We start from the raw sequence: 72089 nt of genomic DNA, 5'->3' as shown, positions 1-72089 counted from the left end.
TTTTACGCTTACGCTATCCAACACTTTCCCTACTATTGCACTCTCTGGAGTTGGAATAGTAATTTTTACCCCTATGCTATCCAACGTTTTCCCTACTGTTGCACTCTTTGGAGTTGGAATAGTTATTTGTACCCCTACGCTATCCAACGTTTTCCCTACTGTTGCACTGTCTGGAGTGGGAATAGTAATTTTTACCCTTACGCTATCCAACACTTTCCCTACTATTGCACTCTCTGGAGTGGGAATAGTAATTTTTACCATTACGCTATCCAACATTTTCCCTACTATTGCACTCTCTGGAGTTGGAATAGTAATTTTTACCCCTACGCTATCCAACACTTTCCCTACTGTTGCACTCTTTGGAGTTGGAATAGTAATTTTTACTCCTACGCTATCCAATGTTTTCCCTACTGTTGCACTCTCGGGAGTTGGAATAGATATTTTTACCCCTACGCTATCCAACATTTTCCTTACTGTTGTTTTTGTTGAAGTTGGACTAGTAGTTTTATTGTGTCTGATATTAAATATGTTTTGTAATATTTTAGCTATTGTAATATATAATTAATAATAAAAATTATTCAAATTAAAATTATTGATTATTATTTGCTATATGTAATTATTTAATATTTATTAATGTTATTGTTTTATGTGTATAGATGTATTGGTAATTTAAATAAATATTTAATAATTTATATGTTATAGAAATTATTATTAAAAGTAATTATTAAGTAAGTGTATATATTATATATTATATATATGTTTAATTAAAGTTTCATTTAATTATATATATTTATTATAAATTTTACATATTATACAATATATTTAATTATGTTTCTTTGATTTATAAGTATTATTTGGTTTATTTTACATATATTTTTAAACTAAAAAAAAAACGATATTTTTGAATTACGATATTTTTGACATCGATATTAAATTATCGATATTTTTGTACTTACCATGTTGTAGATAGGATGTCGATATTCTTGACCACGATATTTTTGTTGCGATATTTTTGTAGGTCGAATTTTTGTCTTTCGAAATTATGTCATACAATCTCGAACAAGTGTAGAGCTCTCTCTTTATTACTACTCAAACAAGTGTAGAGCTCTCCCGTTGTTACTCCTCGAACATGTGAAGAGGTCTCCCTTTATTACTACTCAAACAAGTGTAGTACTCTCCCTTTGTAACTATTCGAACAAGTGTAGAGCTCTCCCTTTGTTACTACTCGAACAAGTGTAGAGATCCCCCTTTGTTACAACTCGAACAAGTGTAGAGCTTACCCTTTGTTACTACTCAAACATGTGTAGAGGTCTCCCTTTATTACTACTCGACCAAGTGTAGACCTCTCCCTTTGTTACTCCTCCAAGTGTAGAGCTCTCCCTTTGTTACTCCTCGAACATTTGTAGAGTTCTCCAATTATTACTACTCGAATAAGTGTAGACCTCTCCCTTTGTTACTCCTCGAACAAGCGTAGAGCTCTCCCTTTGTTACTACTCGAACATTTGTAGAGGTCTCCCTTTATAACTACTCAGACAAGCGTAGAGCACTCCCTTTGTTACTCCTCGAACAAGTGTAGAGCTCTCTCTTTGTCAATATGTCCGTAACAAACAGTCTTTATGATTCTATATGGAGAGCACGGTGCTCTATATAAGACTATAAAGATGTTTGTGGCTGAGTGTTAAATACTCCAACAAAGACCCTTACATACTGATCAACTTATTTGCTTATGCAGCCTTTGTTGGTGTGTGCAATGGCTCTGACCCTATATTCAATTAAATGATATGATAATTTTGTGATTAAGTATTGAAAAAACTGATTGTTTGAATAAACTGTTTTGTATTATTCTCATCTGTCAAAGAATACAATTAAATATGTACAGCGGATGATAATTCGATATTCTAAATGCATTTTTAATTGACTTTTTATTTGGATTGGATTCAGCTGAGACAAATACTTAAGAAATTGATTAATCAATGCAAAATTATTCCATCAGAAAGTCTTCCCTATATTTAATTTGTACATACCCAGCCCCTGGAGATTATTGGGCCATTCGGTTTTGTGCTGAGACTGAAAATAAATGCATTGCATAGGCTCAGGTTTCTGAATTCATGAGTAAGTTTGCAAAAGGCCTTCAAATAGACACAGAATTACAAACTCTTGCCATTGAACAAGCTAATCAGACGTTTCTCACCTCAATTGCCAAGTTTAGACTCCAGGCTTCCTATGTCCAAGTTGGGCATAATTTACAGGCATGGTTAGAAAGACCAGAAAAGGCTGCAGCAATAAAAGTTCTGCTAAAGCAAAACTAAATTAAAATCTTACACCATCCTTGTCAAAATGGAGGCCCTCTTACTGACCCTAGCCAACTAGTACATCAGGGGCTTCAGTGCGTCTCTAGCGCCGCGCCCATAGAGTGATTTGCTCTAGGTTCATCCTATGTTGATCCCAATGAAATGCCATACAGTGCCCAATGGGCTTGGTTCAAATGAACAAAAATGACATGGTCTGGAATTGTATTCGCATATTCAGTCTGGTGCTACATGAAGTAAGTAATGGAGCCTATTGCCCCATTGTGGAAGAAATCAAGGCAGCCCATTCTATACACAAGCCCAATGGCAGAATAGTTCAATCTGCCAGACATGGCAGCCTATCGCCAATCAGCTCAGCTGCTGCAGTTATCTCCATGGGTCAGGAAAAAGACTTATGTAGGTGAAACTTGGGCACAGAGATGAAGCAGAAAGCTTTCAGTTTGATATAAATATCTAAATGCAACTACTAAATAATATAGTACTGTACAAGGCCACAAACATTTTTAGAAGCACATTAGGCCCGGCAGAAGTTTTCACTTCACTTGTGAAATTGGAGCAAATTTACAACTTTGTGTTATTCTTTTAACGTGGAGTTCTGGCCAAATTCCGCGAATAGGCTTGTTGTGGAATTTTTTTCTTGTTCCAGCAACGCAAAGTCAACGGAAGCAACGTAAGGCTCCAGCAAACTTGCTGGCAAGCGCGAGCAAGATTAGGCGTCCCCTAGCGCGACTTCTGGGCGCTAGGAAGCCTCAAATACTCACCTGGAAGCTTGAGTCACGGGTAATAAAAAAAATGGAACATTTCCTTTTACTTGGAAATCCAGAGAAAATGAAATGGGATCAAATATAAGTTTACTTTCATTAAAGGGAAGGAAGGGAATAAATACAGAACTTACAATGAGAAATCAACCTCCCATGTTCAGGAATCTTGATTTTCCAATGTAAACAATGTTCAGGAAAACCATATTGACCTCTGTCCGAAAAAGAGGTGCTTTAGCTTTGCTAAAGATCTCGCTCAAGAACTCACTCTCATGTTGCACAGCTCTATAGAGGACGATGCACCCTCCATGCAGGACTGTAATTCCACATAACACAGGTGTGACCCTTCACTGGAATGTAGGGGTCGGTGGGTCAAACCACCATATTGTTTTTTTCTCAAAGTATGAAAAGTACTTGTGAAAGCATGTTTTACAAGATATGTTTGGCCAACATTGTTCATTAAAGTTTAATATATGAGGGTGTACCTCTCACACAAAAGTCATGTGAGATATTGGGACATTAGTTCTAAAAGAAATTCATTCCCAGCCTTGGTTTTAAAGTTCCTATGAGAAAGTTAAATTGTATAATATTTTGCAGAATTTGCATATCGTAAAATACATGAATTTAATGAATTTGCACTCATGTAACAGTTTCACACAGGCTTACTTGACTTCCAATTACCATAATAACCACTGAGCTAGAATTATCATAAGACACCATGAAGTAATTAGAGAAGCATGCCTCAGGCTCAGAGTATAAAACAGCACAAGGCTGGTGTTGCTTGCTGGACACATTGAATAATGCAGACCGCTTCCCTGGGGTACCCTAATGATGAATCGCTTCACAAACTGGTGCTCTGCTGCACAAACATCAGCACTGTCCAGCTGCCAGGTCATTCTGGTCCCAGGTCCTACTTAAAAGCGCTGCTACTCAGGGGCGGCTCCTCCGTTGGAGCAGGGAGTGTCACCCCACAAGCCCCCCACAATCCCCAGAGGTGAAAAATAAAATGATAATTTATTACCATTTTACTTTTCATGCCCGTCCCGAACAGAGCGTCAGGACGGGGCACGGGCTGCTGCTGAGTGACAGCAGCATGTCACTCAGCAGGGAGGAGGGTGGGCTGGCAGTGCACTGTTTAAAGTTTCCATGTCTTTTTGGCAGGCCGTCTGTGACTGCCAGCCACACATGCGCACTTTAAACAGCTCTTACCCAGCTGTCTTAAGACATCTGGGTTAGAGTAAGACAAAGCCTCCAGAGCACTGTGGAGCGCCGAGTGAGGCCACTCCCACCAATCCTAGCGCTGCTCTCATGCTGGTGAGAGCAGCACCAGGATTGGCCCAGGGATTTGCTGCATCCAGTTCCTGCCAAAGAAGAGATCCGGACCAGAGGATGTCCTGCTTTTATATGGTAAGTGTTTTTGTTAATATATGCGTGCAGAGGTTTTTTTATTTGTTATTTGTGCCTGCCCCACACCTCGGTAGATGTCAGCCACCACTGCTGCTACTCTCCCAATTATAATATTGTATCTCTTCTGAGAAGCGCCGGAATTTTCAAATGAATTTTGACTTGAACCTGCATATTAGAATTTCTCCTTATATGGTGTTTTATCATCTGAGTCTCAAACTATAGTGCCGGCCCTTGCACTGCAAAAGGTCTGCTTATGCTGCACCTGTTGAAGGCATGGTGCCCATTGTAGAGGTCACGCGTGCCCAGATCACTGATCGGGAATCTTCATTACTCACAGTCCTCATAAATGATAACAAAAAAGGTATACCGTATACAATTCTGATCTCTACGGATGTTCCCTTGCATTCATCTTTTTACCATATGAAGGGGTCAGAGGCAACTCACTTTCTTAATTACCAAGCAAGCTGCCCAACCCTACAGGCTAACCCAAAAATGGTGGGAGGGTGCAAGTCAAGACTGTGATGAGGAAAACTAAGACTTGGAGCAAGGAAGATTACCGGTAAATAACCAGGACATTACATTTATTTATTTTACTGTATTTAGAGTTTTATAGAGCGCGAATGTGACCCGGTTAGGGTATCAGAGCGCTTCACAGACAAGTAGAAACTTTCAGTGGAAAAGAGCAAGCAATCATAACCAACATTGGAGAGAGAAACAGAGGGGACAAAATCCTTGTCTTTCTAATTCCACTCCTTACAAATTAAAGATGAGCCAAAGCAGACACAACCAGAACACAAGTACACAGGAAAGTGAAAGAAGGCCTTGAGGTTCACAAAGGAGATAGAGACCCAAAGAAGAAGAGATCAGTCAAAAAAAGACCAAAGCAAATGAAACAATACCCATGGAATGCCCAACCCAGAAAAGGATTTATAAAGGGGAGTGGCAACATCTAGGTGTCCGCAGAGCCAAATGCAACAGAGAGGCCACCTGGACATGAATAGTCAAACAATAACAGAAACACCAGGACAAAATATAACAAAAAAATGTCTTACGGATTTAGGAAAGGCATTGACTACCACTACCAGACAGACAAAACAGGTAGAGCCCTGCCCATGGCCCTTTCTTGTGACAGACAGGGAGGGAAGGAGCCTTTCCTGGAGCCCATGGGGATGGATTTTATGTTTTTGGTAGGGATGGGTTAAAAAAAATATGGTGTGTGAGTGAGGCAATCTTTAATTCATAGTGACTGTGACAAGGAGATGATGTGCTGCAGCTGAAAGTGAGCTGGACCAATGAGATGATGGAGGTGATTCTCTACATAGAAGAGAGTGCAAGCTTCCTCCACCACAAAGCATGAGCCGCAGTAGGGTACTCGTAGCTAGGGGAGGCAGAGAGCAGTAGTGCAGATGCCTCTACACATAGCCACAGCAGGACAGGCTCCACCAACTCGAGGCACATATAACTGTAGTACATTCGCCCTCTGCATGTTTCCACAGTAGGACAGGCTGTACACACACGAGGCAGATATAACATGTAAAAAATTAAGTGCGTGGGCCCTCGTCAGGAGGCCACTGCAGGGGCGTAACACAGGCCCCCACATCCCCCGCAGTGCGGGGGGTGTAAGGAAGTGGGTTTCTGTTGCAGTAACCCCCCCACACACTTTTTGCCTGATACCTGAAGCACTTTTCCTTGGTGTGCCCTGGGTCCTTGCCATCAGGTACCCAAGGCCTGTGTTTCTTCCATAAAAACGGTATTAAAGCCCAAACCCAATTGGCAATTCTGGCCACATGTCAGCCCCTGGTACAGGGTACCCTAGGTACCCAGGGCATTGTGACCAGAGAAGACCCCTAAGGGCTGCAGAACTTAATGTGCCACCCTTAGGGGCCCTGGACCCTGACACACACACACTGCCTTTGCAGGCTGAGTGTCCTGGTGCAGAACTAAACAAAGAGTCGACATGACACACATCCCTGTGTGACATGCCCACAAACCCACTGCCCTAGCATACATCAGCCACCCCTCTAGCTGGGTGCCCTATGCCAATGGTGTGGGCACAGGTGCATGAGCCCTGTGCCTCTACAGTACCCAGGGCCATTCCTGGGCACTGTAAGTGCAGTGATGCCATTAAGAGTATGTGGTGCTGGGAGGTTGTCATTACGCACTCCACAGCACCATAATGGCTACACTGAAGACTGACAAGTTTGATATCAAACTTCTTAGCACATTAAACCCACACTGATGCCAGTGTGGGATTTAATGTAAAATGCACTACAGAGGGCATCTTAGAGATGCCCCCTGAAACCTAACCTACAATCCACGTCTTGTCTGAGAGGCTGCCTAGGCTGCCACATAGCAGACATGTTGCTGGACCCCTGGGTGGAGAGCCCCTGCTCTCCTGGGCCTGCATCAATGCACATCCTGGGCGAGGTGCTAGGTCTCCTCCCCAGGATGGGCAGGGGGAAGCTTCAAAGGCATGCCGCCTTTGTGAGCTTCTCCAGGCCACTTGCTGTACTCAGCAACTGGCCCTCACCGGTTCTGACCCCCACTCTCGCGGGAAGACTGGCGGGAAACCCTACGTGAGGAAAGGGGGTGTGCCAGCCTGTGCCAACTCCACCCCTCAGGTGGGAGAGGCGAGGTGAAGCACAACTCCGGGCTCCGGCCATCTTGAGGATGGAGAGAACTGTCCAATCAGATATAGGCTTCTGCCCCCCTCCCACAGGAGAGGAGCAGGATAGGGGGTGTACTCACCCCAGGACAGGGACCTATTGGTCCCTGCCCTTCCCCGACCTGTAACGCCCCTAAATTTAGTATTTAGGGGCACCCTGAACCTTTCTTCCTCAGTTCCTGATACCAAAACAAGCAAGAAGATCAAGAAACAAGAAGACCTGCTGTGCAGCTGCTAAGAAGAGGACAACACCAACTGACTTGGGCCCAGCCCTACAGGCCTGTCGACCCTCGAACCTGCTCCTGCAAAATCCCGGCTCCTTCTGTGGTCAAAACCCCCTGAGGACCTGACTGCCTTGTGACTCTACCAAGACTGGGACTCCCACGAGCAGTGGTTCTGCTCAAACAACAATAGCCCTGGTGCCAGCCAGGAACCGCGAATCCAGCCCACTCTGCACCCGCCGAGCCCGGCCTGTGCCTGTGTGAACAAAGACCCTGAGGAAGTCCCCCCGGCGATTCTGACCTGGATTCCAGTGCCCAAGGACCCTCCTCGACGACCCCGACGACACCTGCAGCCTCAGGACAAGGGACCCCTCCAACCGCGACCAGCATGGGGTAAGATTTCCCGACCTCAAAAGACACCCCTGCACCCGGCGCCCCACGGTCCCCTGTGCCCAACTCCTGGTTGCCTACCTATCCTGCAAGATCCCAACTTACCCCTCGAAGTGTTGGTCGCTCCAGAAGATCTTCCGTCCCCGAGCCTGCAGCCTTTGTTCACTTTCCAAGAGCTCCATTGAATAACATTGAGCGCCCGACGGCTCAAAAGCACCCTGCACCCAGCCGCCCGAGTGCCCTTGGCAGTGCAACCTTTGTCTTAAACTACTTCCCCATTTGCCCTGAGCAAGTGACCGGGATCCCAGCTCCCACAGCCGCGTGGCCTGCTTGCCAGCAGCCACCAACCGAAGGCCCCCTGCCTCTCATTGGATAACATTGGGCCTAACTACCTCTGCACCCGGCTGCCCCTGTGCCGCTGAGGGTGTACCAACTGTACCTACCTGACCCTGGGAGACCCCTGAGTCTATGCCCAGAACCTTAACTCTGCCAGGCGAGTGCTTACCTAAAAGCCGATAACTCACTCTTCTTCCATAGGCTAACATTGACTGGTTTCACTTGGAAATTCTACTAAGTGTGGAGTTTTGGAACTTTAAAATATTCATCTAAAATCAGCCGAACAACAAATTCCAACTTACTCACTGTTATCAGGAGAGACCTCAGTGCTGCATCTTTTAGCCCAGTACTGACCCTGAAAAGTAATTTTAACCGTACTTACCAGTAAACTTGAATTTCCTTCCATAGGATATCATTGCTTGCCTAGATATATGTCCCAGTGCTGAACCTAGGAGCCCAGCACTGGATTACAAAAGTAACGCAAACATACTTTACCTGCAAACTGAATTTTCTTCCATGGGATAACTTTTGTAATTTTACCTAGAAAAGTTTCTAAGTGTCAACTTTTAAAATACAATAACATTCCTTCAAAATCACTATTGTAACCAAAACACTTTTACTTAACTGTTTACAGTGCATGTCCCAGGACTGAATCTAGGATCCAGTCTTGAGGTTAGAAAAGTAATCTACAAAGTAATTAATTGCATTTAACTAGAAATTCCCATTGAGCTCAATGTTGCATTGTATTTGAAATTGTGTTACCTATTGCAACAACTGTAGCTATTGTAATCAAAATGTCTATTGCCTATATTTGAAAAGTATTTAACTAAAGTAATTCATGCTGAGAAAGTATATTTTGATACCTTGTTGGTTCTAAAATAAAACAACTATATCTTTTGATATAAAACAATTGGCCTAGAGTTCAGTTCTTGAGTGTGTGAGACCATTTGCTGACTGAGTGTGCACAACAAATGCTTTACACTGCCCTATGATACTGCCTTTCTGCTCGACCAAGCTACCACTTTGGAGAGCAAGGTTATATCTAACTTTAGCCTCTACCAAACCTCTGGGGTCTGTGGACTCTGTGCACACTGTACCTTACTTTGGTCCAGTATATTCAGAGCCACTTTCTTACAGGGGGGCCTCCCAGCTGCATGGGGGCCCCCTCAGCACAGCACACGGGTCTGAGCACTCCGGATAAAATCAGGAGCAGGGGCCCTTCTGTGTACCGTGCAGGGCGACCCCTTAAACTTTTGTTACGCCACTGGGCCACTGCAGCTTCCACCACCCATGCTGCCATTGAAAGTACCAAACCAGCTACTAGCCATCACACTCATACAAGTGTGACAGTTCAGACTATTTCAGGCCACCAAAGCTATAGGATTAGCAAGGGAGGCAGGTAATTGTCATTTTTAACGTGTATTGAATTAATAAACAACTGTTGTGCTCAGCTCTAAATCAGACAAACAGCTCCACCATGTGGGAGACTGTCATAAGTGCTGGTGCTGTCAATTAACTTTAAGTGCCGGTGCCAAGCACCGGAAACCACTGATTCAAATTAAGCACTGACAGGCTCTACCCACAAGAAGCAGATATGACAGCAGTACATGCACCCTCCACACATCGCTACAGCAGGACAGGCTCTACACGCGAGGCAGATGTAACAGTAGCACATGTGCCCTCTATACATGGCCACAGTAGGACAGGCTCTACCCACAGAGGCAGGTATAATAGCAGTACATGAACCCTCTACACCAGGGGTTTTCAGACTAGGGGGCGCACTCCCCTCACCCAGGGAGCCTCAAGTCATCCCAGGGAGGGCGCTAGTCTTGGTCAAAAGAAGCATTATGCTGATAACAGTGCTTTGTTTTAAGCTGAAAACAACGAGTTGCAGCAAGCCGCTCTGTAAGCGGCCATCACTAATCTTTCGTCATTTATATCCTAGCTGGGAGAATATTAATAACCTGGTATTTGTAAAGCGTGAACGAATCACCCCTAAGGGTCTCAAGGCGCTGGGGGCCTACGGGGAGATTAAGCGAGCTATTGCCCAGAGTCACAGGGTGCTGAGCTGAGCTGCCGCTGGCGATTGAACTGTAAGCCCTGTGCTCCAGAGTCAGCCACTCTGGCCGCTGCGCCACACCTCTCCTCTGGAGTATGTGTCAGAAGGGAAGGGACTCCAAATATTCTTCAAAACTCCCACCCCATTTCTAAGAATCACACTGTGGATACTTGTGCACGTTAGTAAGGGTTGCCTGAGCAGAATAGTATGCTTTGCAATCGTCTATTTGCTTGCATTTTTAAAACAGTGACAGAACTTAACTGCAATGTTTAAAAAAGTCTAGACATATTTAAACATTGCTAAATTAAACTGAATAATTGTGGAAAATGTTGAGTGGGGCCCAGATGATTTTTTTCCAGGGGGGGGAGGGGTGCAGCATTAAAAGGTTTGAAGACCACTGCTCTTCACATAGCCGCAGTAGGGCAGGCCCCACCCACACGAGGCAGATATAATAGTAGTACAGGTGCCCTCTACAGACAGTAGCCACAGAAGGGCAGGATGTACCCACATGAGTCAGGCATAGCCACAGTATTGTAAGCTGCCTTTAAAAGCTGCAGGTTTGAGCCTTACTGCTAACGTTCACCACACATGAGCACATCGAGCGCCACCTTACAAGAAGCACAGAAAAACATGTTAAGGCGCTAGGCAGAGCTTTGAGTGGTCTGGGTCTCACTGGTGCTGAGCACCAGCAGTTTTTTAAAAGTGGCCTCGAAACGGGTCTCTATCGGGCTCTGTTTTGTGCCTTAGCACAGGCGGTCCGTTTTTTTCTGGACTGCAGTGACAGCAGGCACATCATGTGCGCTGCTCACACTGCTCACTTCTCACCAGTGGAGAAGTTACGGCATGAAGTCATGCCAGCTGAGCGTTGTACGGGAAGGGAAATCCTTTAAAGAGTCATTTTCTCTCTGGATTTCCCTTCTCTTTTTGAAAGTCAAGAGCAGCAACATTGTCGTAGTGTCACCAGGGCTGTAAGTGGAAGCTTTTTCAATATTATATACAAGCCATAGTTGCTGCTTATTTATCTTATGCAACTAACAACCATTGACAAAGCCAAGAGTCCTGACTTGTTGTCCGTATGATGTTACTTTTTGTATTATATATCTGGATTCAATGACAGAAACAGCAAAATACAAGTCGGGCGGCACACTATGCTAAGCACAGATTTTTAGCATACGTGTTTTAAGCCACGCCCTTAATTACATTGGCCACACCCCTGAGACCCCGCCCCCCCAGTTTTTTTTATCCCACTCAAAGCCCTGGCGCTAGGTGAAGGCTTCAGGTTAATAATTGTTAATCACCTTTGCCAGTGCTTAAATTGGAAAAGGAGACGTGCGGGTACCTTATACCAGAGTGTCTGCTTGTTTGTGATATAGCGATACCAAAGGGGATGATGAACGGAGCGCTTGAGCAAATCAAACACTCACCCCCAGTCAACTGATCTGGGTTTAATCCATCATCATTCTTTAGCTTACTCCACCACCCCAGTTCAGACATGGCCATATGCAAATCAGTCTGACCCTGTGCCTCATGGGAACAGTCCAGCCCAAACTGCCAAGCCATGTCTTCCCAGGACCGGAAACAAGCATCCTGGGACCGGTTTCGGGTTCATAACCCTCATCAGCCAGGCTATCTTGAATCCAGTGGCAAAGTGAGCAAGGGACCCACATCTGGGCATACCCTGCCAACTTTAGGCGAACAAAGCGATACCAAAGGGGATGATGGATGGAGCGCTTGAGCAAATCAAACACTCACCCCCAGTCAACTGATCTGGGTTTAATCCATCACCATTCTTTAGCCCACTCCACCACCCCAGTTCAGACATGGCCATATGCAAATCAATCTGACCCTGTGCCTCATTGGAACAGTCCAGCCCGAACTGCCAAGCCATGTCTTCCCTGGACCGGAAACAAGCTTCCTAGGACCGGTTTCTGCCATTTCAGCCGTCTTCAGCCAGGCTTGCTTGAATCCAGTGGCAAAGTGAGCAAGGGACTCACGTCTGAGCATACCCTGCCAACTTATGGCGAACAAAGCAAAAACCAAAGGAAATGATGGACGGAGTGTTGAACATTGCAAGCACTCACCCCCAGTCAGCTGATCTGGGTTTAATCCATCACCGTTCTTTAGCCCACTCTGCAACCCCAGTTCAGACATGGCCATATGCAAATCAATCTGACCCTGTGCCTCATGGCAACAGTCCAGCCCGAACTGCCAAGCCATGTCCGTCCATCATCCCCTTTGGTATCTCTTTGTTCGTGATATAGGCCCCCCACCCCCCCCCAATTAAAAGTAACATACCTCTGCTGAGAAGTGCAGGTACTCGCCTTCTCACAATAAAAAAAATGCAGCTACTTACCTGACAGTAGAGGCCTGTTTAAAGCAATGGGCCTAGCAGACACGAAGGACGGAGCCAATTCTCCAGGATTCAGACCTGTGCACGGCTATAAGCTGATGGGTTCCAGGGCTGTATTGACCCACTGAGCTATCTCGCCTGCTCTGAACACAAACCAACCTTAGCCCAGTCCGGGTAGGGGTTCCTTGAGCCACCTTATGCTATGAGCTCGGTTTAACATAACTTTGGGCCTTTATGCCGCCTTCATGCGCTCCGGCACGTGAAGGGTTACATTGCCGTTCTCTCACACGTGTGAAGATGTTCCAACTAATGTTGTTTCCAAATGATGCCGGCGCGAGGCCAGCCTTTTGACGTGTACAGACGTGATCCTTTAGTTTGCTCTGTGTTCATGCGGGGCCTCCTCTCTGTTTATGCCGTGGCCTGGCGCGGCACAGGTTAATGTGTGTGGGGGTGCTGCGGGGGCTCCGAGCGCGGGGCCCTCGTGTTTCCCAGCCAGTCAGAGGGCCGCTGTTCTCCCTGCGGCCTCGTTGGGGTGGAAGGGGCCAGGCGCAGCCCGCTCTCCCTGCCGTGGGAAGGCAGCTTCCTATAAAGTTAGCAGCACATGTCGGGGATGGGAACCGCGTGCCTGGGGGTGCCGGGGCAGGGTCTGGGCGGGGGTTAGCGGCGCTCGTGTTTTCCTTGTAGTCTGACACTCTGCGCCTCTGCTGCTGCTGGGGTGCAGCCGGGATTCAGTGTCTTCTCAACTTCTTACAGACGCTTTTTTTTGGCCTCCAGAGCAAGAGCAGCTGCGGAAAGACGAGGACGCTGCTGGAGGGGGCCCGCCCAGCTCTCAGGTACGTGCAATGTTAGAGCCTCAGTCTGTCAGCGCCCCACTTCTGCAGCGCCTGCACGGCGAGGAAGGGAGCGTACCCAGGTGGCCTGGAACTCACCTGTAGCATTTATTGACTGAAAAACTTTACCTGGAGCTGTAGCCAGGTGAGTGCTGTTGCCGATGGCCACTTATCCTGCACCCACCTTTCTTGTCTTAGGGTTTCGTCTTCCTTTCTCTTTCTCTTCTCTTGTCTTGTCTTCTCTTCCCTTAACTTCTTCGTCCATGTCTTTCCGTTTTATATCTTGTTCAACCCCCCTTTAACATTTGAGCCTCATTAGATCCTATAAATGTCCTTTCCCACCTCTCCCTTGCCAGTTTATTTTCTTTTCTCCCCTTCCCGTTCTCTTTTCTTTCCTCCCGTTCCCTTCCCTTTTCCGTTCCCTTCCCTATGTCTAGAGACCATACAGGTATGTTTGTCTCTTCAAGGGCCTGAATACCATGGATGATTTGTGTTACTTAAATCAACTTTACCTTACTCTACTTTTCTTTTTTCCTTCCTGTACATTTACCTCTCCTCTTTTCCCCAGCTCCCCTCCCATCTCCTTCATTTGCCTTCTCTTCCCTCCCCTTTCCTTTTCCACATGCATACGTGTAGACTCCACACAGGTATACACACCTTTTCAAGCGCCTGGATGATTAGTATGATATATAAATCAACTTTCCTTTGCCTACCTTTCCTTTTCTTACCTTATTCTCTACTTGTTTCCCCTCCCCCTCCTTCCTTTGCCTTTCCTTCCATTTCCTTTTCAACACTTCTTTTACCATTCATTTGACACTCCTTTATACTGGTCAACCCAGTGATACTCAAAATACAGCCAAGGGCCTTGCCCTCCTGACCTTTGCATGCTGCCCTCTGACCTTTACGTGCAGCCCCCTGATCAACAGCATCACTGGGCTGCTGTTCACTCCACTCCGCACTAACATTAAAACTATGTTAAATATACAGGCAAGCCTTTATTTAAAGGTTAATTGAAGTTAAAGAAAGGAAGTAACTAGGATGTCCTGCACCGCTTCAACTCTAGCATCACCTTCATTTTCAAAGTTTTCTTGTAGCAAAAGTGTAAAAATGTGAGGTTTCCTCAAAAGCTCAAAAAGTGTATTTCCCTAAGGTGCAGAACCATTTATGCTTATTAAATCAGATATCAGTGCATTGAGAAGTATTTTTTTAAGTGATAGTTTTCAAATATGAATTTAGAAGCCTGCGTGCTTCCTGCCCACCGACAACAATCCCAATAGTGAACTAAGAGGCTCCTCAGATGCTATCTGTACTCTGACAGTGGCCTTCTATTATACAAGAATAACATTATAGTTTATTTAATCAAACACAGGATAAGGTTTTGTGCACTGCACATCCCGAAGTCTTGTATTTCAAGGTCCTCTTATATGTGATGATAAAAGAAAAAGGAGGTAAAGTGAAATGAAACAATTGCCTAGGACCACACAATTTAGTAAAGTGGGACAGCTGGGATTAATCCCAGGTTTTCTGGTTTGTGCAATTCGTCCACTAGGTGTATATGCTTTGCTTCCCCTATACCCACCTTAGTGTGCCTATCCAACCCACGACCACCCCCCTCCCAGACCGTCACATCACAGACCAAACGTTGTGGCCCTTGGGGAAATGTTTGCGAGAACCCATGGCTCAGCCCCTTTCCCTCCTGTCTCACCCCTGTCTCTGTACTTCCCTTCGCTCCCTGCCCTGGAATTCAACCTCATCTGTTCATTGTGGAATTATGAATACTTTTAATTATGTAAATGACAACCAGCTTCTAAAAGCGACGGGCATCACTTTGATCATAATCCCATATGCTGTGCATACCACGTGTTGCTGCATACTTTCGCGAGATTATTTGCATCAGTTTCCTGCCAAAAATGCATCTATTCTGTACACTTCCCGAAAAAAAAATATAGATTGTTTTCTTTCCTAAAATGAATGTGCCCTGCGTTCTTCAGCACATTATGAAAACTCCTGGTAAGCAATGAAATCTGTCGAAATAGTGCTTGGCGCCAGAGCCCCTAGCTCGGGGCCCTCTAATCTAAACACACGCCAGGCCTTTGATAAGCACGAGACGGGGCTCTGGGCACGGGCATCACAGAGGGCTCCTCTGAAAGGATGCTGAAATAGTAAACCACAATCTTGGTGTGGTGAGTGAAATGAGGAGCTTCAAACGATATAGTAAACCACAATATTTGTGCGTGAAATGAGGCGCTTCAAAAGAGGGCTTTTGAGGAAGGATGCTGAGAATAGTAAACGACAATCTTGTGGGTGAAATGAGGAGCTTCAAAAGAGGCTCTTCTGAATGAATGGTGAATAGTAAACCACAATCTTGTGGGTGAAATGAGGAGCTTCAAAAGAGGCTCTTCTGAAAGAATGCTGAGATACTAAACCACAATCTTGTGGGTGAAATGAGGAGCTTCAAAAGAGGCTCTTCTGAAAGAATGCTGAGATACTAAACCACAATCTTGTGGGTGAAATGAGGAGCTTCAAAAGAGGCTCTTCTGAAAGAATGCTGAGATTGTAAACCACAATCTTGGCGCGTCTTCAAGACGTGATATGATAATGCCGTTTCTTCACATGTTGCACTGTGCCCCAACGTTGCACTCCGGGGTTCATATACTGACAGCGGTTGACAAGCAGCTGTTTTACAAACCTTTGTCATAATTAATTCCAACACTAACATGAGCTTCAGTTCATATATGTTTAATTGCGTCGTGCTAGACTGTGCTTATGGCATATTCTAATATTCTCCCCTTTAATATAATGCTGTATGTTATTCTATGTAATTGTAGGCTACCTTGCTATGGTATGCTACGTTTTGTTACAGTAATCTTTGTTATGTTATGTTTGGTATGCTATGATATGGTATGAACATGTTATGTTATTGTATGGTATGAACATGTTATGTTATGTGGTTTGGTATGTTATGCTGAAGAGCTCTATACTATGGTATGTAATTCTGTTCTGCTACGTTGTAAGCATATCGCAGCAGAACAAAGCCTTCCTATGCCGTGCATCCTGTGATATAGTGGGCTATGATATGTTACATTATGCCGTGCTTTGCTGTACTATATCACTTTATGGTGTAGAGTGTGATGTTGTCATGAAACACAACACTGCTATGCCATACTATCCTATGATATACAGTGCTATGGTATGTCATGGTACCAGATCCGGTGCTCTGAAACCATACGTTAAGACGCGTTGTTATGCCATGCATTGCTATGCCACATTAGGCTGAGGTATGCCTTGGTATGTTGCTATGTCACAAGGCTGTGATATGCTATGCTATGCTATGATACACTGTATATCATGCTACGATATACTGTGCAGTCCTGGGTTATGGTTTGCTGGGATAGGCTTTAGTGCGCTGTACTTTTGTGTTGCAATCTCCTATAACAGATAACACTTGTTTTGTAATGCTGGGCTATGTTATGTTAGGTTATGTTATGCTATGCTATGCTATGTTATGTTCTGCTATGCTGGGCTACATTATGTTATGTTATGTTATGTTCTGCTCTGCTCTGCTGGGGTATGTTATGTTATGCTATGTTATGCTGTGCTGTGCTATGTTATGTTATGTTATGTTATGATATGTTATGTTATGCTTTGCTATGCTAGGTTATGTTATGTTCTGCTCTGCTCTGCTAGGGTATGTTATGTTATCCTATGTTATGTTATGCTATATTATGCTGTGCTATGTTATGTTATGCTCTTATGTTATGCTTTGCTATGCTATGTTCTGCTATGCTGTGATATGTTATGTTATATTATGTTTTGTTCTGTTCTGCTGTGCTATGTTATGTTATGCTATGTTATGCTGTGCTGTGCAACGTTATGTTATGATATGCTATGTTATGGTTTGCTTTGCTATGCTGTGCTATGTTATGTTATGTTCTGCTGTGCTATGTTATGTTATGCTATGCTATGTTAATGTTATCTCACGTTCCGCTCACCCAAGATAGCTCTTATAGCAGGCGCTATGGCATAAATCGCCCCAGGCACTGGTTGGATGAGTTTCCGTTCATTCTGAACAAGCAGCCTGCATCACTACTGTCTACACACAGTGATGTCTTCTCCCCACTTACACTATCCTAGCGCCGCATGTTCCCGATCACCTGACCGCAATCACGAAAGCAGCAGCCCCGTCCAGTTCAATGGTGCAGCGGGTGCAGTTGCACCAGGATCGAGACACCTGGGGGGGAATGGGGGGGGGGGGGGGGGGATTTTGCACTAGACATTGCGCCATCGTCCAAAACACACTTACTGCGCCGCTGCTTCAGTGTAAGCTTGACGGCATTATTATGGTTTAAGCCTGAAACAAAACACATTTTCCTGAAACAAACCTAAAACAAAAGCAGTAAAAACAACTTTAAATAAAAGAATACAAAACCGAGGTCAAACGGAATGAATTACATTGTTTTAAAAGCGTTAGACAGACGGGCCTTTAAACAATTACAGAATTTATTATTTTCATGAGTGTTCAGAATTTATAGGTCTCTGAATTGGTATACAAAAGGAACCAGGGAAATTAATAGCACGTGTTCAACATCCCAATTACAGCCCACAGCTGAAAGCACTCTGTTTTGTTTGAGCACTCTGATCCTAAAAGTCTCTTGTATATTCCACCTTTTATTAGTATATTTGTCACGATGCCGTCACGTTGATGCTGTCTGCTACATATCAGCTTAAAAGTAGTCTGAATTTGACAGAATTTTCAGTGTGTTTTAGTTCCCCCAAAATATGACTGATTTGCATATCCAATGTTTCACTTAAATAGCAATTTCCGTTTTTCCCTTAGAATAAATGAGGGTTTCCATACTTTGAGCATATGATGCCATATAACCAGCTCAGAGAGATTAGGTAGTTTTGTGGTCGCGGCACTAGTGTCCTTTCAATTGCTTATTGTTGTGTTCAGGTGCAGTGCTTAATTTGTAAAAAATGAAGTGCCAGGGGCTTTCTCGGAAGGCCACTGCATCCTCCACCACCCATACCCTGCCAGCGCTGCCAATGGCAGTACCAACATAGCACCTAACCATCACACTCCTACAAGTGTTAAAATTCAGACTATTTCAGGCCACACAAAGCTATAAGAATGTCATGGGCAGCTGGTATTATTAATTTTCAATGCCGATTGACTTAATAAACACAGTAGTTGTGCTCAATTCAAAAGACAGCGCCAACATTTGGTGGACTGTCACTAGAGACAGTGCTGACAATTAAATGCCGGTGCCCAGTTCCGGAAACCAGTAGCTCAAATTAAGCAATGTTCTGGAGCTAAACAAGCGCCATTAAGGTGAAATTTTACACCATATAGTATTAATTTATGTTAAAACTACAAAAGAAAGATATAACAAACCCTCAGTATGTGCTGCATGGTGTTGTGCTGTTCCTTGCAGGCCGCCATTGCTGTGTTTGCAGCCGATCACAGAGGGTTGCAAATAGTGACCTGCCTAATTAATATTCCTAGGAAGGTCATTCTGCAGCACCCTGCAACTGGAGATTTTGTGATACAACATATAAGTATTTTGGTCAGATTGAAAAACTGCAGACTGGTTGTGGAAAAGTTGGTGCACAATTTGAGACTTGCTTTTTGAGACCAATCTTATAGAATATCTTTGGCCCTTCTAAAGGGCCCCAGGAGTAATGAGTGCGGGCACGAACACACAGTTGTGGCCATGAGGCTCTTTGTATAGTACATGCACTGGTGCTATTCAAAGGCTGAGGACTGTGAGACCCCGTGCAAATACAGATGGTGTTGCCTGGCTGCACCTCCAGGATCTGCCATGGGTCTGACCAGCACAATTTTACGGATTAATTCTTTTGTTAGTATTAATCCACAGTGGTTCAGCACTCAAAAAAATGTAAATCTTATCACTCATATTAAAGTAAGAGTTCAGCAAAACTTCTTAAAATAATTAATAACATGATCCATGTGTTTGCAGTATATAATTTCCTTTAGACATGTTGAGTTAAAAATTCTTTATTCATTTTCTTCTTTTGACAATCCATTCAGAAACATAGCCAGCGCGTTTCGTCCTCGTGGACTTCTTCAGGGCTATAATCAAATCTCTTCTTGAAGAGTAGGTAGAATATTCTGTGGCATTTATCGTCTTGTACGTAATTTGTAAAATTAGCTGATGCCATCCTCTTAATTAGGGAGTGTGACTCAGTGATTGCTGAATCACATTAGTAGTTGTAAAAATGTCCTGGGTAGTATCATGACATCCAAAACTCAAATTTATATATCCAATCCAGTTGGTGATGTCTTATTGATAAAGGACACGTTCCAATATATCTGCCCGCATGGCGTCCCGTGGTGTGGTTTGAAATGCCTTTTTAGTATTGTCTGCACTGCTCGGCTGACATGAGAGCTCAGGCATAGACTCTAAATCCCAAGTCCATTTGAGGTTCCTGTGCCAAATTAGTACTGGACAATATTGAACTTTTTCCACAGAATGTTGCACTAATGTCATTTGCAATGCTGACCAGTGCAAAACTTAGTTTACTCCAATTGACTAGGGTAATAGCAATATTTTACAATAGTGTGGCGGTGCTAACATTGGTTCGAGATGAAGTATTGTTAGGCTGCAGCACAAATTGCTTAGCACCAGTGGAAAGTTAACAGGTTTGGGTGCACTTTTAAGTACCTGGCCAATGTTGGCAAATTGGGGTTTGTTGTCGTTTGCAGTGATGGAAAAAATGAGAGGGAAGATTTAAAGTAGATTGGAGAATGATGGTTGTGTTGATGAATCAGTACAAACAACACAGAAGTTGAACAGGTCTATACTACCTGCCACTCAAAGTTAAAGGGCGGGATATCAAGTTGTGACTAGAACGAGAGCCTCTCATTCAGCTAGGACAATTTCAACAGAGAAACTGAAGAGATCCGAAAAAATCCCATCATCGACCCCATTGGCCAAACTCATCATCTGGGATAGTGTTGATGAATCCCCAGTTGCTCCAGGTTAGAGGCCAGACCGAAGCAAATGTGGAGATTCCAACTATCCATTGCTATTTCACAGTAAACTGGGAATTTATTGGTGTGTTCTTCCAGCAGGCTGGCCTGCCTCCTCCCACCTCTGGACTGTCTACAGTCGCCTTCCCTTCTGGCAAGCAGCAATCCAAGTCCTATTGCTTTTTTTTCAGCTGCAGGATGGCCCACTCCAGATTGTTTGTGGTAGTTATTCTTCACCAAGTCCCCACAGCCTGAGGTCCCGCCCAAGAAATAGCAGGGCTTTAATATGAGAATACACACGAAGTACGTCTTGTGCATAAAAAGAAGGGGGAACCAAAGAGATAGTTGTCCATTGGAGGATGCTTTTTTATAGGACAAGAATCCTCACTCACTGAATGTGACATGCTTCATCATTGGGTTCCCTCCTTCACACCTGCAGCACAAGGTGCCTGGTGCGGGCCAGATCTCTTCAATGAAGAGGAACAGAGAGGTGTTTTAGGTTGGATGAGCATTATGTTTGAATGAGGGGCAGTATGTAAGCAAAATGAGTGATATGAACAAAACTATCTCCTGGTGGGCGGAATATCAATTTTATTCTGGTGTCCCCAGTGGAGAGTATTTAAAAAGGCATGAAATGACAGGGAGCTTGAACAGAATACTCTCTATACGAGGTTAACATGTTTCTGCCCTAGAGAGACCCTGCGTTGGGTTCAAGGGCATTCATCAGGATCAAAGTAGTACAGTCACTCTGCAATAACATTTATATAACTAATACCGGCCTCATGATAGTAAGCCAGGAAATACAGAAGATGGCCCAATGTCTATGTCACGGGGTCCACAATCGTACTTAAAGATAAAAACACAAAGGAATAATTAAAAGCATTAAAAAACATGACAACATTTAAGTCTACTCCTGAAGTAAATGGCGTAGACCTGTGTGAGAGGAGTGAGACCAGTACCCACCACCAATGTACACACTCATGATGAAGGATGGGTGGGGGGTAATCTTACCCGTAACAAAGTGATCCGTTCACTCTCAAGCCTCATAAGATCTAAATTGTAAAACAGCATTGAGGCAAACACCGATCCTGTTAATGAGATGCAGGTACGGGTCTCTGTCAGCGCTTCACAGAAATTTGTTTATATTAGGGGTGGGCGGAATTTGCGAAATTCACTTTTGCAAATTATCGCGAAAATGTTAAAAATATCCGCAAACGCGGAAATATCGCGAAGATGCGGAAGTTTTTTCCCGCCCGTTCGTGGTATTTTCTGCATGGTCGCGGCTCGCCGACTTACCCATGTGGTTGCTCGCGGGCGCGGCCATTTTGTTTTCAGTTGTCTCGCGGTGCATGATCACGAGAAGAAAGACGTGATCACGCGACGCATGACGTCACTGCGGGCGCGAACTGTCGCGAAACAGCGCAAATGGCTACCAACAATCCAACATCTCATGGAGAACGCGACCGGATCGGGAAAACTTGTCGGCGAACACGGGGATTCAGGTAAGGCGATCGCGCGCACGCGAGAATGTATTATTTTACAGCGCGAGCAGGAAACAAATTATCGCTAAGCTGCGGAATGCGGAAATTTGGACATTTTCGCGCTTTCCGCGGAACGTGAAAATGTCAAATTATCGCAATTTCCGCGACCGGAACAAAATTTAGCCCAGGCCTAGTTTATATGGCCTATATGAGCGCCTCATCAAGGGCAAGGAACAACAGAACACTACCCAATGTGTATTTTAAACAATAGGTGCTGTGAGGGCAGGCCCCCGCTTGGAGGGAAAGTATATTAGCTTCAGTAGGGGGATTCTGACAAAGTACTCACAAACAACAGCAATGCCATGGAAGACTGGAAGTAACCAAATTACAGTCTTAGATGCCGCGTACTACCCTGAAAGATGAAACGCTATGCGGGTAAAATTATGCAAAAAGGTTCCAAGGAACCACATACCTCAATTGCATCTGCGTGTTCTTTGGATGGAGAGTGAAACAATGATGCCGGGTGCACGAGTGATTGCCGATACAAGGCAGTTGTGCCTGAGTGTCATGGGAACTGTGGTCTAGAAAGACTACTTGATGCAGAAAACAGCGTCACGATTAAAGCGCTTGAGCCGGACACCAGGACTCATGGGAAATGTTGTCCCAAGCTGCAAAGAAGTTTCTGAGGAAGGAATTGCTCAACACTAGGAACAACAATCTCAAATTCACCTGAAAATATAGCAAGGTTTCACTTCCATTCCTAGACCTACTGTTATACCTTAAGGACAGTGGTATATTTTCAGAACTGTATAAGAAACATATGGCTCGAAGTTTTCTAATAGCTTCCATCCACATGCACTTCGTATCCACCTTCCGGTGAGGCGGTTAATCAGAATTAGGAGGAACTCCAATTACTCGTTCTAACTCACTCACACTCCTTAACTCACTCCCTTATACTTGCTTTCACTTATTTATGAATACTCTCAAACTCAGAGTCTCACTTTCACTCTCATTGACACTCTCAAACCTACTGACACACACACTTTCACTCAATCCCATTCACCATCAATCACTCACAAACACATACACATATGCCCAGAGAACTAAACATGTTTTTTACTGACCTTGCTTACTTAGCTGGTAATATGGCTGCCCCATGACAGCAGCAGAGCAGGATTGTGGTGCTGGGCATTAGAAACAGCAAGCTATGATTCCCAACGAAGAGCCAGATGGAGAAACATGCGCAGGGTTGAAAAGGCCAAGACCCACCTCAGTACCTCTCCCGGCTGCTTGATAGAACTAGAAGCACAGTCCTGTGAGAAGCTGGGATTGTGCTGGGGATGCTGCCCTTCCTGCTCCGTGTGACTTTTCATTGGCTTCAGGGGTGCACTGATATGCACCCTGATAGCCATATTTTAGCAGATAAACTGCGCTGCTTGAGACATGCGCAGTATGTCTGCTACATAAAATGGATTGTGCCTGTGTGACTGGATTGTAGTTGAATTATGCCCCTCAGTCATGTGCAATCCAGACATCCAACTACTGAGCTGTGCAGGAACAGGGGTGTATACGTGTCCCCCTACATCCACTCCATGGCCCAGAGGCCCTACAGGACCCCCTTAGTTTCCTCTCCGCCACACTTCTCATGGCGGTCTCACTGCTATGAAAACTGTGGCGGTGAGGAAACTCATAATATGCTTGGTGGTGCTGCAGCGGTACCACCAGAATATTGTGGCCTCACACCGTGGCAGCACAGCCCAGGGATCACAGATCCCCAGTGGTTGCAGCGGTTCTTTGGCGGTCTGACCGCCAAACTCGTAATAGGGCGGTTGAACCGCGGGTGCGGTGGTGCCCTCACCACCACCGCGGTTACGGCAGTCCATAGGCCCGCCATAGTCATAATAACCCCCTTACTGAGTAGAATGTTGTGGGGAAGTGTAGAATGTGGAACTCTGGTTGAGGGTGGACTGATAAGGATTCAGTTGCCCTTCTGCGAGCCGTAACGCAATGACATGTAACCAAACTGCAAGGCAGATGTTGCACTGCGTGAGAGCACTGAAACGAAGGCTGGTCGCGTGCAAGAATCACGTGCAAGGTACAATTGTGGTTGTCTTTAGAGGCGTGCGCTACTTGGCTTTACACATGCAGGATAACAATGTGCAGGGTACAACAAAGATAGCTTTTAGAGGCACACGGGTCAACCGGTACCCGTCATGTGCCCGGTGTGTACGTTAGAAAGCCTCAAAGTTAAACAAACACAGTACCTTGAAGGTGATCATTGGGTGTTTCCCCAGGTCTGAAGTCTCTCAACGTTGCTTGCTCTTTTTTTTAAGAGGTATATGTGTAGGTTTAAAAAAAAGAACTTGTCACTTGATTTTTGCAAAAGGAAGGAGGTGTGTAGTAACCTAATGTATTATAATTAGTGTATTATGTTCTGGGGTACCAAGGCTTAGTAAGTAGAATGATGTGGGGAAGTGTGGAATGTGGAACTCTGGTTGAGGGTGGAATGATAACAATTCAGTTGACCGCCTGGGTTTGGGGTGGCTGGGAAGTGTCCTCTGTCTTGTGTGTATGTAATTAAAGTTCCTTTGGATCAACTTCCCGTGTGGCCGGATTTCATTTACTACATTCAGCCCCCTCCTCCTCCTCCTCCTGTCATCCGGAGGCTGGAGATGTGGCAGAGAGGGCTGACCTGCACACTGGCAGTGTTGATGAAAGCACAAAATGTGTTTTCATGAACACTGCCAAACTGAAAAATGAGGTGTGGCCTCACATGAGATAGAGGGGCTATGCCCTGAAGCTCCTGATAAGGAGCCGTTGCTGATGTGTGCATGTATATGTATATATGTATGCATGCATGTATGTCACTTATATAGCATATACCCAGCTACTAAGCAATAGGTTACTGCACATAAGTGGGGGTTAACATCAGTGAGCATTCACAACAAGCGGGGGCTGAGAAAGGAAAGGAGAAGGAGTTGGTGTGTACATACCCACTATTGCAGTGTTGACTTTCACTAAGGATGATTCAGATCTCTGGAAAAGGTTGGTGGTCTCACCCATAATTGTATCGGGGTTGGCAAGGGGCACCATTTCCTCAGTGGACCCATTCTGGTGGGGGCACTAAGGGTCCTTTCCAACTGAGTGGACATAGAGTGTTAGGACAAAGACCGACATTCCGGCTACAGGCACAGCTGCCAGGGTCTGACTGTCTTTGCTATTTGACATGGGGAGTGTGCAAATCAGGGAAACACATTTCATGAAGTCCTTCACCCTGTAACTGGGAACGTTCTGCAATATAGCCAGGGGTGCAAGGCCTCTTTGGGTAATACCAAAGTGAATGTCAAATTTAACATTTAGATCAGTTCAGCTATTTTAACTCTGCACCGCTCTCTATGTCCATTCACTTTATTTAGTTAGGCAGTCCTGCGAACTTTAAAATAAAATTCACAGTGTGAGATGGGGGGTGTGGCCTTGGAGGGGGCAAGATTGATGCTGAAAATACCTGACAGGCACTTCTGACCATCTGTTATCCTAAAAAACAAAAGTTGGCTGGGACTGGTGACAATGTCCTGTGTTTTTTTACGCCCCTTAATGGACATCAGCTGCTTAGAGCCTCCAAAGAGGAGCTCCGATCCAACTCAGTGCAAGGGTTCAAGCTCACCTTGCCAGCCTCCATGTGATATTGGGTCTTCACCGGGTAACCGTGTGAAGGGAGCCGATACCGTGTGACACACTGTTGTACAGTGTGAATTGACAAGTGTGGTAGAGTGCTTATTCTCCACCCTAGGAGAGTCAAATGCGTTCACAACATGCAGGCATAGCTTCAAATTGAAACAAGAAGAGGCATTCACTGTAATGTTTACGTATTTGTGTATTTCTGTAGCCCGTTCATCCAGTGCACACACATCAGTGTCCAATCTTCTATAATTAAGAACCTTAGGTGCCATAGCGACCTTACAAGTAATAACACCTATATGTTAGGTGCCCTTCAAAGCTGTGTGCCAGAAATATGTTGTGCTTTTTAAAATCCAGTAAAGATGCTTATTTATTGGCAAGTTTGTTGGAATGAACACTAAAAAGGCTGTTGTGATGCCCCCACATCTCTGGTATTTCTCCACAGAAATGACAGTGATCTCAGTTCATTTTAAGAAGCTGTGAAGCTGGAGAGACAGGTATGTGTAAAACGCATTAACCAGAATGCAGGGTTTCAACTCAGAGGAGCCTGTAAGCTATTGAATAAACTCCATGTATCGTACCACGAGAGAAAGACGCCATTATTTGTGTAGTGTAGAGTAGACACTATCCAGTTTGAGGGAGTCCCTATGAAGTTGCCATCAAAGCAGCTTCTCTCTTAATAATATCCTAAGATATATCAGCAACTCATTGGAAAGGAGCGTTATCATTCCCACAATTGTAATCAATCAATTATTGCATCCAATAAGAATCAAGTCCATAGGCAAGCTTGCTTTGTGAAAAAGTTCTGTTTATTATAAACATATCTTTTCAAAACTCTAGATCCAAGAACTCATATAACATAAATACATCAGCCTACGCGTCTCGTCCTCACTTGAACGTCATCAGGACTAAAAAAAAAGACAAAAATACACAAATCAATTTCAACACCTATACTTATTTCGTATAATGTTACTGTACAGTACAAACAACATGTTCCATGCTATCTTCCCCCTTCTACATTTGATTCGATCCATAACTGAAAAGCCCGCCTACATCCAATCTTTAGAACACCCCTTAGCCCAGGATGTCAATCATCGCTACCATTTCTTTGGATAAGTTAATCTGCAAGTGACTCTTATGTACGAGATCCCACACCTGCACTCTTAACCAATCCCTAATTGATACGTTTGATAAATCACTACATCATTCCTTGAATTGCCTGATTCCATATATATTGTTATTTGACTTAACTTATTTAAAACAGTCTATACAAAACTATCTCTATATTTTTCTTCATTACTATTCTCCCACGAAAACAGTTCTCAGTTTATTGATGATGCTTACAACAATGGAGACAAACCTCAATATTCGTTCACTGGCAATTCACTCCATTAGTCATCCTGCAGTTCTTCTCATCATCCCATAAATGGGGAAATGTTTCTACAAAAAATACGTATCCAAGTTTTATCTCCTAAAATAGTTTGCCTGTTGGTCAGTGTTGCCTCCATCCCATTCCAGCTCACCCAGCTGCCCAAGCCAACTTTGTAGAAAAACAGGACAATGGAAAGCAGCAAATGTTTTGTCATTGGCCAGTGTATTGGTCGAGATCCATTAGAAGCTCTATGCTGTTGGACTTCTTGTCAATTATGTGGAATATAACTGCCTTGACCCTTGAGGCAGAATGTATAAGTGCAGCTCACAACTAAACCTAAGACACTGTAGCAAATTCCTTCCTTGGCAAGCAATCCTTACCAGGCTTGTAATTATACCCAAGTCATTCATTAGCCTGACTTACTTGTGCTCTGGAGATGACATTGGTGAAGCACCCAGATATAATGTGCTGTCATCTTCACCGCCTTTGCAGGCTGGCATAATTCTGTGAAACAAAGTTTTCTGTTAACTCATTAATTAGCCCGAATAGGGCTAAAAGGAAACTCAGCAAAAGAGTCCATAGGGATTTTTTTTTTAAAAAAGCACACTTGACCACTCACACACAGATTATAAGTGCCAAGAGGACCCTATCAGCTTCACATGCATAGACTCTGTCAGTGTGTCCTATAACAAAGCCCAGAGCAACTGTGATGGGCAGAAAGCAATGGACAGGAGTAGGATAGCAAGCGGTAGCGGCTCATGGAAGAAGTGCCATGGGTGGTGCGGCGGGGAGGGGCAGGTTGGGGGGTAGTAAACTCCGGCTCACGGCCGACCGGAGTAATGTAAATAAATAAATAAAACAAATTTCATTACGCGCGCTGAAATGCCAAAGGCGTTTCAGTGTGTGCAATTAAATTTGTTTTATTTATTTATTTACATTACTCCGGTCGGTCGTGTGCCAGAGTTTACTACCCTCCACCCTGCCCCTCCCCCTCCCCGCCCACCACCCATGGCACTCCCTCCACAAGCCGCTACTGGCAGCAAGCTAACTTATCTCATCATGACTGTGCAATCTTGACTTCTTCAGGCCCCTGTTTGGGAAAGATGCATAGATCCACCCAAAGCAGGTGCCACAAAAGGCTAGATCCACTTTTGTGGGTGCCTTGAGGTCCCACTCAATGGCCATGGAGCTGCATGAATATAATAAACACCTCTTATTTGTGCAGTGAACTTTTCTGCACTCACCCGGCCTCCTTCTGGGAGGCGGGCCAGGACTTCCCAAGAAGTGCAATGCATGATACCATTCCTTTGTGGGAAGGGTTCTAAGAATTACTGGCATGCTCCATGTGTACTCCTAAAGGGGATTTTGAAGGGGTGCACTGAAAGTGTACCACTGTGTGGGTGGTAAGCATTCATGTTTGCACATGCCTGGGAACTGTTTTGTTCATGCACCTGGATCTGTAATCGGAGGTTGAGCATAAGTAATTGCAGTTCCCTCTTTTTTCTTAGCAAAATGAGTTAACACTCTATTTGAAGATGTGCCAGCTGTCAGAAGGCTGTGTATTCAGTATTATAGAATTTACTCCATATGTCCTTCTGTAAACCCTGAGAGGAACCTTTCTGTAATTGGGCCATTGGTCATCAGCTTCGACAGGGTATTTACTCCTCTTGCGTCTCCCCAACCACCATGGATCTATAGCCACTTACTTCCACATCACTAAAGGCCTGAGCAAATAAATACAGACTAAGGCTCTCATTACGAGTGACCTCTTAATCCCAAGTGGGCTGGTCAATCAGTTATCAGTCCCTTCGGAATTGCAGATTTCTTAATTTTTACCCAACCCAGAGTTTTCGGCAGCTAAAAACGCCAAACAATCCATGTCAAAGTTCTGACCTAATGAGGAATTATCAGAGGAATCACACATGGATATACTGATTCCCACTGTGTTGGGTTGTTTCATGGCGGGCTCATTGCCACAAAAACGTTGGCGGTGAGGAAACTTGTAATATGCTTGGCGGTACGCTTCCTTTCACATTAAACACATTTACGAACATTCCTATTCCCTGACAGGCCCTACTAATTAGTCCAGTGCCAGCAATTTCTGAATATTATTGAGCAACCTGCAACCATTACAAAAGGTACTTTCCTTTATGTGCTAAGCGTAACACTGGAGAATTAACGTATCACTATTAGGTTGATAGGTGTTAGTAACGCACACCTTGTTTTTCTTTGATTTTCCTCAATAGACACCAACATGTCCAAGTGCTGATAAAAACCCCTTAATGGTGACCTGGTTGGAAACGCATTGACGACAGCTTCTGGGAAAAGCTAACCTCGAGGGCTTAGGGAGAAGGTTTAATTAAATTCCCTCATTAGTTACCCTAAACTTGATTTAAAGGATCTCCAGAGCTGTGCATATAGACAGGAGAAAGTATAGTGGTTTGCAAGTTTCGACTTGCCACTCTGCCTGATTGCTACTTTTGATTTATGGACTGGTGCCCTGATGACATTTTTTTGTTTCTTCATCTGCACATAAATTGCTGATGTATCATACACGTTTGTAAATAATTGTTTATATGTGTTATTTGTTTATGTATTTCATATGTTAAAAAGTGTCATCAGTTTGTGTTGCCCTTAATGTTTGACATGATTTGAATGTGAATGAATTTATGGGATATTTGAAAAAACTGTGAAATAAATCACACGAGCCTATGAATTGACTCCACCGGCTCGGTTTTCAATAAGCTCTAACTGTAGCTACTGGATACTCTAGTTCATATAATTATTGGTGGTTCTATCCAGTTAGCTTAGGACCCAAGCCTTCCTCAGGTTTCAAGCAGTGGCACTGCTAGCATATTGCAGCCCCACACCACTGCAACACAGCTGAGGGATCAAACATCCCCAGTGGTTGCAGTGGTCCTTTGGTGGTCCAACTGCCAATCTTGTAATAGGGCGGTTGGACCACCGTTGTGACGGTGACCTCACCACTACCGCGGTTACGACAGTCCATAGGCCCGCCGTAGTCATAATAATCCCCTTAGTAAGTAGAATGTTGTGGTGAAGTGTGGAATGTGGAACTCTGGTTGAGAGTGGAATGATAACAATTTAGTTGACCGCCTGGGTTTGAGGTGGTTGGGAAGTGTCCTCCATCTTGTGTGTATGTAATTAAACCTACCTTTGGATCAACTTCCTGTGTGGCCAAATTTCATTTACTACACTCATCCCCCTCTTCCTCTTCCTGTCATCAGGAGCTAGAAGATGAGGCAGAGAGGGCTGACCTGCACACTGGCAGTGTTGATGAAAGCACAAATTTTGTTTTCATGAACACTGCAAAATTGAAAAATGCGGAGTGGCCTCACAGGAGGTAGGGGGTCTGCACCCTGACTCTCCTGATAAGGAGTCAATGCCCCAGTGCACCCATTCCGGTGGGGGCACCAAGGGTCCTTTCCAACTGAGTAGACATTGAGTGTTAGGACAAAGACCGACATTTCGGCTAAAGGTACAGCTGCCAAAGTCTGACTGTCTTTGCTATTTGACTAGAGGAGTGTGCAAATCAGGGAAATTCATTTCATCCTACAACAGCGAACGTTCTGTAATATAACTAGGGCTTCAAGTCCTCTTTGGATAATTCCAAAGTGTTTGGAAAAATAACATTTAGATCAGTTCAGCTATATTAACTTTGCACCGCTCTCTATGTCCATTCACTTTATTTATTAAGGCAGTCCTGCCAACTTCAAAATAAAATTCACATTGTGAGAAGAGGGATGTGGCCTTGGGGAGGGGGGGGGGGCAAGCTTGATGCTAAAAATGCCTGAAAGGCACTTCTGACCATGTTATCCTAAAAAACAAAAGATGGCTGGGACTGGTGACAATGTCCTGTGTTTTCTTTACGCCCCTTAATGGACATTAGCTGCTTAGAGCCTCCAACGATGAGCTTCAACCCAACTCAGTGCAAGGGTTCAAGCTCACCTTGCCTGCCTCCATGTGATATTGGGTCTTCACCGGGAAACCGTGTGAAGGGAGCCGATACCGTGTGACACACTGTTGTACAGTGTGAATTGACAAGTGTGGTAGAGTGCTTATTCTCCACCCTAGGAGAGTCAAATGTGTTCACAACATGCAGCTATAACTTCAAATGGGACCAAGAAGAGGCACTAACTGAAATGTTTACATATTTGTGTATTTCTGTAGCCCGTTCATCCAGTGCACACACACCAGTGTCCAATCTTATATAATTAAGAACCTTTGATGCCATAGCGACCTTACAAGTAATAACACCTATATGTTAGGAGCCCTTCAAAGCTGTGTGCCAGAAACATGATGTGTTTATGTAAATCCAAAGAGGATGCTTATTTATTGGCATGTTTGTTGGAATGAGCAATGTAAAGGCGGGAAACATCGTTTACAACGCGGGGATTACATCGCGATGCCATTACATCGCGGTTTTTACAACGCAAGTCGTTACAACGACTTGCGCTAGATGGCGCTCTAGGACAAGGTATAGTATAATTTACTATCCAACACCTTCCCTACTGTACGTAGACTGGAGTTGGAATAGTAAATTATACTACTCCTAAGTCCTATTCCTTGTCCTAGAGCGCCATCTTGCCTGTTGGTCAGTGTTGCCTCCAACCTATTCCAGCTCACCCAGCTAACCATGCCAACTTTGTAGAAAACCATCAATGCAAAACAGCGAATCTTTTGTCGTTGGTCAGTGTATTGGTCGCCGTCCATTAGAAGCTCTATGCTGTTGGACTTGTCAATTATGTGGAATATAACTGCCTTGACCCTTGAGGCAGTGCAGCTCACCTCTAAACTGCAGCGAATTCCTTCCTTTGCAAGCCATCCTGACCAGGCTTGTAATCATACCCAAGCCATTCATGAGCCGTCTTATTTGGGCTCTAGAGATGACATTGGTAAGGCACTCAGACCTAATGTGCTGTCATCTCCACCTCCTTTCCAGGCTAGCAGAACTCTACTGAGTTTACAGTACCAACTTTTCATAATTCAACACCAGGAAAAGTCTTCTTTTGACTCATTAATATGTCCTAATAGGGAAAAATTGAATCACAGCAAAGCAGAGTCCATAGGGAAATTTAAAAAAGCACACTTGACCACTCACACACAGATTAGAAGTGCCAAGAGGACACTATCAGCTTCACATGCATAGACTGTCAGTGTGCCCTGTAACAAAGCCCAGAGCAACTGTGATGGGGAGAAGGCAGCGCACAGTAATTGGGCACCAAGCTAACTTATTTCATCATGACTGTGCAATCTTGGCTTCTTCAGGCTTTTGTTTGGGAAAGATGCATAGATCCACCCAATGCAGGTGCCACAAAAGGCTGGATCCACTTTTTTGGGTGCCTTGAGGTCCCACTCATTGGCCATGGATGTACATGAATATACACACCTCTTATTTGTGCAGTGAACCTTTTCCTACACTCACCCAAGCCCTCCTTCTGGCCGATGGGCCAAGACTTCCCAGGAGGTCCAATCCATGATACCATTCCTTTGTGGGAAGGATTCTGAGAATTACTGGCATGCTCCATGCAAACTCCTGAAGGGGATTTTCAAGGGCTGCACTGAAAGTTTACCACTTTGTGGGTGGTAAGCATTTATTTTTGTGCGTGCCAGGATACTGTTTTATCCATGCACCTGGATCTGTAGGCAGAGTTTGAGTTTAAGTAACTGCACCACCCTCTTTTCTCTTAGCCAAATGACTAAACACTCTATTTGAAGATGTGCCAGCAGTAAGAAGGCTGTGCATTCAGTATTATAGAATTTACTCCATATATCCTTCTGTAAACCAGAAGAGGAACCTTTTTGTAATCGGGCCATTGATCAGCAGCTCTAACAGGGTATTTACTCCTCTTGCGACCCTCCAACCACCATGGATCCATGGCCACTGACTTCCACATCACTAAAGGCCTGAGCAAACAAAGACAGACTAAGGCCCTCATTACGAGTGACCTCTTAGTTCCGAAGGGGCTGGTACCAGCAGTTACCAGTCGCTTCGGAATTGTGAGATCTGAAGAACCACTGCAGATTTCTTAATTTTTACCCAACCCAGAGTTTTCGGCAGCTAAAAAAGCCAAACAACCCAGGTTAAAGATCCGACCTAACGAGGAATTATCAGAGGAATCACACGTGGAGCTACTGATTCCCACTATGTTGGGTTGTTCTGGGAGGATTAGAATGTGGGAAACTTGAATGTTCTGGAAGGAATGTGACAACAGGGATTCTTGTGAGGCAATTGTTGCCTGACTTGTGGAACAGCAGTTGTAAGAAATAAATCAAGTCTAACTTATATGTGGAATCTTTTCAGTGGCAAAAAGTTGCCGCTGGTTTCCCCAGATCCCTCACTGTGGAATTGCGGGCAATCTGACCTCATCAAGAGGTCTTTGCCTGGAAGTGACTGTTGGGCTGTGTAGCTCACTTCTGGTGGTTTTGCTTGCTGACCCAGCTCGTTGCGGTCAAGCTAAGGGGTCATCCAGGACGTTGACAGTGGTTTGGCAGGGTTCCGGTACCGAGGATATGACTTTTTTCCTGAGGAGTTTTCAGGCTTTCAGTATGTGCGCTCTCCATGTGCAAGTAAGCCCAATTTACTCTAAAATGCATGTCGGCAGCTTTTTTAAGGGATTGAGCAATCTGTAGAAAAAGGAAATAAACCCTATTGACAATTGAAATCACGTTGGGCGGTGCTCTTGGCAGCCATTATAAGAGATTGGAACAATTTTACAAAACAAGCCCTATTGACAATGGAAAGCACGTTGAGTGGTGCTCTTGCAGGCCATTATGAAATGTTTGAGCACGTTTCTGTTGTCTTATAAATTCACTGCATCCCGAGTTGAAACCTGGTTTTATCCTTAATCAATCTCAGTATCCAGTGAGTTTCTTAGGGACTAACTTGAATTAAGCTGCACTTTTTGATTTATATTGATTTATATCTAGTCACTTGATTAATCACACAAGGACTCTTGGTGACAGGCGCACATACATCAAATCACATTGGGATTCCAGAGTGTGTACATACACCACGGGTGCAGTTTATTGTAATTGCATTGTATATTCCTCAGATTTATTTTGTTTTTATTAAAAGATGATCAGTATTTGTTCAGCAGCAACGACCCACGCTTGCTGTTTATAGTGGAAAAAATAACAGCGGCACCACCTCCATTTCTTCAGCTTCCAGGTACTGCTCCCCTCAGTTGGGAACAGTGGCGTAAAGCATTTGAATTGTACCACAATGCTATTAATGGTGACACGTTCACTTCAAAAAAGAAAAAAGCTCTTTCAGTATATAATTTAGGATCTGAAGGTAGAAGTATTTTAAAAGCACTTCCATTAGATGTGGTTAATGTTCCCATTAGTGGAAGTGATGAAGGTGATGCAGCTGAAACACAGGATGAAAATACCTCCATCATTAAGGCTGGATAAGAGGTTCAATCCAAGGAAGAATGTTGTTTTCGAACGCCATCAATTTCTTCAGCAGGCCCAGCTTCCTGGAGAGTGGATAGATGATGTTGTAGCTGCTTTAAGAGCATTTGCGGCTACTTGTAATTATCACTAATTTAAGGACTTAATAATTTGCGATCAATTAATCGAGAGAACAAACAGAAAGATTTAAACAGTATTGTCAACAGAACATCCTAATCTTGAGTCTGCTTTACACATTGCAAGAAGCATAGAGCATTCTGAAATGTGCAAGAGGATAATGAACAAGGGGTCAAGGTCAAGCGAGGTGCAACTAATTACTAGACAATCTAAAAGAGGGACTGCAAAGCCGAAATCTGATAAACTTGGAAGTGCAAGTTCTCACAGTAACAGTACTCATGAAAAAAATGATCTAATGTTTCCCTGATGTGGCAGTAGGACCCATTTGGGAATTGCCAATTTGTGTGTTTCTCTCAATCAGATTTGTTTAAATATGGAAAAAGGGTCACTTTGCAAGGGTATGCATAGCTTCTGTGTGTCAAAAGTCACAGCCTGTCCCAATTGTCAAAGTCATTGATGAATGTGTCCAAGTGGACAGTGATAATGTTGTGCTGATGTCTTTCTGTGAATGTGAGGAGGAAGGAGTATTTGAATAAGTTACAGTGGAGAGTTAAGTGAGGAGGAATCCACCTTATATGATTTCAATTAACAAAAGTAGTTTCAAAGTCATGGAAGATTCTGGCTCTCCATTCACATTGATTAATGAGTGGGAATTACTTAATCTCAAGGGGGTGCCGTTACATAACTCTCACATACACAGTTTTGCTTATGGTGGCAAAAGAATAGATGTGGTTGGCAAAATTGAGGCTTAGTTACAATTTGGCAATTGTGATACTCCTGCACATGTTTATGTTGTTAGGAATGGATTGAACTTGTTGGGCTGGAACAGCCACGGTGATCTTAAGATGATTTTAGATCCCAATTACCCTCAGATGCTTGTGTCCAAGCAAACTTTTCTCAACTCTTCATCCAATATGGTCAACCATATTAATGAACAGGGGTGGGTGCATGCATTTTCACATGTGTTCATGGATAAATTAGGGACATTGAAAGGTTTTGAACACCGCATCGTGTGGAAACAAGGTGCTCAACCAGTTGTACACAAAGGCTGCAAGGTCCCCATTAGTTTGAGAAAGGAATTAAATGTGGAAATGGAGAAACTGCAGTTTTGGTATTATAAAACTCATTGAGGGCTCTGAATGGCTTGATCTTGTGGTTCTAGCATGCAAGTCCGACAAATCTTTAAGATTTTGTGTCGACTTATGTGATCTAAACTCGAAAATCTGGGAGGATCGCCAGCCTCTATCCAACATAAATGCGATGTTAGCCACATTGAAAGGAGCAAACATGTTCACCTTGTGGAAATATGGATTTTTCTGATCAGTTATGTCCCCTATCTTGGACCCCAACGGTTTCATGTATGAATCACAAGTACATGTATGTTCCCTCCAGTTCCAGTTATGAAGACGCAAACACATGTGCGTCCACCGTCAACATGTCCTCTGTCAGATCCGCCATGAATAGGTCGGATATTTCATTCCTAAATATGAAAGGCCACCGGCTTTATATGATTCACTTATGCCATTTTACAGTCCAGACAAGTAGGCCCTGATTCTGTCATCAAACTCTTCTTGCCTTCTGCCTCTGAAAACTCCAGTCTGAGCCTGCATCTGTGACCCTGAACGTTGTCTCATTCTCTGCGCGGCCCACGAAGCCTGACATCAGCCTATTCTCTGCCAAGAACTGTATTTCACCTTCGAGTTATCTGCTTCGTTCCTCAGCCGATGCATTCCTGTCTAGTAGTTTAAGTAAACATTCTTCCAGCTACCGAGCAAAGGCTCGGCTTCTCTGTCTTTATGCAAGTAATTCATAGCCCTGTTACCATGGAAGGTTTCTGCCCCTTGCATCTCATATAGACACTTAGACGCTTGTACACGCACGCACAGGCAGTATAGAATAGATTCTGTCCGAGAGTCCTTCTTTTGTGGATAACATAGTTCTCTAAACATAGGATGTTAGATATGATTTGGGATTAGGTTGACTTGACCCCCCAGACTTTTTGTCTCCACATGTAGAGCTAAATGTCAAGTCCCCTTCACCCCCTAGTTGCACGTCAATCACACGTCATGCTGCTGCGCGCGCATCTATGCCAAGTATTATCTTATAGATCCACCTATATATGACATCATAACCAATTATGTTCCTTTTTACTCCTTATTACACCCATTTTCGGTTACGCATGTGAATCGTCATTTTCCTTATCAATTGTTACGCCTACGGCATTCGCTTCATTGTAATGTATGTTCTATAAAAGTCATTTCTTGTCAATAAAGTATGTACTTCACTTCCTGAACCTTCGTGGTGACGGAACTTGGAGCAACCGATTATAATCGATTATTGGAATAAAGCCCATTCCGAACCTCTAATACCACGGATTCTGCCTCTTATTTACTGAGCTATTTTATTATGTTTCTGTATCAAATTAAGTCCCGGTAATTAAATTATTTACCACATGAATGGCGCCCGAACAGGGACACTTTCTCATCTCACGCGCCGGCGGTGAGTTGCAGGCCCGGTCTCCTGCCACAGCTGGACGGACAATAACGCGTACCAGCAGGATTTCCTGTATCTCCCTCCGGTCAAGCGGGGGCGACTGAGGCTGCGATCAACACCCAGACGAGGCGGTGAGAAGTGCGAAGTATCCCGACCAGAGCCTAGCTGAGAGAGCAAGATCCGAGGTATACAGAGGCCCACCAGTTCCCGAAGTCCGAAGTCGAGTCCAGTTTCAGACGAGTCGAGTCGAGTCCAGTCCGGTTCAAGTTCAGTTCAAGTTTCTGAGGCCTTCCGTTTCCGAAGCTACCCGGTGAGTACCATTACTGGGGAGGCATTTCTGACGTGCACATAGGTTGTGCCGGTCAAGACGGGTTTGGGTACACAAATCCGGTCTGCACTGTTTCAGCAGTGTATCTGTACTGTTTAGCAGTATATCTAGTATATCAAGTATATGAATTCAGAATAAATCAGTTAAAGTCGAGTATTATGTTTTTGTGTTTAAGTTTTCTTTAGACCGTCATCATTATTGACTGTTCAGGTAAATGTTAAATGTTAAATGTTTTAAGTACGTTCTGCATATTGTGGTATGAATGACTGTTCATTATCGTGTTTACTGTATTAAGTTTGTTCAAAATCAAGTATCAGATCAGTTCTCAATATGCCGCTCTTTTCGAAACTAAGACAGATCACTACAAGAAAAGGGGTACTCGAAGAAGCCGTTCCTATTCCTCCTAGGGACACTCGAGGGTACTTCATGTATCATAAACATGGCTTAGACGCTATATTATTTCTTGATTTATGGGTAGACTACACCAAGGAATTACCAGAAAGTCAGAGGTGGCCCACAGCGGGAACCTGGGATGCAGAGTGCATCATGAAAGTAGAGGAAGAGTTATGGAAAAGGAAAGTCAGACAGTCACAGAAAGACGCCGTTGAGTTATGGCGTAAAGAATCTCATAGACGTACAGAAAAAGCACTCCGACAGGAAGAAAAGAATAAAGAGAGTTCAAATAAAGTTCGAGAAAATTTATTAATTGAAGAAGGTATCCGAGTGAAATCAGAACAAGTAGACAGACAAAGAAATGCCCTTATGAATGGTATGTATCCCCTTCTGGCCGAAGGATTACCTAAGGCTACTCCGGAAATACCGAAAGACTTGCCACCCCCATTATTCCCAATAAAGGTACATCCTAAGGGGCATCCTAGAACCGCAGAAGATGTTTTTCTTTCCTCATATTTAGATGACGCAGCTCCCGAATATGCTAATTCCGCCCCACATAGACCGCATACCAGGGAGGTTCAACGCCAAGATCCAGTACCCGTATCCCTACAGCAACAGATCGTGTCACAAGTTCCGGCAAGCTCATCTGTTTCTGCATCTGTTCCTACAGCTACTTCTACAGCTGTGTCCACACCTATAGTTGCTGTGTCGCGTTCAACGAATCCTTTCACACCCGACACCCCAGACGGGGCTACGGGAGGTGCTACCAATATTTTTTCTACGCCACCCAGAATAAATCAACTTACCTTTCAAGAGTCAGCACATTCACGTACCCCCAAACTCATAAATGCTCGTACGCTTAAAGAACTTCTTGTAGATTGTAGATATGACCCTGTGCCCGGCAAAGAGGACGAAATGACCCTGGCATCATTGCGTATCAGACGAGCCGCAGTGTATTTAGGGAAGTTACCAGGAATGACTGCGCATCTAGATAAAATATATCATTTTGTCCAAACAGGGCGAGATTCAGAATGTATTAACAGAGCTATGGAATACCAGAAAGTGGAGATACAGGGGGAACTGTTACGTTTCCTCATAAATTGTGTGATCAGAAATCAAGACCGACCGGGGGTAGACCCGGAAGCAATGCAAATTCTTACCAGATGGAGCCAGAATATATCAGAAGGTAGACATGATAAGCAAAATTGTATAATAGCCATGTGCCGAAAGATCCGTAAAGAAATAGAACGCCTACACGAAGAAAGATTAGCGGTAGACCAGTTCGAACAAAGCGAGGAGGAAGGGTCAGGACTGCCCGCAGGACAGTCAGACACCATAGCCTATGTAGGTAGAGGAAGATCTTGTAATAGTAATAGATGTCTTATTGACCCGATACGTCCGATATGTCCAGATAATAACAGGAATTTCCAAATACCTATAATTAATATAAGGTCTAATGAGCATTCGTTCCAAGCCGCCGACAAACTACTCCGAGAACGAAGGGGTTATCATTTTCTCGAGTCTATGGATGAACAAGATTTAGCTAGGTCAGCTGTCCATTGGGTGGACAGTCCCGGAAAATATAGTGATGATACAGTAGCACGCACATTTTTGAATCTCACCCCAGATGAACAGCGGTTAGCTGGGATTTATATGATTCAACAACTCCTTATACTATATCAGAGTCAGCATTCGGACCCTGGTCCCTTACCTGACATATTGACTGAATTGCTCATGAATAGATGGAGAGGTTCAGGTACTAAATTAATTAAAGAAATTCTAGAATCAAGAAAGCAGTATATTCTTTTTGTATGAAACGTAGTGAAGTTCCAGGGGCACCCCTCTCAGGCTCACAGAATATTTCCCTTGGTTTTTCGGGAAAACCTATTGTTAATGAAGTGTCACAGCCTCTTCCACTTACGATAGGACCTTTGACCCGAACTACAGATTTATTGCTTACTAAATCATGTCCAGAAAATCTGTTAGGAATAAAAACACTGAAAGCTCTAGGAGCCATAATATGTTGTTCTCCGGAAGGAGTAAGATTGTTTTTACGTGATTTTAAAGGTCACTATGTATCTAGAGACATGGATCCCCGACTGCAGACTTTACCCACACATCTATGGGCACAAGGCCCTACTGATGTTGGTTGCATGAATATTACACCATATCGAGTCACATTAAAGGCAGGAGTGGTACTACCACGAATGCGACAATACAAGTTACCACCAGATGCTGTAGTGGCTTTGCTGCAAATCATTGACGAACTCATTGCCCAAGGAGTAGTTGTGGAAACAGACTCCAATATATGTAATTCACCAATAATTCCGATTCTTAAACGAACAGATCCAAAGGCCCCGCCAGTATATCGATTGGTTATTGATCTGCGCGAATTAAACAAATGCATTGTGCCACAATTTCCTGTGGTCCCAGATATCTCGTCATTACTGACAGCTATTGATTCCGAAGCAACATTCTTTACTGTAATTGATCTCAAGAATGCCTTTTTCAGCGTCCCAATAGATCCGGAAAGCCAATATTTGTTCGGATTTAGTTTAAATGGGCGTAGCTTTAAATTCTCACGCGCACCTCAAGGATTTACAGAAAGCCCCAGCATCTATAGCCAAGCACTGAAACGAGAACTCGACAGTATCCACATGCCAGTTAACACTGCTCTGCTTCAATATGTCGATGATCTGCTGATCACCGCGAGAAGCGAACCCGAATGTGAGAAAGCATCACTGACAGTTTTACAATTTCTAGCCGAAAAGGGGCACAAGGTGTCCCCTTCTAAGCTGCAATTCTGTGTCCCGCGAGTTGTTTATCTTGGACACTCGCTGTCCAAGGAGGGAAGGCAGCTTACACCCGACCGCATTCAGTTAATAGATAACATGCCAATACCCAAGACTCAAAAGGAGGTACGGGCTTTCATAGGCCTCACTTCATATTGTAGGCAGTGGATCCCACAGTATGCATTTTTAGCAAAACTACTCATTCAGTTGACAACACAGGAGGCAGCCACATCGACTGTTCTCCCTTGGACTCAGGAACATACACAAGCTTTTGAAAGCCTAAAGAAAGCTTTATGTCAAGCACCTGTTTTAGCAACACCATGTTACAGAAAACAGTTTACACTCTTTGTTACAGAACGCGAAGGTACTGCCTTGTCAGTACTCACACAGGAACAAGCAGGAGCACACAAACCATGTGCTTATTTTTCTAGTACATTAGATCCCGTAGCTCAGGCTTTGCCTGCGTGCCTGAAATCAGTGGCAGCGACAGCTTTAGCAATCAGACAAAGCGATGCCATAGTGTTAGGACATCCATTGACAGTTCAAGTACCACATGCAGTAGAGGTTCTTGTAAATAGAACGCAAACACAACACTTGACTATAGCGCGACTTACAGGGTACGAACTTACATTGTTTCAGCCACATATAGAAATCAGACGCTGTAACACATTGAATCCTGCCACACTTTTGCCAGTAACCGGAACAGACCCACTAGCCCATGACTGTATTGAAGTTATTACTATAACGACGAAACCCAGACAAGACTTAACCGATGTCCCATTGTCAGATCCAGACCTGACATTGTATGTAGATGGTTCATGTATGAGAACAAGTACAGGAGAGTTAGTGGCTGCTTACGCAGTCACAACAGATACTGAAGTCATTGAAACAAATCGTATAAATACTTTGTCAGCTCAAGCCGCAGAGCTCATCGCTCTGACACAAGCCTGTATTCAAGCCACGAATAAAAAAGTCAACATATACACTGATTCACGTTATGCATTTGGAGTTGTACATGACTTCGGCGTGCTGTGGCGAGAGAGAGGTTATTTAACTTCCCACGGTGCCCACATTCAGCACGGAACCCTCATTCATGCCTTATTAGATGCAATACATCTACCCACTGCAATATCAATTATGAAATGTAAGGCCCATACGAAGGTTACTGATATCATTTCTCAAGGCAATGATCTAGCCGACAGAACAGCTAAACAGACTGCTCAAACTCAAACCTCCGACATGACAAAGACAATAGTCCCGATGCCGACACATTGTATGACAGTTAAAGATCCTACTCTTGACGTAATTGACATACAGACACATGCTACACCAGGCGAAATAAAGAAATGGACTGAATTAGGAGGGATCCAAACGGACCAAGGATGGATGATGAAGGAAAAGTCTGTATGGTTCCTTCCTGATTCAATGGTCCAAGTTATAATTAACACTATACATAGTCCAGCACATCTAGGAGAAAAAGCTATGCTAGATAGCATTCAACACATTTGGTTCAATAAACATTTACGAGCAGCAGCCAAACAAAAGGTCCGTACCTGTATGATCTGTTGCCAGTTCAACCCAGGAAAAAGCGTTCCCGTAGAACAGGGTGGATTTCATCCTCCTGATCACCCTTTTGAAGTCCTCCAGATGGATTATATCCAGATGGAACGATGTCGAGGATTCAAATACGTTCTCGTAGTTGTTTGTGCTCTTTCCCGTTGGACGGAGGCATACCCGGTTTCAGATTACACTGCCCCGACTACTGCCAAACAGTTGGTTCGAGAATTCTTCCCACGATACGGTTTACCACGTGTTGTTCACTCAGATAACGGCCAGCCGTTCTCATCTGAACTAATGAAACATGTTTCACTTCTGTTAGGATATCAGTGGAAATTCCACTGTGTCCGACACCCCGAGGCAGCAGGTCTCGTAGAAAGACATAATCAGATACTGAAAATCAGATTGTCCAAAATATGCAGAGAGAAAGGTGTCGACTGGGTAGTAGCGTTACCAGTTGCACTCTTTTACATGAGAATGGTAGCACACTCTCGAACAGGGCTATCCCCGTATGAGGTGATCTTCGGCAGACCACCAAATATGTGGGGGACGCCTATACCACGCAAAATAACTGATATTGACTGTAATATGCTGACAGATTACTTGGCTTCCTTGATGTCTGCACTACAATCTTGTCGTTCACAGGTAGCTGCAGCCTTTCCCGACAACACTGAGGTGAAACCTCATGACGTAGTTCCGGGGGACCTCGTTCTTGTGAGGAACTTCGACCGAAAGACTCAGCTGGAGCCCAGGTGGAAGTCACCCAAGTTGGTCCTGCTGACCACAAGAACAGCCGTGAAGATCGAGGGCAGAAAAGGATGGATTCATTCAAGTCATATCAAGAAATTTCATGGACTTCCTTCAGATGTAAATAGCCCACCTCGTGTGTCTTCACCCATTGACTCAAAACTACCTTTGGCTGAGGCCAACAGTCAGGAACTCTATAAACTAAAACTCAGGCCTAGACCGTCGGACGATTCGATTGTTTAAGTCCTCTCCAAGGTGAAGCGGTTGAATCTGTCTCCGACATGTATCCCTTAGACCTGAATCATGGAGAGTCGCGAAAAATGTCGAAACGACAGGCGTATTGTAAATCACTGCGTAGTCATTGCATAGTGACATTATTAATCTTGTTTTTCTCAAGTCTTTTAATAATTACTGCAAGTATATTGTTGCACATATATTACCCTATTGCTAGAAATGTTTACAATGTTACTGCTGAACATTCTTTTAGTGACCTACCCCCGCATGAATTGTCCTATAGACTTGCGCTGCGCAATAACACTTTCATTAGTATGTTACATCATTCCCATCAGACTAGTAATGCTACTAATTGTTGGGTGTGTGGCCGACTCCCTCCCTATCAGAATTATGAAGGAGTCCAGCCTTTCTTTCCACATCCGTTTACACATAATGGCTCCTGTGGAGCATGGTTTAGTTTAATCAATTCCATAGACTCAGACACAGCAGTTTATCAAGACCATTGGGTATGGGGAAATCTGAACCTAGTTTTATTCAAAGTCTGTTACCCTGACAAGGAGGGTCGCCCCAAAGGGACAGGAACTGATCTAGAAAATGAAGTATATGGATTAGGTAATTTTACACCTAATCTCATGATTCTAAATGTCGAATCCGAAGTTGAACTAGTTTTACCCACCATGTCAGTATTCCCAGCGAAGGGTGAATTGTGTGTAAGAAAAGTTGGTTCCATACATATGGGCCATAGTAAATGCACTACTATAGTAGAATTCAGTGATCAAGGCAAATCTTCATTTAGAGCTTATCGCCACTCCTACTTTATATGTGGTCAGACTGCATACATGCGTCTACCTCTAGATTGGGATGGTACCTGCTACATTGCATTTCTTTTGCCACCTGTTTTCCTAGCTCCTCCTGATTATTATAGAAATATTCATTTAGTACACAACAGAAAGCGGAGAGATCTCCCAATTGTCGATTATACTGAGACGGCATGGGACAAGTATGTAGATTTTAATAAAGGCATCTTTCCCTATATAGGTACTGTTACTAATAGTAAGCTGATACGTAGATTAACTAGAACCCTTGAAGCAGTAGTGAATGAAACTATTTCCGCTTTAGGCAATTTAACAGAAGAGCAGTCTGCTATGCGGATTGTTGTGCTTCAAAATCGTCTTGTACTTGACGTCATTCTGGCTGATAGGGGCGGAGCTTGTAGGGTCATCGGATCAAGCTGCTGCGTATTCATACCAGAAAATTCGCCATCTGTATATAAAGCCATAACTCGCCTTCATAAGATTGTAAGCCAGATACACCAGAACCCAGGCACTTGGACTTGGTCCAGTTGGTTTTGGAGTGTGATATCAGCCTGGGGATGGAGAGTTCTATCCTTCCTAGGTATTGGCCTTCTCCTACTATTCAGTTGCTGTCTATGTCTACAATGTGGACCAGCGATCTGTGGTCTGTGTGCCACATCGTGTATTCCACCACCAAGATTTCATTCGTCACGGAAGAAGAAAGAAGAACAAATGATGTTATATGAACAGATCAATGGATTGATGAAGATTGATATCTCTTAACGGGCAAGTAGGGGACAAGGAGGGAATGTGGAAATATGGATTTTTCTGATCAGTTATGTCCCCTATCTTGGACCCCAACGGTTTCATGTATGAATCACAAGTACATGTATGTTCCCTCCAGTTCCAGTTATGAAGACGCAAACACATGTGCGTCCACCGTCAACATGTCCTCTGTCAGATCCGCCATGAATAGGTCGGATATTTCATTCCTAAATATGAAAGGCCACCGGCTTTATATGATTCACTTATGCCATTTTACAGTCCAGACAAGTAGGCCCTGATTCTGTCATCAAACTCTTCTTGCCTTCTGCCTCTGAAAACTCCAGTCTGAGCCTGCATCTGTGACCATGAACGTTGTCTCATTCTCTGCGCGGCCCACGAAGCCTGACATCAGCCTATTCTCTGCCAAGAACTGTATTTCACCTTCGAGTTATCTGCTTCGTTCCTCAGCCGATGCATTCCTGTCTAGTAGTTTAAGTAAACATTCTTCCAGCTACCGAGCAAAGGCTCGGCTTCTCTGTCTTTATGCAAGTAATTCATAGCCCTGTTACCATGGAAGGTTTCTGCCCCTTGCATCTCATATAGACACTTAGACGCTTGTACACGCACGCACAGGCAGTATAGAATAGATTCTGTCCGAGAGTCCTTCTTTTGTGGATAACATAGTTCTCTAAACATAGGATGTTAGATATGATTTGGGATTAGGTTGACTTGACCCCCCAGACTTTTTGTCTCCACATGTAGAGCTAAATGTCAAGTCCCCTTCACCCCCTAGTTGCACGTCAATCACACGTCATGCTGCTGCGCGCGCATCTATGCCAAGTATTATCTTATAGATCCACCTATATATGACATCATAACCAATTATGTTCCTTTTTACTCCTTATTACACCCATTTTCGGTTACGCATGTGAATCGTCATTTTCCTTATCAATTGTTACGCCTACGGCATTCGCTTCATTGTAATGTATGTTCTATAAAAGTCATTTCTTGTCAATAAAGTATGTACTACACAGTTTTGCTTATGGTGGCAAAAGAATAGATGTGGTTGGCAAAATTGAGGCTTAGTTACAATTTGGCAATTGTGATACTCCTGCACATGTTTATGTTGTTAGGAATGGATTGAACTTGTTGGGCTGGAACAGCCACGGTGATCTTAAGATGATTTTAGATCCCAATTACCCTCAGATGCTTGTGTCCAAGCAAACTTTTCTCAACTCTTCATCCAATATGGTCAACCATATTAATGAACAGGGGTGGGTGCATGCATTTTCACATGTGTTCATGGATAAATTAGGGACATTGAAAGGTTTTGAACACCGCATCGTGTGGAAACAAGGTGCTCAACCAGTTGTACACAAAGGCTGCAAGGTCCCCATTAGTTTGAGAAAGGAATTAAATGTGGAAATGGAGAAACTGCAGTTTTGGTATTATAAAACTCATTGAGGGCTCTGAATGGCTTGATCTTGTGGTTCTAGCATGCAAGTCCGACAAATCTTTAAGATTTTGTGTCGACTTATGTGATCTAAACTCGAAAATCTGGGAGGATCGCCAGCCTCTATCCAACATAAATGCGATGTTAGCCACATTGAAAGGAGCAAACATGTTCACCTCTCTCAACATGTCATCTGCTTATCATCAGATAGAACTCTGCAAGGATTCTAGGCACATGACCTCTCTTATGACACCTGAGTGAGCTTTTCGTTATGTCTGAATGCCATTCAGCTTAGAGTCAGCTTTCTCTGTGTTTCAGAGATCGATGATTAATTTATGGACAGTGTCCTCTACTTTCAAGATATCATCTTGATTTATGGTAAAGATGAAAAGGAACATAATATAAGAGTTAGGAAAATGCTAGAGGTCATTGGTGCTGGTGGGCTAGTACTCAAAAAAGACAAATGTACATTTATTTGCTTGGGGTGGATTATTTGGCTCATGTTGTCTCTGGAAGAGACATTGAACATAAGATCAATATTTTGGAAGCCATTGAAAAGACACCTCCTGTCAACAAAGACCAATTGAGATCTTTCCTCAGTCTCATACATTACTATGCCAAATTTGTAACAATGTTTGCTAGCAAGAGATCGTGTCTGCAATATTTACTTTGGAAAAATTTTACAAATATATGGGACAATGAATGTGACAAGGTATTTGAGTTGGTCAAAAAGGACATTGTAGAGGTAGAACCATTGAAACCTTTCAATGCTAGTGATGTGAGTATTATCACTGCAGATGCCATTAACCAAGGCCTGGGTGCAGTATTATTACAAAAGAGAAGGAATGGCAGTGAAGAAAGTGTGGCTTTTGCTTCAAGAGCCTTGAGAGGTGCAGAATCCATGTACACTACCAATGAAAAATAAGCTCTTGCTTTATGGTGGGGTACCCAATATTTCAAACATTTTGTTTGGAGGAACCGATTTGTCCTTGGGACTGATCCCAAACCTTTGGTGGATTTATTCAGTATCACAGGTGGTGGTAGGGCTACTCCTTGAAGTGCAAAATGGCAATACAGACTTCAGAAATTTCTGTATACTCTTGCGTATGTCACAGGAAATTTTTTTGGTGCAGATTGCCTATCCAGGTTACCCCGGGTTAGGAGCATTCTGATAAATCGTCTCCTGATGACCTTGAAATGGTGTGTGCCATTGATTCTGTTAATGCGTTCATGGAAAGAGCATTATCTGAAGTGGAATGGAAGCAAGCATTAATGGAGGATGTTGACATTCAAACAGTCATGAAGTACTTGTCTCAAGGTTGGCCCAATTCTAAATTTTTGCAAGAAAATTTAATTCCATACAAGAGAGTTGCTGATGAGTTATCAGTTGTTGGTGATGTGCTACGTAGGTTTGGTTTGTTAGAAGTTTTTGCAGGTCTTCGCATTAATGTCTTAAGTTTGGTACATGAAGTGCATGTAGACATATGTGTTACGAAGCACAGGCTTAGAGAGGACTCCTGGTGGCCTGGTGTAAACAGCGAGGTGGAACACTATGTCAGAAACTGTTGTCAGTGTGCTATCAGTGACAAAACACAGGTTACAACCTGAGTCCTGTTACAGTTAGAAAGTCACCTTGGCATGAACTGGCCTTTGATATTTCTGGACCATTTGGAGTTTTAGGAAGTACACCTAAATGTGCGCTTGTTTTGATAGATAATTTTTCTAAGAGGCCCGAAATTCAGTTTGTAGAAAATACCAATTTGTGGCTCATCATTGATTTTCTTAAAGAATGTTTCTAAGGCAGGGTGTTTCTAAAGAGCTAGTCACTGACAACAGCACTCAGTTGGTGTCTAAAGAGATACAGGAATGTTTGACATCTGCAGTTGTTAGACATCTCAAAACGTCTGTGTACCATCATACAACAATGGACTAATAGAGAGACTTAACATTTTCTATTCCCATTCTGATTTGTGCAACAGTAGGTAAAGAGTTGGACTCAGGAGGGGTAAAATGTACTATTCCCACTCCAGTGTGCCGAACTGTAGAGAGAGAGTAGTTCACTACAAACAAATGAAATATTTTACCAAATATGAATGTTTAGCCTGTTCTGTGCCATTGACATAACGGTTACATCCATGGCTGCAACACTGGTGTGCCATTGACGTAACTGTTACATCCAAGAGACACCACTGCGTAATACCTCTGCTGAAAACAGCAGTGGGTTTCCCTTCTTGCTTTTTTTTGGCCTCGGGAGGTGGGGAAGAGCTTCCCTTACCTCCCGAGGATTTTGTTTTTTCAATGTAATGACGATCGTGCATATGGCGCTCTGACATCATTACATTAAAAGTGAATCTGTAATGAGCAAGTCGGCTTGTTTCAGGTTCACTCTTTCGGTGCTCAAGGGGCTAAATACACCGGAGAGGTATCATTGAAAAGGGGAGAATCTCCCCTTTCCAATGATATCCCTCCCTAGTGGATCTCTGCTTGGGGATCGCCCAAGGAGGGTGATCCCCAAGCAGGGACCCACCACTGAACACCAGGGAGGGGGAAGCAGCCACTTGGGCAAGGGTCTTTGCTCCCCCCATTATTAAATGGGCATATCCAGTCATTCTGCCCCCCTGGGGGGGGGCAGAAAGCATGCTTAACACCAAGGATTCTGTTTTTTAAATACCTAGGGGTGGGGCAGCCCTACATGGGCACTGTAATTTGCCACAGTTTTTCTGCCCCCCCTGGTTTGCATATTTGGTCAATAGCCCCAAATCTGCCCCTCGCGGCAGAAAGCCCACTAGGCACCAGGGGTGTTTTTCTTAATGAAATAGGGGTGGAGGCTGCCCACAATGGGCATACCACTGCCCCCACCCCGCAACACAAAAGGGAAAGTCTTTCTGCCCCCCCCGGAGACAGATGGGGGTTATTTCCCCACGACCTGCCCCCGGGGGGGCAGAAAGTCCACTAGTTACTAGGGATTTTATTTGTAGTAATTAGAGATGGGGCTGCCCTAAATTGGCACTTTAATGCCCCCACACCTCCCATAAATGTCTCCAGTCTTTCTGCCCCCCCCCGGTGTGCAGATGGGGGCAATTGCCCCTGATCTGCCCTGGGGGGGGGGGGGAAAGCCCACTAGGCACCAGGGATGATGTTTTTTTTTAAATGAAAGAGGAGTGGGGGCTGCCCAAAATGGGCATGCCAATGCCCTCACCCCCAACACAAAATGAACAGTCTTTCTTCTCCCCAGGGAAAGACAAACCCAGACATTTTTGAAAAGTAGACATCCAGGGGAGTCAAGGGAGGTGTGGCTTGCATGGACATTTGTTTACCCAGAATGCATCGCAGATCTCCATTTTAGCTGAAAAAAATCATGTTTTCCTCACAGTTACAAAATTACATATTTATAACAATGTTTAATGACCATTTTAAATTCAAACAAATAATAATAATATTATGAAAATGCCACACTATATTTTCACAAGTATAAATACCAACAAATATAATGTTATTTACAATTAAAAAGCATATCAAAGTTAACCATTAATATAATAAATAAAACTTTTCTTGAACAATAAATAAGTAATTATGATTGTATTATCACTTAAATAACTTCCTACCCCATAACTTTACAAAGTAAACAACACACAATTAAAATATATCTTAAAATAATGATTCAATTTTTACATAATTATCAATTAAACAATTGATTGTAATTAACTAATAATAAAATAATTGTATTTAATTAACTCCCCATCCTTTATTCTTACAAACCCAATGACTTGCACCTAATAAATATAAAAAAACAATCTTAATTACATTATTGAAATAATTATCAAATTAATAATTAATAACCATTAACTACTAATAAATTAATTATATTTATTAACTTCACACCCTTCACCCCTACAAACCCTACAACTCACACCTAAAACATAATTGAAAACATTAATTACACAACTAACATAATTAATTATCAATTAAAGAATTAACTATAATTAGTAATTAATTATTATTTATAATTAATTTACTTCCCACCCTGTACCCCTATAATCCCCACAACCCAGTACTGCATTACAAATACAAATAAACTATTACATTAAATTTAAAAACAACAAAAAATTAACAACCTATATTTAAAAACATTAACAATAATTATACAAACAATTTAGAACATATACAATTAAAATATATACTAAAATACATAAAAATAATTTAAAAACGATATTAACAAAAATATTTTTGTAAACGGTATTAACAACATAGATATTCTGTCTGGTTGCAAATACATATTGGAGACATGCTGGAAGCTTCCATAGGAATGCATTACACCCATTGCTTACCATTGTGTTTTGTAACTCCGATTTGCTTGCTTTCTATTTGCTGATTTTATTTGTTTTAAGCTGTCCAGTCAGTGCTGTTTAGTAGTAGCAAAACTTAAACAATCTTTTTCCAAAATGTCACGCCCTTGCCATAGGCGCTAGATTTTGGAGAGTGGGGGTAGTGAAGCACCCCTAAAATAACCATGCTGAAGACCAGAACTTAATGAGCAATAAACAGACCTTTCAATTTAGTTTTTTTCTTGTCACATTTGCTGTGCAAAGACAGAGGTCTTATGTTCATCTGTCTTGCAGGGAGCTTGGTGTTTACTTTTCTTCCTCTGACTATAAAATGAGAATATTTATGTGGCAATCTTGCTGGGGATGTGAAAGTAAAGGCTTTAGAATGGTACTTTTTCTAGCACACAACATAATTTAAATGTCAGTAAATGAGCTGGACAAATAGTTCTAAATATATCAGAACTAAGAAAGCACAAATGAAGCACATTTTTTGTATTTCTGAAGTGTGGTGTAAATAAATATTTTAATACGATCAAAACAAATCAGCACACTAGGTGATGCTGATTTCTACACATTATCACATATGTGCTGTATAGTTTTATCAGTACAACTGTATGCCTGCAAATGTAATGGTAATTTCAACTGAAAATGTGTTGTCTGTAATGACAGGGCAGACCACACCATGCATACTCCACTCTACACCACGCCACTGTACAGCATTCTATATCAGTACACACTACGCCACTCCACTTTACAAGACTCAGCTCTATGAAACTGTACACAGCTCCCCTCTTTGCCCCTCTACTCCACTATACGCCACTTCACTTCATGACACTTCCCTCCACTCTACATTGTTCCCCTGTACAACACTATATCCACTCTACTCCACTCTACGCCCATCCACTCTACTACACTCTACTACACTCTACGCCATTTCCCTTTATGGCCCTCCACTCTAAGCCAATACACTTTACACCTCTCAACTCCATTCTACTCTTCTCTACTCCACTCTACAACACTGTACTCCACTCCCATCTACAGCACTGTGCTCCGCTCTATGCCCCTCTACGTCTCTCCACCCTATGACACTCCACTCTAAGACCATGTACTCGACTCTACACCACTCCATGCCCCTTTTCTCCTCTCTACACCAACCCAATTTAAAGCATCCCACACTAGTCCACTCTGCATCACTTTACCCCACTCCACTCTATGACACTCTACTCCACTCCAATCTGCAACAATCTACTTCATTCTACACCCCTCTATGTCACTCTAGTCTATGCCACTCTGCTCTAAGCTAAGACTCTGTACTCCACTCTACCCCACTCCACTCTGCGCCACTGTACTCCACGCTACACCACTCCTAGGCACTCTACTCCATGCCACTTACCACTACACCATTAACTTTTAGCCATGCTCAGCAGCAGCCATGCTGGTGTACAACATGTCTAAAACACGTTGGCAATGCTAATCGGTTTTGCATAGGCTAAACCTATAGGATCTGCCAATGCTTGTCAAGTCTGGGTTTTGACAGGACGTCTGTAAAACTGATCTAGTGTAAGTAATATAGAATGGGCTTTAAGTTAACCCCTTTCAACTGTTCACTTTTTTCGACCATCCTCCTTGAGTCATTGGCTTGAGAGTGTGTCAATCTTGTTTTGACTCAGGCCAGTGAAGTTTTTATCTCTCATTCAATGGTGTTGGCTATTTGGGTTGATCCTTCTGTCTCCTCTTCAGTGCTTGCATTGAACTGTATGAAGGACTATTTTACAAATATATTCCTCTCTGTCCAGGTCTGGGGCCTCCCTCCTGTGTATCTCTGTCTAATGGTCTAGTGTGCTAATAATGCATGTATTAGCACATTCAACTCAGACTTATTGGGTCTGCTAATGCTTGTTAAAAAGAATCAAATTCCACCTTGAAGTATTCTAAATCATTAACATTCAAAACTTTCTCCCATTAATTCAAAAACATTTTCTCACACTATTGTTCTATCAAATGTTTAATTGCCTACATTCCTCCTACAACACACCCACACACATCAAAATATTCATCCAACTCAACTCGACTCCTTCAGTTAAAGTTTGGCACTGATACTTCAAGCAGGAGCCAAGAAAGAATGGGGGGTGGGGGGGGCAGCCAATACACTGATTTTCCAGTCGAATTCCCTTCAGAAACTTAACTCCTTGATAAAGAAAAAATGGCGGGATGGACTTACACAAACAGCTTCAGCTGTATTTAGAAAATCTGCTTATTTATGATTTGGTATAAATCAATTCAGGCATTTTGGAGAAATTAGCATTTAAAGTAATGCTCAGGTTGGGCTTGAAGGGGTTAAAAAGTTAGGTACACCTGGAATGTTAGCCCCACGGGCGTCCCATGGTACAGAAAATTAAAACAAGATGACCTTCTGATTGACTAAGGGAGCTATTTCTCCTGTTGGCCATTTCAGTACAGTGGGACAGGTCCGGTCCCACAGGACCAAACATTCTGAGTGCCTGGCCACCAAGCAGAAGAAAAAGTTGTGGCCCACCTTATAGGACTTGGGGACTCAGTTGTAGTTGCCGTAAGTCCCCTTTAGGTCATGCCGTGGCAGCACAAACGCTGCTCTGCGAGGCATGTTGTATTCGAGTATGGACTTGAAGCTTCGCCGACTCTCCACCCAAATTTTTTATTTGATTGTGTCATAGTCCTTTGTAAATGCTGGCTTCTGGCTTCTGATTTGTTAGTAGGCTTGTTAGTCCCTTGTTAGTACCGCCTTGTCTTCATTTGTAACCTCCCATGAGGACTGTCCCTTTTACTGCTATTGTTACACGGTATGTCTTATTTAGTCTGTAATCACTATTTTCTTTGATGAGTTTCTCCTACTGCAGGCACGACATGCTTTCCTGCAACATTCAGCGCGCCATGCGTGCTTTCACTTTCCAAGCAGCCCGGGACAATGGCGGCAGCTTCCTTAAAGTGAAATAGGTCTCGCATTTACAAGAGTTTGAGCTATTGGCATTGTAAATGGCAATGCCTTTTATTTATGTGTTAATTATCAAAATGTATAAATAAAAGACATTGTCATTTACAATGTCAAAAGCTTAAACTTCCCCAAAAGCGAGACCTATTGCATTGCAAATGCTTGTTAAATAAAGGTGTCCGTAGGCCTGGTAGGGACAAGCTTACCCACTGGCACCTGTGCGTGGACTCATAGGGAGCAAGACACGGGCCACAATTAAACAAAAGTACTTGCTACAGGTTCCACGGTACACCGGCAGAACCTAGTCCCTCCCTTTTGTGAGATATCAAATCAGGATAACGAATGCCTCTCTAAACAGGAAATGTAAATTCATAATCACTAACATTCGTTCACATAGCTCAACTGTTAAATGGAGTCTAGCTATTATGCCCACTTTCCAAAACTCACCTTTTCTTTCTGTATGAATCATTAGTTTGTTCACTTTTGCTCTTTTTAACAAAAATAAATGTATTAAGGGCCACTCTTATGTTGAATTCCTTGATATGGATATTTTCCAGATAGTCATGACCTATTGCAATGCATAAGTAACAGACTTTAGTTTTGTGATTTCTAATTTGCCTCTAATTCCCAGCGTTGCAAATGATTCTGCCGTAAGATCCAATGTGTTGACAACTCAGTCAGAAAAACCAAGAAAAGACCTTTAATCTATCTTGTAGCTGACCTTTAGCTACCACTTGAATGATAGCCATGAAAGTAGATTAGACGCGGGTCTACGAGGGTCTTCTTGTAAATCTACAGTCATCTTTTCCCATTTACTTCCTCAACTTGGCTCCCCATTAAAAAGAGAGCATTGTTCAAATTTCCCTGCCTGACCTATCGTTGTCTGGTTTAGGCCCAAAATATCTACAGGACAGGCTTATTCCATACCACCCTGACATATATTTAAGATCTAAAAATCAACATCTTTTATGTCCTCAGCATATTAGAACGTCAAAGTTTGGTGGCCGGGCTTTCTCCTATCTTGCCCCGTACCACTGGAACAGGCTTCCTCTGTTCATCCGTGCATTCTCCAGGTTCTCTAGCTTTAAAAAACTCGCAAAATCTGGTTCCTCTAATCAGCTGCCTCTTCACCTGTCTGTCAGTCACAGCACTGTGATGTCCCATCTGACAGAGTCGTAGCGCGATACCAAGAACTAAATAACAAGAACCGAATAACACTAACTCTTTATAGGTCGAGCCTGTAACAGAGCGCATGCGCTGTTCTGCGAAGACTTTATGTAGGGGCTTTAGAAATCTGTCCTCACACTTTTCTTTTGTCCTACGCTATTGGCCTTTGCGTGCGTCTTTTTAACAAAGACAGCATGCAATTGGCCAAAGGTGGGCGCATTGCTCCGCCCATGGCCTATTGGTGGCGGTTACCCACACGGCCACCATGTGGTTTCAATTATCGTGCCCAGACATGAGCGCGATAATTGAAGCCACATGGCTCGCTGAGGCGCGCGCGCGCTCTCGCGCCTAGCGTTACTTTTTTGTTGTTGTTGTCCAAGTCCGACCCTGGGTATGTGGTTGGATATGTGCAATGTGGGAGGAGTTTGATGTGATGCTGGTGAGCCAGACAGACGGTCTGCTTGTATTGCGACAAACCTGATGTTGCCTTTTCTGATGCCCTCTGAAGTACCTGTGGCTTATTGGTCGCTTTTTATGCCACAGCTCGCCTCTCTTGTGGGGCCAAATACTGCAGACCTCTCCCTCCTCCAGCAGCCTTCTAGGGCGCCATGTTCTATTCATGCGCGCTTCACCCCACCCCACTGGTATTCTCCTGTAGCTTCCACCATACCTAGCAGACATCTGCAGGTGTCTGTCCGCCTGCTGGTGGCCAAACTGGGAGAGCTTCTGTGCACCAACACGAGTCGCTCACAAAATCAAGACATTTGCATAATCTTGCAGGACTTTGCCAACATCTGTAAGCCTCACCTTGTTGATTTGTTTACTGCACCATATATGAAAGATATCAGCTTTATATCCACCTTGCATTTTGGCATTTGAATCTGAAACCCTGCTTTTCTTGTATCTCTCATCTTCCAAGCAGTACCTGGAACTTCATACCCCATAATGAAAGGGTTGCTTTGCCTGTTTTAGAACATATTTTTGCCCTCCCTCTTGCAGCTATGATCTGCAGCCACATATTTTAAATTGTAACTTTGTCTAAATTCTAGTTTTAATATCTTTATATATTGCCTTTATGATGCAAGTGACAAACTTGTGATTTTGTCAATGCTTGTTTGGAAAGCATTATTTATAATAAATGAAGTAATCAAATGTCATAATAGTGAAGGAAAAGCAAACGCGTATCTTAAAATATCTCCAAACTTTTTATTGAATTAACATTTTTCAATCTTTAACAGTGGTATGGTTTATGTTTCAAATATTTTTGCATCAAACTGCACAGAACCTAGGGGCATATTATCAAGCCAGGCGATAAAATTATCGCCGCTTTAGCGGTAGAAAACTGCCGCCAAAACGGCGATAATGGGCTTGATAATATGCTCTATGGAATTCCAATTGAAGCCCATGTTAGATGTCCTTCACATCTAACATGGGCTTCAATTTTAATTCCATAGAGAATATTATCAAGCCCTTTATCGCCGTTTTAGCGGCAGTTTTCTGCCGCTAAAGTGGCGATAATTTTATCGCCTGGCTTGATAATATGCCCCCTAAAAAGTACACACATTCATGCATACGTATGGTCCAAAGGGTGTAAACGAGGTTGTTCTCCTTGGGAGGGCTTCCTATTGCCCCTCGGGGGTGAGAAAGAGCTGCTCTTGTAGGCATACTGTGATGAAAGGAAGCTGCCAACAATTGAACCCATCCCATTCGTGGCCTCTGGTTTACTCCAATTACGAGCCTATGTATGCATAAGTATGTGCACGTTTGAGTGTAAATCTACCTCAAACAAGCATTTGCATAGCCAATAGGTCTCACCTGTGGGACCTTATAAGTGTTTAGTTATCCACCACAATATCCTTGGTGCAACAACATAAAGTGTTGCATGGCTAAACACTTATAAGTTCCCAAAGGTCCCAATAGGCGAGATCTATTGGCTATGCCAATGCTTGTTTCTTTTAGGGAGAGCCCATTTGGGAGGGGAGCACTGTTCCTCTTCCTGTACATTGGTAACATGGGCTTCCTTATTTTTTTTTATCTACATTCTGAGGCAAAACTACTTCCGGGGAAACCACATGAAATCATCTCCTATTTTCTTCTGTCTGCTCTCCTTACTCAGTTTCTGCAGGCATTACATCAAGTTTAATATGATAATGGTCCCTGTAATTTACATTTAGGCCCCTTTTAATTTCGTCTCATACTCAGTTTCTTCTCAGTTATTCAGTTCGTCCCACAATTCCCAATACTTATTCATCTATTCTCCAATGGCATTGGCCTTATTCCTCTCAAAATATGCTTATTGCGTTTTTCCATAAATTTTGTTTGCTGCAAACTCGTCTGTAATTCTAATCCCTATGACCAGCTTCTTTCCTGTCATATTGAAAACAAACCGAGACATAAAACACAGTCCCTGTAATATACCTGTTGTCTCAACAGTGAGAAAGGACTCCCTGCAAGGTGTTATAACTTGGGGCAGACTCAATTAACCCCCACCGCAGTTCAAGGCGGGCTGATACAGAATGAGTATATCCTTGTATACATGCACCCGAACAACATGTATTGATAAGTAAAGATCAATAAAAAGATTTATCAAAAAAGAGAGAAAATTCTCATTGAAAAATGAGACAGTTCCTCGAGGACCCCCCCCCCCCCATCCACTTTCCCAAGGGAGTCGCTAGCAATAGTGCAGTAGGTGCAGTGGCACCGGTGCCCAGATGTCAGAGGGACCCACTACACCCCAGTTATAGCTGTTTTTTTATTGGCACGCCAGGGAATGGGAGCCTATTTACCTTGTTTGCAGTAGGGCCCTTGGCCGCCTCACTACGGCGCGTTACCCATTTAATGCAATCGATTTTATTTCAAGAGCATCACTTCCTGTCTCAACTGGTTAATGCTATATATAGTTTGTGTTCACATGTGCCTCAAGAGAATTTATTTCATGCCCTCTGGAATCGTAATAACGTCTGAGATACAGCGTGAAACTGCTAACTGTATCACCATCATCCGAGCCATTCACTTATGTATTGAAGCTTTTATTGATTGACCAGGTATCCCTTCCAAACTTCTGACAAGACCGGAAATATAAATGTATTATTACTAACATCCTTTCCATACACCATCTGCTAAATGAAGCCTGGCTAGCACACACACATCTAGCACCCATCTCCCGACACTCGCTCTTTCTTTTTGGGTGAAGCCTGAGGTTTTTATTTTTTCTCTTTTTCTGTGTAAAAAAATAAATTAATTAAAAAGGATCGATCGTATGTTAAATCCCAGGGCATGGATGGTTTCCAGGTAGTCCATAACCAATGGATTTGCCCAAACAACAGACGTTAGTTTTACTTCCGGTTGGTTAGTTTTATCTGGCGTTACACATGCCACTGACTCAAGATCTCATGTGTTGACAGGAGAGTCAGAAAGTCTAGGACACGAGTCCTTTGATCTACTTAGCAGCTGACCTTCAGCTACCACTCGAAGGGCAGCCATGAAAGCAGATTGGACACGGGCCTGGAAGGGTCTCCTTGTAAATCTAGCGCTAGACATGTTTTCTCATTGCCTGCCTTAGTCCAAATCCTTTTTCATCCTTTTTCTTCCCAGGAGCACAAACGTCGCCCTCTTTTCTCCTTCCTTTGCATTGGCATCTCTGTTTCCCTCTTTGTGGTGCCCGCCCCCTCCACCCCGGTGTCTGGGGGCAAAGATGTCTGGAGAAGCACATGCAGCACTTCCTCCTTTCGCCCTCCTGCTCTTGTGAATCGAGGACAGTGCTCTCCTAAAACAAAAAAGCGCTTCTTCTTTACCCTTACTTTTCAGTCTTTCCAAACTCTTCTTCATCACTGCCTTATTGTCCTGTAGTGTTGTACCACCTATGCGCCTTGGTCACGTCCAGCTTGCACATATGTTCTTTCTCCATCTCTCATATGTGTATTATTTTTGTTTTCTAGCATTTCATACACTTTCTTTCATTTCCTTTCTGTATATTTATCTTCACTCCAGGCTGTGGATGCGACTTCTCCTATGCTTTAAGTCCTTTATTAAGGTCATTGTAACAACACACAACATAAGATAACATAACGTAAGACAGCACAGCCCAGCATAACATAACATAACATAACATAACATAAACCACCATTACATAACTACAGCGTTGATTTCAGGGTAACAATCCCATCAGGGGTGCCTTTTCCAGTGCACAAAATGGAATGCCCCTAATTAAGTGTACAGAATACAAAGCGCCCGGAAACAGGGAGCAGAAGAGTTCCACATGAGCTCACAATCCCCTTCCTGAACCCTTTCCACCCCTTTCTATCGGCGCTCCTGGTGAAGGCTCTCTGCCTCACTTTATATCTGCTTATCTGAACCATTTCAATGACAAAGTATCTGTTGAAAATTATCCAGCCAGTCATTTAACGCTGTTCAGAGAGACTGGAGACTGATGGGGTAAAACTTCCACTAAGTGGAGAAGATAACACATTATAACTCACCTGCATTTCCGGTGCCTCACCTAACTTCAAACATTCCCTGCAACAATGACCGCAGAGGTCAGAGGAGGCAGGGAAAATACTGCATTTCCTTCAGCACAGCATATTTGGACGATCTAACTTTTCTGTTGGATGAAGCAAAATTAAGTCTTGTTATATTTAGGGGTGATGGTCTCAGGGGCCCCTTTAACTGACTTATAATAGTATAATTAGCAGTGGCGGTCGCCACAATAAAGAGGTGGTGAGGCGGGTGAAGGGCGCGGGGGAGTGCAGGTGGGGGAGTGCGCGGTGGCTTATCATAAAAACAAAATTAAAAAGAAACATTTACCTGAAGCTGCTGCCTGCCTCCCGCGTCACGCTCGGCCTCGTCCTTTCTGGTCCCAGCAAGCACTAGGGCCACGCCACGGACTCCCTGCAATCCCGCACTACTCTCATGTGAGCGGGCTGGAAAAACTGTGTGGGTTTCTCCAGCCCGGCTGCTCAATCCAGCCGGGCTGGAGAAACCTCAGTGCGCATGTGTGTTTTGGTAGGTCTGAGATGGCAGGCCAAACATATATGCGCACTTGAGGAGTGCACATTGCACTCCTCCTTCCCATGCCCTGCACCAGCTGGCTCAGAGCCAGAAAATGAAAAATAAAACCATGACATTGTTTTATTTTTCATTTACTGGCTTTGAGCCAGGCAGTGGGGCAACGCTCCTCCGCCATTGCAGGGGAGCCGCCACTAATAATTAGTGCCTGGCCACCTCTCGACCCCCTTGTGACTGATTGTTCTTTCCTCCTTTTAATATCAATCAGTAGATTTGTAGAACGCTTCCTGTCACCCGTGAGGGTATCCAGGCGCCGCCAGCTCTATCTTACTAGACTTTACACTGTTCACATCTTGTGCATATTCATCACTCATGAAAACATGCCCCTTTAGTGAGCCCTCACTCCTAAGCAACTCTTATGTTCTTCCCGCTTTGACTAGCCGTCTTTGTCTGTTTGGGTTTTCTTGCCAGATGTGTTTCTTCACATACAGATCAGCTCAGCCTGCATATACCTTGCACTCAAATTCTATTGCTCTAGGCAGTCCTGCATGTCTGCAGTCAGACACAGGGCTCTCGGGCACTGACTCCTGACTAGGGCGGAGCGAAATTTAAGTTACCCTAGCGTAGTATGTGTACTTTCGAGAAATTGGCATTATGCTTCTTACCCGAACCTCCCAAAATTAATCCATTGCACCTCTTCACGTAATCATGCGCCATTCGCAGCAAACATTTACTGTGAACGTTGCAATTGCACAGGAACAACAGAACGCAGTGGCTTATGTTTAAGTGCTTTTATTGGATTCATTTCTGTGCCAATAACGGACGACAGGATGCATTTTGAGGTAAAAAAAAAAGTGGGAAAGGATTTGCCTTTTGCATTAGTTGCATAATTTGTATACTTTTCCCAAATGTTGCCTGTTTACACTCAAGCAAATAAGACAAATTGTGCCCACCCCTATTTCTGACATCTGGCACATCATGATTTGCACTACAAACATTAGGCGCTAGTGCAGCTGATGATAGAACCAACATACGGGGAGGACGCTACCCTTACAAAATGATTTAAAGAACAGACGCGTCACTGAGCATCACAGGAAAAAGATCAGAAATTTCGGATTCCAAACTACACTTCGTTATTCACCTCTAATGAAGCCTCTGTTACCCTTTGCTCACACTTTCTGTCCTTTGGTCCCATGTGATCTCTCAGTGTTAAGAATTGACCACCAGGACTGATACCAGTGTTTAATTTGAATAGCTTATCGTGAGATTCAACTATTGCCTCTTGAATAGCATCTAATAACTGAGATATCCAGAGTCCCATGTAATCCTGCAGGTACATCTGGGATTAAATAGATGGATGAATATTTAGAAGGTTCTTACTAGTTGTATACTTTGAATCAGAGGTCTTCAACCTTTTCTGTAATGAGAGCTACTCCTGATCAGTGAAAATCATTGTGAGGTACTGAAGGCCATAACTCAATGGACAGATACCCTCAACTTCCAGACACTAGAGGGGTCTATGATATTTTCTAACGACTCCCCCAACGGTGCGGTTTACTACCGCTAATTCAAGTGTCTATATGTCCGATTTCTAACACAATGTCACTACACTGCAGCAAAAGAATTCCCACAAGAATTTGATTAGAAAAGATTAGAAAAAATGTGAGAATGGCGAGAAAGCACCTCACGGTAGTAACACCAAGGGGGGCTTGCTAGTTGGTACTCGCTAGCTCACCCACTTATCATCGGTTGCTTTCTCACCCTGAAAGGAAAATGTGTTCCAACGTGAATTTTCTCAAAAGTGAAGGAAAGAAATAGTGAAAGAAAAGTGGAGTATGCACTGTAAGTGCTAATGTCACTCAAGTGCCCTGCTGGTCCCCGTGAGAAAGGAAATGAAATGCAATTCCCAATATTAAAAATGAGATCCTACTCACTGGCTAGATTTACCTTTATTCGGTGCTGTGAGGGTCCTCAGTTAAAAAATGGTTCAACTCAGACCATGGTTACGTCCAAAGCGCCAACATGTTTCGTTGCTACCAATTTGCATCATCAGGGCTAAGGGTATGACCAGTCATCACTTCACTTAGAATTACCACTTGGTCTGCAAGTGTATGACAATAAAAGACAAAAAACGTGCCAGGAGTAAATAACCCCCATTCTCCACTACACTCCATACTTATATTAACGATAACACAAAATGCATATGTATATATTAATTTTCATATATTGCTTCGAAACCCATTTACACATTATTTATTGTAACGGGTCCTTTACGAACCCCGCTGTTATCATGGAGTTCAAAATCAATCACTAGCCAAGTCATTGCACTCGAGATATGACATATCTTGATTGCAATGACTTGGCTAGTGATTGATATTGAACTCCATGATAACAGCAGGGTTCATAAAGGACCCGTTACGATAAATAACGTGTAAATGCGTTTGGAAGCAATATTTAAAAATGAATATACACATATGCGGGCAGAGTATCGAAGTCCGTGGTGTTGTTAGATATAGCAACCGATGCATGGAGACACTTTCCACACAAAAAGTCTCTGCTTGGGCGTGTGAGGTGATGATGTTTAATGAATACTTTACTATTTGTGCATATCTACAGGTGCCATAATTTTGTGTGGTTACCCCATGGACACGTGACCAATTGGCGCGTGCCGCATGACGAGTTGGTTGCAGGTACGAAGGAAATTGGCAACGACTCGGTAATGAAATGTTTTGTATTATCATTAGGGCTCCCTGTTTTATGGTATTTATTTTTTTAGACATTTCCGTCTGTATTTATCCATATTTATTTTTTGCCAACTTTATTTGTATTTAGCCATATTTATTATGAGTTTTGTGAAAAATATAAAGCTGAAACTGGTATATTTCCACATTTATTTAATCAATAAATATGCAGTCTTGCTTGAATGCCTGCCAGGTTTCGGTGATATGAACACCCCCAGAAGATAAATCCATGCATTTATATGAAAATATGCACATTTCACTATCATCCTTGTGCATATCTACTGCTGTTTAAGCCACTTTGCTAAAATTCCTTTTTTAACCCCTTTACCTCTCAATCCACACAGTTATTAGATTGGCAGTCATAGCACAGTGTATTTACAATCACTCAAAAAGCACACAATTTCCGTTTTTATCCACATTTGAAAATAAATACAGACAAGAAAATAAATGGTTTTCTGTCTGTATTCATCTGTAAAAATCAGTAAAAACGGAAAACAGGGAGCCTTAATGATCATTAATATAAGTATGAAGTGTAGGGGAGAATGGGGTTATTTACTCCTGGCACTTTTCTTGTCTTTTCTAAGTGAAGTGAAGACTGGTCATCATCTTAGCCCTGATGATGCAAATTGGTAGCAACGAAACATGTTGGCGCTTTGGACGTAACAATGGTTTGAGTTGAACCATTTTTTAACTGAGGACCCTCACAGCACTGAATAAAGCTAAATCTAGCCAGTGAGTAGGATCTCATTTTTAATGTTGGGAATTTCATTTCATTTCCTTTCTCACGGGGACCAGCAGGGCACTTGAGTGACATTAGCACTTACAGTGCATACTCCACTTTTCTTTCACTGTTTCTTTCCTTCACCTTTGAGAAAATTCACGTTGGAACACATTTTCCTTTCAGGGTGAGAAAGCAACCAATGATAAGTGGGTGAGCTAGCGAGTACCAACTAGCAAGCCCCCCTTGGTGTTACTACCGTGAGGTGCTTTCTCGCCATTCTCACATTTTTTCTAATCTTTTCGAATCAAATTCTTGTGGGAATTCTTTTGCTGCAGTGTAGTGACATTGTGTTAGAAATCGGACATATAGACACTTGAATTAGCGGTAGTAAACCGCACTGTTGGGGGAGTCGTTAGAAAATATCATAGACCCCTCTAGTGTCTGGAAGTTGAGGGTATCTGTCCATTGAGTTAGGTCCTGGTTGTTGATAATGTGTTGAGTGGGGGGGCGGCCTGACTTGTTTTCCCCCTATGCTCCTTTTTGTGTTGATAAGGTACTGAAGGCGAACCTATTCGTGCAATGTTACCAGAGTCCCCAGCCCAGCTTCATGGATTAAGCCTAATGTCCATAGTGGTGAAGACTATGGTTTGTACAAAATACTTTGACTAAGGGCACTTTGAAAGGGCTGCCATGTGTGTCAGTGAGAGCGTGCTCTTTGGGGATGTACGAACATGTGTGCATATGAATGGGATATATGTGTATGAGTCTGTCATATGTACTTGTGGCACAGGACATACGTTTCCCCATATGTGTCACGTTTACATGTATAACACAAACATAAAACCATTTTTTTAAATGGAAAAAATTTAAAGTGCTGAAAAATGTTCTGCAAAAATGTTTATCATATGGAAAATTTTCTGCACTTTAAATTTCTCCAACTTCAAAGAAGGGCTGTATTGTTCTTTTATAAGTATGACACTGTGTCTGCCAGCCGCTGGGAACAAGATGCCTGTTGTGTGTAAATGCCCTGTCAACATTATGCCATATTTACAATGGAAAAATACTGACCATTGTTTAAGTGAAGAAACATGCTTCATAACATTTTAAGATGTAATTGGCTTAATTGAAAGCGAAGAAAAACATTGAGTCAATGCTTCATAGAAATATTTTTCTCCCATTTGAAAAAAAATGACAGTATTTTTCAGTTAGAAATATGGGGTGTCTACTTCCCACTGGGCGCAAGAGGCCTGATGTTTGTAATTCAACAGTTTGAAATGGGATACAATTAAAATGAAGATTTAACATAATCATTAAGTTAACTTTTCATTTTCATTTTCTCCAATTTAAAAAAATTCTGAAACATAATTTTGTTCTCCTGCTCAAATAGTGAGTTGAAAAGGACTTTATTTTAACATTTAAATACCTCAGTACTTCAGTTCTTCCCCTCAGTGCCCTGGGCCATAAATCTGACTCCATCACTGCTCATTGTCAGGCTCTGCTAGCTGCAGCCAGAAGATAATAATGAAAAATAAATACAGACTTCCCTTAACTAGGGGTGGGCGGAATTAGCGTAATCGCGTTACGCAAATCTCCGCGAAACGGTAAAAAATCTCCGCGAACACGCAGAAATTCCGCGCAGACGCGGAATTGCTTGTTCGCGATGCTTTTTTCCTGTTCACAGTTGCTGTTTGCGTGCTCGGGGAGAAATATCTCGCGAACACGCATTTTGAGAACGCGAACAAGAAACAATTTCGCAAAGTCGCGGAAAGCAGAATTTTGGGCAATTTCGCGTTCTCCGCGGAACGCGAAATTACCGAAATTCCGCAAATTCCGCGAGCGGAATGGAATTTACCGCCCAGGCCTACCCTTAACTTTAAAATTAAAATATGACCCTGTGCTGATTGAAAAATGAACTCAAGACTGTTAGCTACTCTGAAGGTGTCTGTGAGATACAGGTAGCTCGTGGTCGACTGGTTGGAGACACCTGCTTTGAATTAATCATTGAACTGTGGAAATTGAGTTTGACCGAGATAGGCACTAGAAACATTCCTTCCCGAAATATAGAGGGGGGTACCTCATACAATATTTACTGGATGTGTGATGCATAACAATGGCTTTTGTGTTTGAATGTCTTTAAATATAGGGCCCTGAATCGGCCAGACGTGATAGATGAAAACAGGCTAGATTTCATCCATGTACAAGTAAACATTGGGTTCCTATCTAATGGAGTAATGTGGCACGGGAACTCCACAATAAGGAGGAAGAACCAGCCCCTATGGAACACCACAACCCAGAAACATTGGCTTCAGAAAAAAGGAGTGGCAGGGCCACTGAGAATTTTAGGAGCAAGTCAGTGACCCTTCCATCAGAGATGGTTTTAATCTGAATGGTGTAGTAGATGATGTCAAAAGACACCAAAAGAACATGTATGATCAGCACTCTGGCACAACTGCTATCAACAAGCCACTATATGTGATCTAAAACAGACCGTATTGCGGGCTTGGTGATATGGCCTGACAAAAGAGTCACTTGCAAATTAATCCATTTTCTTCCACAAACCTTTGTAGTTAGCACAAAGTCACTTTTTTCAAGAGGTGGCAGAAGTTGTTTACATCCTCCGCACTTGGTGATGGGTTTCTCATCAGTGGTTTCAGATATCCAGGCTGCAGGACAAATCCTGTGATCCAGGGAGATCTTAAAAAGTGGGAAGGGCTCATTGTTAAGTATCAGGAGGAGGAGTTCCATGAATGTGGTTGGACAAATGTCCTTAGGAGAGCTAAAGAGATAGCTTCCCTTGAATGTACACAGCAGTCATCTTACCATCAGATCATAAACTGGTAAAATGGAATCTAATCAGGGGACTCAAAGAACAATTTAACGTTTTCCCACAAAGAAAGTAAAGCACCAAGCAACATCTTTATTTCATTGAAGTGTAATGCATTCTATTTGCTAGTAGTACAAACCACCGAGACAGATGATGCATCATCCTAATATTCAGAATGAAAATCCTAATCAAACACAGGATTGCTCTAACATCATTGCTGTAGCTAACCTACCTCACACTTTATCTGCAGTGAGTTTGTGTTAAAAGGTGCTGCTCACTAAAAAACACAAAAAGCGTTTTGGAATGTTAATAAGAATTTCATCATTTCCGCTTTCTGTTAAACATTCGATGCTATACGTCAGCACTGAGTAAAACCTTAATTTTCTGCAACCCTTAATAACGATTTCATCTTTTTATATGGTTCATCTGTGACATATGCAGATAATTGTTTGTATTTGGTCACCTACCACATAAACTAGTCAGAAAGGCAGAGGTTCTTCAGTAACAATGGGGGTGATATTTAGGAAGTAAGGCACGTCTAAACCTATGTGTTACAGGTATGTTGCCATTACTAATATGCTTTTTTTTTTCTTTTTCTTTCAGAGAGCATTTTATCTTTCAAATTTCATTGAATCAAAGAGGGTGACATCATGGATTACTTTCCCAATGAAGACCTGATAGAGGAGCTATCTGATTCAAATGAGTCCTTCAATCTCAATGCAACATTCACTGATGAAATAGATTATGGAGTGAATTACATTGCAATCCCAACAGTCTACTTCTTGCTCTCTGCCTTTGGATTGAGTAGCAATGCTCTGGCATTCTACATTACTTTGAGATACACCAAGTTAAGCAAAACCATCAACATTTACATATTCAATTTAATAATAGGGGATATCCTCGTGATGTTCGGACTTGTGTTCACGGCCTCACAGCAAATTAAGCTCTCCTGGCCCTTTGGATCCTTTGTGTGCAAGATGGTTATGACAATAGACTTCATCAATCCACTAGCCAGCATCTTTTTCATCATGGTGATGAGCATTAGTCATTGTGTATCTGTGTATTGCCCAAAGAAGTCGGCAGTGTGTCAGCGGCTGACTGTGGCTAAACTCCTCTCTGCACTAACTTGGCTCATTGCCTCCCTCTTTGTCCTCCTTGTGATTATTTTTGCAGATGTTGATACTTTGAGCGACCAATGCACCATTATCTGGCCTAAACCTGGAACCCTCTGGGATGCCACCTACACCATCTGTGTATTTGCAATGGGATTTTGCGTACCTATAAGCGTGAGTGGGATCAGTTTTCTACTGCTATTAGTTAAAGCAAAAAATGTAGTGTCCTCAGCGGATCCGACCAGTTGTCGCAGCACTTCAGGTGCCAAGCTCATGATCGGGCTATGGATTGTGTTCATATTGTGCTGGCTTCCGTTAAACCTCTTGAGTGTTATCGATGTAATTGTGGGTCTTCCAGTTGAGCTGGTTAGAGCTTACGATCTGGTAGTCATCTTGGCCTACACTAAAAGCTGCATCAACCCCATACTGTATAGATTCCTGTCTGATGACTACAAGCAAGGTTACAAGAGTGTTTTAGGTTGCTGAATTAAGAAATATGTCGAAGAGTCAACTGATAATGAACCAAAAGAGAATGATGCAAGCCATTGAGCAATACCGGTGGCATGGACTAAGAAATGTGGACATCTGCATATATTTGCACCCACAAGTGAGAACTGCTCAAATAAATCCACATACGTATGGAACCACAACAACAGACACCTTCTGCAACTTTTAGTAAGAGCCCTAGCTAACCAACAAAGAATAGTTTTTCTCTAGAATATATTACTGGAAGGATTAGAAGAGAATAAATATTATAGGCTGTTTTGCAATTGAGGAGGACTTTCCCAAACTGATTCTGGTTGGGCCTTATCCAAAGCAACATCATGCAGGTGGCTCTTTGTTGACATGCATAAACTTTTTATATTGGTTCCATTGCAGCTTTTGAGCACCAAGATTTTTGTATCTGTGATCACAAATGGACATCACCTGACCAGGTTGTGCATGTGCTCTAAGGGCTGAGCAGTAATTGAAAGTGGACAACTGCAACAACACCCGCATTGGTTTTCACAAGCGCCACCCACATCATGATAACTGTAATAACAACTGGATATTGCGAAGTATTCTCTAATAATATCCCAGAAAGATTAATAAAGTATAAAAAAAGAAATACAAATATTGGAATTTGAAAATAACAAAATTTTTAAAGAATACTATAACTGTTTTTTGGAAAGCACAGAAATACAGTTAGGCATAATTTCTAAGGTTTTGGGCATTCATATAGTAGCTATTATTTTAATAATAAGTACTGTTTATATTGTTTAAAGAGAATTTGGTGGTGTTCACCTCTGCCCTTTCATTGATGTCTTGATTATTCTTCACAACGTCATACAGAAATGAGTATAGAAATGTTCACACCACTACCAGTTAGCATTGTGTCACCCTTAAAGATTACTGCTGAGGGGAGGACATGAGGTTTGGCTCCATTTTAGTGCTCATCATTTGCTTCACATGCTTGCTCAAAGTTTTATTATGAACATAGTTTTTTTTAATGTTTATCTCTTGAAAATAATGCATGTTATTTTTGAAACCTCATTATTACATCTTAGTATACATGTATCTTCAAGCTTTCTTCTGGGTTATTTTAGCATAGAAGCCATTTGCCAATTTCTTGTGGCGAGTCAGGTCCTCTGAAGATGTGAAGAATATGGACAACGTGTTCATGCAAGAGAATTCACAAACAGCACTAACTTCACCATAAATGTGAACCTAAGTACAAATCATGATGTCAGTTTCAGCCAATAAGCCAAGTTCTAAGGGGCACAGAATCTAGACACAGCTACCTTTAAGGAGCAGATAAGGAGTACCAACATCATAGTAACTGGGATCACAAGTGGACATCATCTGACCTTTTTCTGCAGATGATCCAAGGATTCAAGAAGAACAGAAAATGGACAACATTAAACACACAAGAGCAAGATTGATAAAATCGACGAATGAAACACATTGGCATACATTTATAAGCGGAACTTGCATTGCAAGAACTCTCTGTGCGATGGTAATTTCAAACCTATTTCTCAGAAGCAGCCAATACCACGTTTCTTCTTTCCAATTCAGAAGTAAAAATGTAAAGAATGTTTTGCGGCATTATTTACATGTCAGCTCTTAAAACATGTTCAGGTTCCATGGAATTGGTAAAACACGTTCATCTCATATATTCGATCAACACCTGCAAGAATGCCTACTTCTAATGCTCACAATAGTAGAAATGTAGCTATTTCTGATCAACATTATGAGATGGCAAACAATGAAAGTATTAATACTTCTTACTACCTTTCTTGTAAAAGAAACATTTATGGAAACTCACTTTTATCAAATAAAAGCCATCCATAAATAAATATGATCCTTTATGACTATCCAGATTTTTACATTTATTTCGGGTGGTTGACTCGCTGAAATGCAAACATTGGAAGCAAGCCCCTAACGACGGGGCCGATTACGATGGCTGTCAGACTTGCATCCAACCGCCATCGTATCGGGGATGGGACCGCCCGACAAGCTGTCGGCAGTCCCGCACCCCGAATTACAATGCAACCACTTTCAAGGCGGTCGCAAAGTGTATTTTTTGTATTGCGGTTTGTGCTGCTGGGTATCACATGGTGCAGGGATATGCAGGGGAGCACCATAGGTTCTCCCCAAAACACAACAATGAGGGCTAGGGGAAAAGGGGGGCCACTACAGGCCCCCAATGTCCCTTTCTGCCAGCCTTTTCATGGGGGGTAACCCGCCATGAAACGGCTGGCGGGGAGGAACAACATAATCCTTACAGCAGTGCCTGGCAGGTACCGCCACCATTTTTGGAGTGCCCTACGACGATCCGACGGGCTCCTTTCATCACAGTAGAAGTCTGTTCCTTAGTATGTGAGTATCAGGTAGTGGTAACACATTATACAGGCTCGATTACTGGTTATGAGAAGATGTGTGCAGAGATTCCCGATGGCTGGAATTGTTGCTTTAGGCTGCCATCTCCACACATATTTATTCCTATTATGAGTTGACACCCACAGATTGGGGAATAACTGTCTGGCAACACACAAAAAGGTAGGAGAGGGTCCAAGGGAGAAAGTTTAAAGACCTGCAAGGAAAATATCCCCTATTCAAATACACTCTCAACACACCAATATCCTTGGGTCGGTGCTAGCAGGAAGAAGGCCGAAGGAAGTCAAGTTAATGTCTCAACAGAATCTCCACATGGGAGAGATCCCTTTTAGAATGGTCGCAGCTCATGTACCACAACGAATGTTGAATGATTCCTCTAGGGACATCTATATTTTGTGATAGATAATTTACTACATTCAACACTATTTTTCTAAACCGGTGTGGACTTTTTTCTTGTGTTATGTTTTTACTTGATTACTTTACACGTTGACTCTAAGTTAACCCTGACTGCTTTTGTGCCAAGTTACCAGAGGGTTAAGCACAGGTTAGTTTGGGGTTGGCTTGCGACTTCACTCTGGTAAGAAAGTACTAAAAAATATGAATGCAACAAGATATATCTCAACGGATGCAACAACATGTAGTTAAACAGATGAGTAAAATGACATGCTACAAATTAGAAATTAGGATTTTTCATTTATTTTCATATTGCTAAAATATAGCTAAACTTTGTCAACTAATGTGTATTACTTGTGTATTCCCCAAACCACAAAGCATTTTGAACCTCTCAGCTGAGACATCGCATTGTAGAACATGGGAAACAAAAGATCATCTCCACAAAAAAACTACACTCAATAAAGGACTTTCACTAGATAAGCCTAACACTAGGGGCCAGAGGCGCTAAATGAAATGTACAACCGTGTTATTACATTGTTTTGCGATTCTCAGTGGCGTCGCAAATTGCTAGGCTAATTAATATTAGTGAGCTTCTCGCAATTTGTGAGCCCTTTGGGAATGCCAGCCCTCCCAGGGATGGTGGCCTGCTGAGCTCAACAGACCACCATGTCTGGGACGGCTTTTTAATAATGCAGCTTTTTTGTTTTTTAAATGCCGCCCGTTTTCCTTAAAGGAAAACGGGCTGCATTTGAAAAAAAGGAAAAGAAACATTTTCGTTTAATTTTTTAAGGTTAGGCAGTGGTCCCTGGGACCACTGACTGCCCTTAAGAAATATTTTTAGAGACAGTCACTAAGTGGAAGGGGTCCGCTGGGGACCACTTCCAAATTGCGACTGCATTACCAACCTCTTGAAGAAGGTGGTAATTTGTGAGTGTTTGGTGACCACAATTGTGGTCACAAAACATTCACACATAGCATTACGGACGCAATTAGGACGGGAATGCCCCTTCCTAATTGCGACTCACAATTCCTAAATAGCGAGTCGCAAATAAATTGTGACTCGCTATTCAGGAATTGTACATGTCCAGCAGTGATTTTGCATGCGCAAACGGGTTCACAAACCTGTTTGCGCATACAAAATCACATCGTATATCTGGCTCAAAATTCCCCCAACTATGGGGCATATCAACAAGGGCTTTATCTCTGCTTTTTTGGCTTTAAAAGCCAAAAAAGGAGAGATAAAACTAGCGCCCTATCAACAACAGGGTGCTAACATGCAAATTTGCATGTTAGCACCCTTTTACTCTACGCTTCCCCTTGCATCTCTAATGAGATGCAAAGGGGGCGTTCCAGAGTAAAATAATAGGAGAAATGTCGCTAAGCAACATTTCTCCTATTATCAAGAATGTCGCTAACCCTGTTAGAGACAAAAAAAGCAGCGCTAACCGCGGTTAACACTGCTTTTTTACATCTGGTATTTTTCTGACTTAGCCATGATATCCTATGGAAGGAGGATATCATGGCTAAGTTTGCCTGTCCCTATCAACAAGGTAACGTGAGATTATCGCTGGGTTTCCAGCGATAATCTCACGTTAGCCTGTTAGCGTGAGGATTTTTATCGCTATTGAGATAAGCGTTGCTAATAGCATGCTATATCAGCGATAAAAATTCACGCTAGCCGGCGATAATTATCCTAGCGCTAAGTGCGCTTAGAGATAATTATCGCCGGTTGTTGTTGATATGCCCCTATGTGATTTATGCCTGTGTGATTTAGATTTTGCCTACGTCTAACTTAAATTCGCCAGTCATACATTTAAACATTACACTCAGACATACCTGCCCCAATTCAGCTCTCACTGAATGCTTAACAAGTTTTCGCTGTGAGGTTTTACTGAGTGACATCTCTTCTGATGTATTCACTTATAGCATAAGTGTGTTTTCTTCAACTGAAGAGCTTAATAGGAGAAAGATGTCAGCCACTCTGCTGCAGATGGTAG

The 72089-nt window shown here is 42.9% G+C and overlaps 1 protein-coding gene across 2 annotated transcripts; it reads left to right on the top strand.

Moving 5' to 3' along the window:
- The first annotated feature begins 12897 nt into the window (after positions 1–12897).
- On the top strand, positions 12898–69158 carry LOC146796657 (somatostatin receptor type 5-like). Of its 2 annotated transcripts, none has more exons than XM_085629335.1 (2): positions 12898–13328; positions 66314–69158. In XM_085629335.1, the coding sequence occupies exon 2, from the start codon at positions 66361–66363 to the stop codon at positions 67306–67308; it is 948 nt and encodes a 315-aa protein (XP_085485461.1). In that variant the 5' UTR covers positions 12898–13328; positions 66314–66360; the 3' UTR covers positions 67309–69158. The 2 variants fall into 2 exon arrangements, with proteins under 2 accessions (XP_085485461.1, XP_085485462.1); XM_085629336.1 differs by having other exon boundaries at positions 13219–13470.
- Positions 69159–72089: the final 2931 nt, after the last annotated feature.

This window comes from Triturus cristatus, chromosome 10 (assembly GCF_964204655.1).
Source record: "Triturus cristatus chromosome 10, aTriCri1.1, whole genome shotgun sequence".
In the NCBI taxonomy this organism is placed as follows: Eukaryota; Metazoa; Chordata; class Amphibia; order Caudata; family Salamandridae; genus Triturus; species Triturus cristatus.
The sequence above is the reverse complement of the archived record's forward strand: the minus strand, read 5'-3'. Positions and strand labels throughout refer to the sequence as shown.

Bases quoted from the DNA above. Each gene is read 5' to 3' on its own strand.
- LOC146796657 (XM_085629335.1), top strand. From the start codon at position 66,361: ATGGATTACTTTCCCAATGAAGACCTGATAGAGGAGCTATCTGATTCA.